Genomic DNA, 72,089 nt, shown 5'->3' on the forward strand with positions numbered 1-72,089 from the left:
TTTTAATTTCAATTATCTGATTATACAAATTAAAAATTTATGATATATTTTCGTTGTGGATTTAAGTTAATGTGCTTTCATTATTTACTAATTTATGTGTTTTTATTTTCCAGGAAAATGGCATCAAAGAAGATTTCTGTGAATTTTCCTGGGCCAAAGACTCTTAAAGGTGCATCTTCAAAAAACATTGGTGAACGAACTCCACCTGAGCTCATGGATACCAATATTTCAAGTGCCTCAAACGATAAGAAGATGATTTTATACTGGAAGAATTCAAAAGAGGTGAAATTTCCATCAAGAATCTGGTATGTGAAAGAGAGAAAGCTAAAATGTGAATATATATCTATATATTGATATATAGAATGATAATGGAATTTATGAGGTGATGGGAAGAGTCATAGATATGTGTTCGGTACCGGACACTGAAGTTTTTACATACTTAAAAAAGCTCCCAAGTCACATGAAAGGATTAAATACCAACTATCATATTCATTGTATGACATGAGAGATGTATCTACAAAGTTGTGTAAACAAATCATAAATGAGATGAAACAAAACATCGTAAGTATTGTTCTTTATATTTGTATTTTGCGTTCTTGAAAGTGTCTTGCTATATTTTTTTAACTTTGTTTTTATTGACATAGGATATTTTGTTTGGCAGAATTTTGTTAAAAGTTGTTCAATTAGGTTGGGAGGCATTCATTTCATCGAGCATGATATCATGAAAGTTGTCAGGAGTTTTTACTCAGTGCCAGAAGAAGATATGGAAAACAAGAAAAATGTAGTAATTGATGATGCTACAAAACTACATCCAAAGGATAAGAAAAAAAGGCCTCTAGTGGATAAATATCGCAAGGGTAGACAAGTTACTTTTGAGGACGATGAAGTTGAAACTGACAGTGAAGCATCTGTTGTCGTTACTGAAGATGACATTGGAACTGAGAAGAGCCGTAAAAGACCAAAAGTAACAATGCCCAAGAATAAATCTGTTGAGAATGTTATGATGAAGAAAATTAAAGTTGAATATTTTGAAGTAGTCATTACCAGCAGTCAAGAACCAAGTGAAACTTCAAAATGAAGCAGAGAAATTGTTACACCAGGAGCTGGTTTACAAGATGGCATTATCAAAACAAAACAAAATTCCATTCGACAGAATTTGACAAAGAGAAACTTAATTGATGGTGGTCGTACATTTCAGCTTAATGTCAGATAGACCTATAAGGCAAGTGAAGGACAATGTCAATATCAAGTCAGAAAGCCACATCATCTGCATGTTCACAACTTGAAGACATTGATGAGGTACAATCCATATGCTCATGTGGTTAGTTATGTGCTTCTTATTGATCTATTTCAAGTTCCCAACAAAGAAGCATTTGATAAGTCAAAATGTTTTGAATACAACTATTATGTGCTTGGGGGGAACCATTCTATAGAAGCTCAAAGACAATTGATGGAGGAATATCCTAATAACCAACGTTTTGAAAGAATGAAATGTATCATATATGCTGGTTTATCAGATACAGAAGCAAAGTTAGTGGCATGGGATCATAATTCAGATAATGAATATAGGATGTCTATGGCTTTCATCCAAAGGGTTAGATTTATTCATAGTGAATTTCAAGAAAAATGTGGTGGTGATAGGATAAATGTTACTGCAGATTTCTGAAAGGAATGTTGTATGGAAATAGGCTATCAAATTGATGAGAAAACCAATTCAAAAGGTGGAAAAGGCAACAAAATTAGTGATTTATTTAGAGGTGTTGATAACATTTTCCATTTGGCATTTAGAACTGGAGATGTTTGGAAGTTGATTGATGATATTTTTAGCATGTGGGAAAACATTGGCATTAAAAACCAGAAGGTCAAAAAGACGAAGCCATTGATATGTAGCAGTAGTAAATCAGCTCCTGAAATGAAACAACTTCCAGAAGATATGACTATCACACCTTGGAGAGCAATGCAAGGAGTGAAAGATGAAAAAATTGTCCAAACAATATTATCTCGTGTGAGGTCAGGGGAATTATCATTGGAGGAAATGTCTGAGGAATTTCAAAATTAAGTTTGTTGAATTATTTTTATTTAGTTCTAGAGTATAATTTTCTTTTAAATAAAACATGTTGTTCTTGGTAGTATTTGATATACATATCATTATATTAACTTTTTGTTACTTTATCTATGTAGTCACAAAGTTTACATGAAAATTCAAGAACAAATGGTTAAATTGTTGAATGAAGATAGTTGGGATGATTTTGTACGCAACTATCCAGATTCAAGTTCTACATCAACATTAAAATCTTTTTATCTTGCATTTAAAAATGTATCTTGATTTATACATTCATTTTTATTCATCTGTGTACTATTTTTAATTTATAACTTACACATATATTTGTTTATTTTATAAAAGATGAAGAAGGATGATAATGGAGCACCAGATAGCTTCAGAACTTTTTTGAAAAAATAAAGATCGAAAGACTGAGGAAGCAACGTATTAAGAATGTTGAACTTGATCCAACTCTTACTCATTTCATTTGGAATGGGCTAGACACTATTCAATATCAAGTAATACAAAGCGACTGTGAAGACATTGCTAAACTCATACCTAAAAGGGATTATGCCCTAGTTATTGCAGATATTCCCCATGGTTTCAACATTCCAAACATTGACTATGATAGTGACCCTTATACTTATCAAGCTCTTAGTAAAGTGGTTGCGGGATTTGTAGAAATCACGTCATCACCATTATGGAGATTTGTGACATTTCATTCAGACACACAATTGGAAATGATATTTTCAAGCTTCAAAGGGAAAACAAATTCAAGGATGCAGCTTACATGGTAAGATGTTTAAAATGTATATTTTATTAATGTCGAAAAATTAATTTTTGTACAAGTTAATTGAAATTTTACTATTTCATGTTACAGGCAAAAGTCAAATCTTCTTAATCGTGAAGATCAACTATTTATAAATGATTGTGAGTTCATTCATATTGATAGTTGGGCAAAAGATGATAGCTATATGTCTATGATTTTCAATTGGGTAGACGTAAAGAGTCATAGCCAAATACTGACTTATGATGCTACTGTGAGAAAACTAACATATGAAGACAAAGAAGCAAAAGGAGAGATAGTTAACATTTATCAAAAACCACAATTATTGATTAACTATCTTATAGACATATGTTCAAATGAAGGAGAATGGGTTCTGGATTTATTTTCTAGCTTAGGGAAGTTTTATTATATGGAATTGAATTTCAATATGTTATTTTTTAATTAATATGTCATTGTACTAATTTACTTCATTATTTCTTTTGTGCTTGATAATTAGGTACAACACTAGCATGTTGCCTTCAAAAAGGAAGAAATTGCATTGCAATTGAAAAAGATCCAATACGGTGCAATTTCATTCAACAAAGAATTAATGCTCTTCAATTTCTTCCACATGGAGTGCAAGAAATTGGGTTGAAGAAAGGGGACTTTAGTGAATCACGTGTGGCAAAAAAGGCAAAGGAACCCCAAGCACCATTACATGGGATGTTTGGAAAGACATACATTGGGAGATTCGCAGACATCAAAGATCCATTAGAAGACGAAAATGAGCAAAAGGAAGCAGAAAATATTGTGGAAGAAGACAATGATGAAACTCTAGAGGACGAAGAGTTTGGATTACGTGACATTGTTGATTAAATTTAAGTTATGCTTGGAAATCAAGCTCATTTTTTGTAACTATTAAGTAGTTATACTTGTAATGTTTTGACTTTGACATTTTATGAGAAGAATATACACTCAATTAAGGTTGTTATGCGTTCAATATTTATAATATGTGATTTTCGCATTAACTTTTAAGTTAATCATTATTTTTTGAAAAAAAAGTGATTATTATTATTTTTTTGACATGAAATTCATAAAAAAGCTATTATTTAACCATTTTTAGTTAAAATTTTTGTATAAAAATTGTGATGGTCTTCATGTCAATTGTAGAAAAAAATTATCGAAACGTGTAGTTTTTTAGTTATATTTATGTTAAAAATGGCTATTTTTATGTCCATTGTTAAAAAATATTGTTTTTTAGAAACAATTATTTCTTGTGGATTGAAAAATTAATTAACGATGTGTAAATATGTAGAATATCGAAAATTCAAAATATTGACCTTCTTTTTTAAATATGCAAAACAATAAAAACCTCACTACAAAAAAATTAAAATTAAAATAAAAACAAGAAAATATGAAGAAAAAGACCACTTCAAAAATGATTAAATTTACAAAATAATTATTTACATTTCATACATTAGAAAATAAAATAAAAAAAAAAACGTTTTAAAAAAAGGGTCTAGTGTAGGATTACCAAGTTTTTAAATCAGAGTAAAAAACACTACCATTCTAAAACACAATGTACATAAAAATTTTTATAGTGCCAAAAACTATGCTCTAAAAAAAACGTGTGTTCTGCATCACTCCTTTTCAAAATCGAGTCACTTTTTTGCAAAACGGGTAATAGTATGAGTTGCCGTTTCAAAGTTTACATCGTTAGAATGATATCCAGACATTTTAGCCTATATTCGACCTCTTTTGGGTACCACCAAGAAAGTGAAAAAGCTCGAAGTCTGTAATCCAAGAGGAGAAGAAAAACTGAGGATAAAAATAAGTCTACATCACTTGAAGAAACCAAAGTCTGTGACTAAGCCGAATCTTAATCTAAAGCTATCTATTTGCAGCAGGATCTGAATATCTGTGGTAAAGAGTCAAGGGTTTGCTATAGTAGCCAAAGATCAGTAATAGAAGGCAAAGAGTCTGTAATTGGAAGTCATTGTATTATAATAAGAGATTAAACCTGCAATAAGGACAAAAATTCAGAAGCTGCTTCTGACTTTGACTAGGTAGAGACTCAACTATTGACCTTGACTTAAATAGGAGGGCTGACTTGGAGGGAATCTTTGGTATTGTGTTGGATATATCATTTTGAATAAATTCAATAAGAGGAGGATTGTTGGGTTTTCCCCTATTGAGAGGTTTTACCTTGCCTTGAAAGCCTAAATCTTTGTGTCTCGTACTTCTTTGTGTTCTTGGAAGAACAATTTGTGTAATTACTCGATGAAAGAGAAATATTAACTAACAGAGAAAAAAAATACTTATATAGGAGTTTACTTCCAACTATGAAGGAATACAATGAGGACATAAAATTTGTAAATCTTAAACTTGGTTAGGCCACTGCACCTCCAAAAACCTGACTCATTAAGCCATAAACTAGAAACCTTCTGTGGAACTCCAAAAACAAATGAATTGGAATGAATTATGAACTAGAATCAAGGGCCTTTACACTTTACATTTGACAATCTATTGCAGTATGAATATTGAGGTCACAACTATTCATTTATATTGCACTGTGTAAGAAAGGATGATCATATTTTATATATTTTGTCTAGTAAGGCTTGCACTTTGTCATTGCCAACTCTAACCAAGGTTTCATGTTCCCATTGTAATGAGAAACAACTGCATTGTCAAACTCTCAACAGTCCACACTAGGATTATATCCTAAACCCAGCACATACCAAGACTTGTCCAAAGGATGGGTCAGGCCATAAAACGTTCAATCCAGGGGGTAGTGTTCCAAGCTTCCACAACACTCTATCCTCATTCTGACATACAATAAAAGAAAAACTTAGAAATTGAACAAAGAAAAACCCATTAAGTTTTCTAGCTAATTACTTCAGATTTACTTCAAATACTTTAAAGTAAGCATCATAGGAATTAACATAAATAAACCACACTACACGCTTACATGTTCTGCCACTTGTGATATATTCCAGTTATATCTTGTTTCTCCCATTCTTTGAGATCAAATACATTCATCCCATATGTACAACCACAAGCATTAGGAGCAAAGTGCCCGGCTATGTGCGGATTGGACAAATTAAGGTATTTGTCAAACCGGTGAAAGATTTCTCCACAAGTTTCCACTGAACCATTAGCCTTTCCATGAAGATCTACTGACCATAAGGGCGTCAAATCTTTTTGCACCAAAATATCATCATCCAAGAAAAGGATCTTGTCCATTTTGGGATAAACTTGTGGAAGATAGAAACAAAGATGATTTAGCATGGATAAATATTTTGGATTTATATATTTCAACTTGGAGGAACGTGCTGAGAGTGTAGTCGAGTGATTTGCCTTGAAATAATACTCTTTCATAGCTGTGGATTCAAGTTGGCGAAGCACAGGGAAATAGGAGGAATTGAGCCATTTAAAATCATCTACATTTTCCACATGTATCGCAGCTTTCCCTCGGGGATTGAGTAAAAACCACATTTTCATGGCCCCAAAATTTAACTCGTCTATGATGGGACAAAATACATGTTTCTCAAATTCCTGCAAACACATGTCAATCACCTACAATGAGATCCAATTATTAAATGTAAAATGCAGAAAAACTGTTGGACTTCCAAACTTTAGAGTAATTTAAATTAATAACACTTCACCTTAGCATTTATGACAGTTGAATTCACAACCACAGATGCAGCCAATACATTGTCAGAAAATAATGCATAGTGATAAAGAGTCGGATCCTCCAACTTGTCCTTTTTAGGAAATTATCACTTTCCAAGAGGAAGAAAGTAATAATCTATGGTCAATCACATGGACAGACAGTGTAGGCCCTTGGGAATAGACTTTGTTGCCACCTAACTTAAAAATTTACTTTTCTTTTCCAAGGTCCTTACTTGCTCGTCTGCAGACTGAAGCATGGCTTGCAACTTCTTTGTTACTTTCGCACAACCATAAAATTGTTCTCTAGCCTTGGATAGGACATGACCCATAGCCTTAATCTTCTCAGGTGCACTAAAACAATCATGTCAATTACCAGTCATGAAAAAGAGAATGAAAAGTAGAAAGATTGACACACAGATTGCAAATTCAAATGGAAGCACTTACTACTCTTGATTTAGAAGCAGCCAATGTGCAAATCCAGGGGGTAGTGTTCCAAGCTTCCACAACACTCTATCCTCATTCTAACATACAATAAAAGAAAAACTTAGAAATCGAACAAAGAAAAACCCATTAAGTTTTCTAGCTAATTACTTCAGATTTACTTCAAATACTTTAAAGTAAGCATCACAAGAATTAACATAAATAAACCAACACACTTACAATGTTCTGCCACTTGTGATATATTCTAGTTATATCTTGTTTCTTCCATTCTTTGAGATCAAATACATTTATCCCATATGCCCAACCACAAGCATTAGGATCAAAGTGCCTGGCTATGTGCAGATTGGAAAAATTAAGGTATTTGTCAAAACGACGAAAGCTTTCTCCACAAGTTTCCACTGAACCATTAACATTTCCATGAATATCTACTAACCACAAGGGCGTCAAATCTTTCTACACCAAAATATCATCGTCCCATAAAAGGATATTTTCTAGTTTGGGATAAACTTGTGGAAGATAGAAACGAAGATGATTTACCATGGATAAATATTTTGGATTTATATATTTCAAATTGGAGGAATTTGCTAAGAGTGTAGTCGAGTGATCTGCGTTGAAATAATACTCTTTCATAGCTGTAGATTCAAGTTGGCGAAGCACAAGGCAATAGGAGGAATTGAGCCATTTAAAACCATCAACATTTTCTACATGTATCGCAGCTTTCCTTGGGGGATTAAGTAAAAACCACATTTTCGTGGCCCCAAAATTTAACTTATCTGTGACAAGATGAAATACATGTTTCTGAGATTCCTGCAAACACAAGTAAATCACCTACAATGAGATCCAAATATTAAATGCAAAATGCAGCAAAACTGTTGGACTTCCAAACTTTAGAGTATTTTAAATTCATAACACTTCACCTTAGCATTCATGATAGTTGAATTCACAACCACAGATGCAGCCAATACATTGTCAGAAAATAATGCATAGTGATAAAGAGTTGGATCCTCCAACTTGTCCCTTTTAGGAAATTTCACTTTTCAAGGGAAAGCAAGTAATAATCCATGGTCAATTGCATGGATAGACAGTGCAGGCCCTTGGGAACAGTCTTTGTTGCCAACTGACTTAAAAATGTACTTTGCTTTTTCAAGGTCCTTACTTGCTCGTCTGTAGACTAAAGCATGGCTCGCAACTTCTTTGTTACTTTCCCACAGTCATAAAATTGTTCTCTAGCCCTGGATAGGACATGACCCATAGCCTTGATCTTCTTAGGTGAACTGAAACATTCATATCAATTATTGGCCATGAAAAAGAGAGTGAAAAGCAGAAAGATTGACACACAGACTGCAACTTTAAAAGAAACAAAGGATATGAACGCCAAATGGAAATGGAAGCACTTAATACTCTTGATTTAGAAGCAACCAATGCGAAAACTATTACCTTTGAGGTAGATCAGAATCTACATTAGCCTCACCAATGTATGTTGACATTCTTTAACATGAAGCATCAATTCATGGTATAAATCAAGATTATTCCTAGCCTGGGCAGTGCTTGAATACACCCTAGCCATGATCAGTTGGTCTCGCATCAATCTAATAGTGGAGTCAGAATTCTCTTTCTCATTCTCAAGCCTCCAAACACAGTATTTTTCTAGGACAGCAGAATCTACCTCCTTGGAACGTTTAATTGCTGTGTTTTCAAGCTCAACTCATTTTTCTTCATCCTGTTGAATCAGCTCTATTGACATTTTATCCCTCCTCTTTTGTCTCAATTGTTGTAAGCATTAAAGTACTATAAATTAAAGCATACTATGCTAAAATCTAAGAAATATAAAATTTTTCTATTGGAGAAGTAACATTCAAAAAGGATTTTGGAAAATAATATAACAATTCGCTTTTCCATGAGAACAAAAAGTAGCGATCTAGTGCAGCAAAGAATTTTACCCTCTGTGAAACTTTTGTTGGACTTTCTTCAAGCTGCAAATGGTTTCATTACAACAACCATTGTCCTAGGAGTTTGACTAAACTTACCTTACAGTAGGCTACCAACATCATAGATCAGTTAACGAGGGAAAATCAAAATTTACCATCAAGAGCATTCTCTTTGACGTCTCGATGTTCACTTCCTGTGTCATCCTCTTGAAACCTCGTAAGAAGTTCTTCATCATTGGAAGTTTTTTTTTCTACACCTTGTCATTCATTTTACCCCCCTCAGGATTTTCCTTGCCTTCTTCATTGAAGATCACAACATCTTTTTGTGAATGTAACTTTTCTGAGTTGTCTCCAAAATTCGTTTGCCTCTACTTGATGTACACCGATAGAAATAGAGAAGCACCCCTGCCAATGCCAGTTTTCACTTCCTGCTTAATACAACCCTACTCAACTACATAGATCATCATCACATAGGTTTCCTTACATGTTCAATAGAGAAAATAACCAAAATCTTCACCAATCATACCTCAGAGTTAGTAATATCCCTTTGGTTTACTTCAGAGGGCTTTCTAATACCCATGAGGAAGATAAGTCATTCCATCCAACAAGTCATTCCGTCCAACAATATTTAAGTTTAGCTTTCTCGAGTCCTCTGTGATAGTTGTTATGACATCAATCACCTACCCAGTAAATAAAATTTATTTTCAGTTCTCTGCTAAATAGGGGAGAAAGCAAATTTAAGATATCCAAATGTAGCAGGTTTCTTATACTTGCCTCCTTTGGGAAGAGAGAGTCAATGCTCTCTATTAAACTCTGCTTTCTCCAGTCATCTACCTGTTCCTGTGAACCCCACAGATAAATAGATAAGAGTGATTTTAAACATATGGCAGAGCTCCAGTATCCTCAATAATTCCTCTCTATTTCAATCCACTCAGGTCGATTAAATTTCATTTTAGGGACATTATTTATTTTCTGGTATTAAACTAACGTATGTGCAAGTGCATTGCCCGATCCTAAAAAAGAAAAAAATGTCCATAGAAACGTAGAATTGATTTTCAAGATGTGGAAAGAGAATACCATTATGACAGATCCATATAATGACAAGTTGTGCCCTGTTATTTTAAATGATAAAAAATGCATAACAGGTGAGGTAGAAATAGTTGATGGAGAAGAATATCTATAAAAATACTAAAACGCTAAAAAGGGGGTTGCTTTGCTATCATGCATATGCTAAGATCGAGATTTTGTTACACATCAATAATAAAATGGTGTGTATAATATCTATCGTTTGTTTTGGCCAATGTGCTCTGAACACTATGGGAACATTGTGAAAATGATATGTATAGCAGAAAGTAGCTGGTGAACAAGATTGTCGTTGTGAATTGGGTCTAGGTTGGGTGGATCAGAACTGGTTTTAGCTTGACTGATGAGAAGTGGATTTAGCTTTATGGATGGAAAGTGGGTTTGGCTTGGATAATGAGTGGAGGAGAAGAATGATTGTTACTCTTCCCACCTAGATTCAATTCCCATAAGGAAGATGTTGAACTGAACTCTTAACAAATATATTTTTATAATACCCATCCAGCTTATGCAGAATCCAACACACACTTAGTACCATCCTACTCAGAATGAGGAGTGCCTAGCGAATTCACCGAGCAGTTGCCCAACGAATTTACCAGTCATATGCATTTCCCTTTATTAAAAAATGGAAAGAGCATTGTTATTTCTTGCTATTGGGATGAATGGTTTCATTATCTTTGGCAAGGGAAATTACCCTAGGGGTAGTTGGTAAAACCTTTGCTCTTGCATGAGAGAGGTACAAACTTTGAATCTTTCTCTTGGTAGGTATTATACTGTGTTAATGCAGAGATGGAGTTCACAGCTTCACACAGATCAAATGAAAGGAAACCTATAAAGAAAACTCACAAAATGTCAGGAAAAATGCTAGAGGTGCTAAACTTTTGACAATAAGCAAGGAAAGTAAGTTTGATAACATCTGCACCTTCAGATCCTACAAAAATGCTAAAAGGAAAATCAAATTCCAAAGTAGGTCCATGGGGTTTTGGTTCAATGGTTAACTAGGGGCGGTGAAGGCAAATCAAATTCCGAAGCAGGTCCATGGGGTCTTGGTTCAATGGTTAACCGGGAGTGATGATAATTCTCCACCAAGGCACAAATCACATAAATACATTGTTCAATGGGTTCTCAAGGAAAGGGATATTTCTAAAATAGTATAAGACGACTACACTTCATTGCAAGGGATATCTTACTTGAATGTTGTAAGAAGTATACACTTCATTGTAATACTACCAAATTAAGAAAGGGCATGCTTGCCAATAAAGATAAATTAAATAATGAACCACCCCAAAAAAAGAGATAGAAGCAACCTGACGAGGGAGGAGGGCAGGATGAAGCTTACCAGCAAGGGAGGAGGGCAGGAAGAAGCTTACCAGCGAGGGAGGAGGGAAGGAAGATGCTTACCAGTTGCAGATGTAGATGCAGAGTGATGAAACCTAGTTGCAAAAAAAACCAATGGCATGACCACAAAGATAATAAGGAAGCCCACCACAGCTATTCGATGATGAAAACCCCGACCTTCCCATCCTCCATTTCTACCAAGTTGGTAGCCTTGCCACCTTCCATTCCACACACCTCCTCTTTTCACAGGCATCTTTAGCTCTCAACCCTAACACCACTTTTCTCCTCCTCCTCCTCCTAAACATATATCGAGCAATGCAACCCTTACACAATCATAATCCTCTACATCAAATCCATATCATGGTTAGCAGAAATATATGAAGTCAACAAAAACCAAAACAACACTTAGATCTCATATATACTTTAGAGAATTTGATAGAAAAATTTACCAAAGGCATTGCAAAATGGATAGATCAACTGATTTCATGCAGTTTTGAGAAAGAAAGGGACACTGACATGGTAAAAACCTAGATGAAAATGGGCATAGGGGCCGGAAGTAGACAAATTTGAGGGTCTCTATCTCTGTTAGCCTTTTTGGTTAAAAAACCAAAACATATGATTAAGGGAAACACGTCATTCTAATTCAAATGCCAAAATAGATGTTATTATTAATGGGGATCCTCACTAGTCTGGCTGACTGTTCATACACTACGACATAGGAAGAGGAAGAATAGGTAGGCAGCGTTGGGTATATATGACGCCCCTCAACTTACTAATTTAATTGAGTAGGTACCGACTTCACATGCCTTGCATTGAGGCATGTAAAGGTAAAGGGAATGCTAGGGGGGTAATTTGATGCAGAGCAAGGGTGAATTATGCCTCCCTGAATGCACATCATGAGACTGTGTTTAAGATTCGTGATTCTGAAGCTGCGAGAATTCTAGAGTGTAAGCACAAGAGAGAAGATAAACATATTATGATCTAACATTTAAAATGGTGACTTGTTGATTGATTTCTCATTCAGAACGAAGAGAAAAAATTTGATTATTAGGGGAGAGAAATGATGAGTTTTCTATTGAGTAAAGGAAATACATCATTTGAGGCCATGGATAGATCTTAATGGTTTGGGATGCAAGTGTTAGTAAAACCTTACCTAAATTCCTTATGACTACCACATGGATGAGTGTTACACTTACGTTATTGATGCACTAACCATAGGGAGTTGGTATAATATTCATAGTTATGGGTGCTTACAAAACTGGGTTTTCATATACCTATGAAGTGAAAGGGAAGCAAGTACCCTTTCTTCAAGATATGAGTAAGGCTATAAGATTTAAACCAGCGACAGAGAAATTTTTTGTTAAAGAATACGTTTTACACATACTGTGTCCATTAGTATGAACCAGTTTATAAACATAGTGTTGGATTAATTTCATGGCACTTCTAGAAGTTGTTTTGATTCTTAGAAAACATGTTGTATGTTGTCGTCTGCTTCGAATTTTGCACAAGAAATAGTTGGTCCTTTAACAAGACTTGAGTGTGCCAACATGGACTATAGAAGAGCTTATTAGCATTGAAAATCCTCTTCTCAGATCAGTATGTCAATTTTAAATTAAGCAGAAATTGGCAATAAAACATATGATGTTCTAGAAGCTAAAAGATAGACAACACAGGAATCTACAACTTCTTACCTCTATTGTTGTCATTTTTAGCTTTCCCCGCCAGAATGGTATCAAAGTTAAGGTGAGGGCAAGGTATCAGAGCTAAGGTGAGGGCAAGCCCAAGCAAAGAAGAAAGAAATCACAAGAAGTTTTGTTAGGCCCCTATACTACTAGTATAACCCCTTATTGTTATTAGTATAACCCACTTATTATATTGATGTACCCATGTAGTGCCCATATTGTTACTATTGTGCCCCATAGAAGCCCACTATTGTTATTATTGTGGCTTTATATTATTATTGTTAGGTCGGCTGGATTATATTGTGACTTCTTAGACTCCTATATATAGAAAGGAGGTTTTGTCATTTGAATCATCCAAGAATTGTTCATTTATGTAATGTAAAGGAGGTTTCCCCCTCGAAGAGGCTGAATTCTAAGGCGTTGATCTATCTTTTCTATCTTTTCTTGAGCTGGTTTCATAACATTTGGAATCAGAGCTTTGGATTCTAGGGTTTCGCTGCTCCAAACAGGTCATCGTGGAATTTTCTCTATAACTTGTATTCTGTGACGTTTCAAAAGTCGCAAAAAAAACCCATTTGAGAAGAAATCACACTGAACCTTGGGTCCGAATTTCAGATCTTTTCGCGCGATATTTGCGGAGATATGATCTGAGTAATTTGGTCTTTTTGTAGACTCCTGAATTACATTCCAAACAGGTAACCTGGGGAAAATCATCATAACTTTCTTTCTGAGCATCGGATTGAAATTTCGCAAGAAGGTATAGAAGGAGAACGGATTTTAGTTTTCTTTTATATATATTTTAGATTCAAATCTTGAAAAAGTGACACGTGGCACTTCATACAATTTTTCTCTACTTAACTAGTCTACAATCAGGTCACTGCGGGAGATTGTGCATAACTCTTTCTTGGAGAATCCAATTTGGATCAGACTAGTGGAATTGGAAAGAGGACACAGAAGGCTACTACAGGTTGCAATTTCAGAACTTAAAGATCGAAAAGTACAGAGTTACAGTCGTTTCAAGGTCGAGCTCCTAAAATCAAGAAAAAACAAGATGAGGAAGTTTGATGGCAAGGATCCGGTAAATTGGATACTTCAGATGGAGCAATATTTTGATCTACATGGTGTAAAACTATTACAAAAGGTATGTATTGCATCTTCATATTTAGAACCAGATCAATTTTTATGGTACAAAGGGCTTTGTTCTCGTAAACAACTTGTTACGTGGTCAATTTTCACGGAGGAAATGATATCACATTATGAGGATACAAAGAGCAACACCTTCTTTAGAGCAACACCACAACAATTGGAAAGAGTAAAAGGGCTTTGTGACATAGTGGAAAGCAAAATTATGGAAACCAGGAAGCGTACCCCTCACAGCTATAAAGATGGAAGTGTTGTTTCTCCCAGCCTTCCACAACCTACAAGGGTTACACCACAACAATTGGAAGAAAAAAGAGAAAAAGGGCTTTGTTACAATTGTGATAGAAAATGCACTAAAGGTCATAGGTGTGCTGAGAAGAAATTATTTTACATAGAATATGAAGAGGAGGAAGAAAAGGATCAAGAAACATCAAAAGAAGAGGATATACACCAGGACACCATGCTAGAGAAAGAAGAAATGAATCAGACCATATCTTGTAAAGCATTGGCAAGAATTACCACTCCTCAAACTCTCAAGATAGAAGGACATATCGAGAAGAAAAAGGTGCAAGAAGTGAAAGATCACATCGAGAAAGAAGAAATGAATCCAACCATATCTTGTAATTCAATGGACGAAATTACCACTCCTCAAACTATCAAGATAGAAGGACACATCAAGAAGAAAAATGTTCAAGAAGTGAAAGATCACATCGAGCATCAAGAAATGAATCCGACCATATCTTGTAAAGGACTGCAAGAAATTACCACTTCTCAAAAGATAGAAGGACATATCAAGAAGAAAAAGGTTCAACCAGAGAAAGATGACATCAAGCATCAACAACAAGTTCTCCAACTTTTAAAGGATAACTTCACTTTGGTGCAAAATCAAACGAAACAACAGGTAGATCAACATCGTAGTGAAATTTTTTTTGATGTAGGTGATTGGGTATTTTTACTGCTACATCTCAAGCAAGCTATTTATGAGAAGGAAATGTTGGCAATACTACATGCACTTAAAAAATGGCGACCTTACCAAATGGGAAGACTCTTCAAGGATGAGGATGTGGAAGCATCGTTTTGTGCTATTTATATTATCCAACCAGATTGGATAAATGAAGCAAGGAAAGAATGGAAGAAGGACGAAGAAGTATGGCCACTTATTCAAAAGTTGCAAAAGATCCCAATTCAAAAATATTGCCAGAAATTGAAGAGGAAGGAAAAATCATATTAGAACCTGGAGCAGTCACAGAAACAAGAACCCGACAGCTACGAAATCAATCAATTTCAGAGTATCTCATCAAGTGGAAGAACTTACCCGCTGAAGATTCCACATGGAAGGACAAGAATTTTATACAGAAGCATCAAGAGCTACTCAAGCGTCGAGGACAACGCTTTCTGAAGGAGAGGGGCATGTTAGGCCCCTATACTACTAGTGTAACCCCTTATTGTTATTAGTATAACCCACTTATTATATTGATGTACCCATGTAGTGCCCATATTGTTACTATTGTGCCCCATAGAAGCCCGCTATTGTTATTATTGTGGCTTTATATTATTATTGTTAGGTCGGCTGGATTATATTGTGACTCCTTAGACTCCTATATATAGAAAGGAGTTTTTTTCATTTGAATCATCTAAGAATTGTTCATTTATGTAATATAAAGGAGGTTGCCCCCTCGAAGAGGCTGAATTCTAAGGCGTTGATCTACCTTTTCTATCTTTTCTTGAGCTGGTTTCATAACAAGTTTTCTGACAACACTGACCTCCTTCCTCTTCAAAGATCAGTCATCATGAAGCAGTGAAGCTCCTACTGCAAATTCTAGGTTGCAGATCCTAGAAAGGAAATGAGATGAAGGCCTCATCAATCAAGCATCTCTAGGATAGAGCTCTCTGTCAAATTGTTGGTCAAATGGTCTATGTCTAAGGCCTTTTTTCATGACTACAACCAAGAAGCTTTGGTTAGTTTAGGGTCAAATCTTCTATTATGAAATCACCCTTGAATTGAATTTGGTTTGGAGATAGTGTCTCACTCGGAATTCCTCCTCTATTGCAGGTTTATATAAAATCATGTCTGAAGCTATAAAGTTCCTAGCATCTAAGCTAATATATGTAATATTATTCTTGAGCTCATTGACATGCCTTCGACCTTGTATTAGGGCTTTATCTATCTCACAGAGAAGTATAAAAGGCTACAAAAGGTGAAGTATCCTCGGCCCTTGGACGTCAATCAAGAGGGTTTGAAAAATAGTGTTCATGGTTTTCCATTGGTTAGATGCTTATTGAAGGTAAAGGATCAACCTTTGTGCATCTCTGAGATTCTGGTACCAAAGGAAAGGGGGTTCATGACAAATAAAGATCATTTGAAGGATCTTGAAATATGAAACACAGTGTTCTCATATCTCATTTAAATAGGTATGACTTTTATTGGTGTCTAAGCTAAATTCATCTCAACATTTCTTCTCATATCAACTCATTGAGGCAATCAGGACAGACACATGGGTTTACCTAGAGCCATCACTTGTTATATGATTTTTACATCTTGGGTTTAAAAAGCCTTTATATACTCTAATTAGTAATTTCTAGTACCCATGCTCAGTGCATGTTGCACATTATTTTTCATAGCTGCGAAATTTGCATTCCATCAATTAAAGCTAAGATAGAACCAGTCTTAGTCAAAGAAGTCTATTTTATTTGATGGATTCAAACTGAATTTAATTTACTATGGTTTTTCCTTTCCATTAATTTACTCTGGTTTCAATAACCATCAAATCTTCCAAAGATAGAAATTCGATAATAGAACTGGAGTCGAATAGAGACTTACCGCTGCGGAATGGATACAGTCGAAAGTTCTTTCCCAAGGCTTGGCGGGTCAACAAGCTTCGTTTATTTTTTTTCCCTCTTCCCCAGATTTATCAACGGCCTTTGCTGTAGCAACCTCAGAGGGGTTTTTGTTGCCTGTGCTAGGGAAAATGTATGATTCTGAAGGGGATGTCCAACAACCGAACTTTTTCATCAGTTACTCGAGTCCAAAATTTCTGGAATAGGTCTATCAACCTCTTTCATTGCCTTGGAGGAGAAGGTGACAACCTATAGAGAGAGAGGGGCATTTTTTGGTTGACGGTGGAAAGGAAAATCCCTGTTTGAACCTTATGTGGGTTTGGGGTTCGATAGCGAAATCAAGGAGCCACACAAGTTCCAATTAGGTGTCATGTTCCCTGCACAAAACCCCAACAATCCCCTACCTCTATCAAACTAGAAGGGAAAAATAGGATACTCGTAGCAAAACGTTGGTCTCCATTTCTGAAACCTCCTCCAAAATTCAAAAATTCATGGTTTCAACAAAATTGCTGAAACCTTCTCCAGAATTAAAAAATCCAGGGTATGAACAAAATTATATCACCCATTGTTCTTCCTCCATTATTGAAAGCTCCTCGAGGGTGCTCCTTGAGGGTTTGAAAAAAAATGGCATCGCCCACCTCGAAATTTTATTTAGTGACTGGTACGCGGGAGACATAATGTCTTAAATAAAGATATTAAATTGCCATGGTATGTTTTAACAAGATCTTATGAAATATATATATATATATATCTTCTAATGCCTCTCAATATCTTCCATGGGGAATTTTGATTATGATAAATTTAATAAATAAAATGAAATTTTAAGATGAATTCATGTAGTAGTGATTCAATGGAATGGAATCATTTTTAAATGCTTTGGAAACTTTTTTTCACGATGTTTTCAGATATATTTTTTTCTAGACAGTTTCACCTTTTTCAAAGGGGGAAGAGGCGACAGCCTCTTGTAGTAGTGATTCAATAAAATGGAATCATTCTTAAATTTTTGGAAACCTTTTTCCATGATGTTTTTAGAGATTTACCCTTTTTCTAAAAAGTTTCACCACTTTCAAAGGGGCAAGAGGCGACAGTCTTTATTTCTATTTCACAAAAGGTGTCATGTCACTCCTTGTCAAAGGGACTAGAGTGACACGCTTCAAAATGTCACATTCTGCCATGGTTTGAGTCCAGATTTAATCAAGTGAGGTGGAAGGTTCTCTAATATTGGTTAGGTGTACTATTAAAAATGAACATTTCACTATCATTCTCATCTTCAAATAAAAGCTCATGGAAGAGCTCAATCTTCTCTTTTTATCAATCTGATAAATAGTTTACATATGGAAGAGGGTATATCTTGGCTACAAACATGGGCTATAAAGTTTGTGGCGGCATGGGACAACAATAAAAAGGTATGTTGACAAATGTAGATCCTCCCAATCTCCCCGCCAAGAATAGGCCTCGGTGCAAAATGGCTACAAATTTAGGATGAATATTGTGCTCACAAGCTAAAGTTTCATGAACAAGAGATGGGAAAGGATATTGTTGGGACGTTTAAGAAGAATTTAAAGCAAGATACGTAAGCTCAGAAACCCCAAGGAGAAACCCAAGATAAACATATGAGCTATAACCCTCGTCCTGAGTCATCCAATGCTACTTCTTCACCAAAATTCTATTATTGGTGTTGGTGGATAAAGAAAAAAAGGATAGGGATGCTAATGATAGGGAAGGGAGAGTAAAGATGAGATAGATGATATTGACGTTTCCCCTAGACAATGCCAATTCTCCTACCCCCCAAAGTCTGTTTCCTCTTCTTAATGAAAGGCATATTACATTAAATATATAAATAATTATAAGCCATGCATTTTGACGCCCTTGTACATTCTTTTTGATTAATGAAAAATCTTCGACATACAAAAAAAAATAACACACTATACTCACACACAATGCAATAAGCAAGCCCCCATCGATGTTATGCACTACTTTAAATGGGTTTAATAGCCTTGGATGGCTCTAACAATCATAATTGAATCTATATGATGTTAACTCATTTAACCAACAAAACATGCCTTTGACAATGGTAACTAGACTTACACTCCATTTACTGCATTAAACAATCAAGTGAGGCTTTAATAATTGTAACCAAACATACAAGTCATTGAACAATCTAACCAACCTAACACAACTTTAATAGTGATAACCAAAATGTACATGTTACTAATCAATTGACCATTGTGTCATGCCTCTAACATGTGCAATTAAACGTAAATGTTGTTGATGGGGTTGACCTATCTAACATATCTCCCACAATTGTAGTCAAACATGCATGTTGATTCGGTTAACATCCCAGATAATGTTAATAAAAAATACATATTAATATCCAACCTAACATGTCACTAATAGTGACAATGGAATGTGCATGTCAATGGCTAAGCTAATTGACCTTATATGTTGTTCATTGAGATGATTAACACATAGCTCACTAAGCTAACCAAGTTGACAAACCATTGGTTTTGTCATTGAACTAACATGCCTTTAATAGACACAACTAAATGTACATGATGTTACACCAATAAACCATCATGACATGCCTTTAACAGTAGTAACAAAGTGTGCAAGTTCTGGATTGGGAAAACCAAACTAATATACCTATGATAATCATAACTGACCATACATGTTTGTTGTGATCAACCCTTCAAGTTTTCCCTTGCTTCTATACAAAATTAAGCATTCCATGCAACTCTCAAAGTAACTTTGATACATATACAAATTAAGTTTGTATTTACATGTTCGATTTGTGTTAAAGTGTTTCCTCTTTAAAGGTCATAGGATTCAATCCAATGGAAATTAAAGTATGTACACATCCATAGATTAAATAGTTAAAGCATTGAATGGAGGGCATTCCTTGTCTCACAAACAAGGGGGTCTCATATGTCAACTTGGCAGCTACCTGCATTATAACTTAATATTAAATAATACTCTTATTTTTTCAATTAATATGAATGATTCTAATATTTAATATATTGTTAAGGAGATTACCCCTTGAATAATTAGTGAAGTATTTAATATTGGATGAGAGAATTGTAAGGCTGAAATTTTGGCTACCACGGGTTAAGTTTGGTGTTTGTATTATGTCAATGCAAAATTAGATTTCACACCTCTCCAGGAATCAATTAAAATCATTTACACATACCAATCAAAGGCATTCAATATATGGTTAAAGAAGTGATTGGGAGGAGTTCACTGTCATATCCATCCAAGGGTTTCCAAACTAGAGAAAGAAGGGCATGTGTTTGATTTATGGGCTAACGTTTGAAATATTGCTATGAGGAGAAGAGTTGGTGGGAGTCCTTATTATGAAAAGGCCCTGCACCTCTTCGTTTATTTCTTAAGGTAGGCTTGAAATAAGTTATTATAGATACATGATACATATAATATGAAAACCACTCACAACACAACAATATTGAACATTTGCGTGAGACATAACTTAATTTATTTTCAATATATTTTTGCTTTAAAAAAGGCAAGATATGCTACCATGATGTAATACAATGATTCACCAATATTGGGCACCAAACAAATGACTTTGACCATAGATGTTATGTACGATGACAATCATCCACTATAAGCTATGATTATTAGCCACTCTGACACCCCTCATTTATGGTCACTCATTGAACATTCTCATGAAATTTGAGATCATTGGACATGGTTAACATGCTTTGGTTAACACAATCTAGTATCGTGTGAGGGCCTTGCCTACAATGCAATCTTTCTAACACCCTTTACAATAACATTGCTTCACAAAAGGCATTTGACATTGATTCATAACTTTGCCTTTGTATATGAGAAAGAAACTAAATGTTACTTCTCCCTTATCTAAGATAATGCTCTTGATTACAAATTGAACAATTGATCATGACATTGCCTTTCTCTCTTTGTGTGAACTTGCTCAATTAGCATCTAGATACCTTGTGAGACAAAACTCAATGTATGTATAGTATTTGGTATTGAGTCAAGTATTCAATTTTTATGTCCTAATATTGTGTTAATGGCCTTCCAATGCATGGTCAGTCTTGAATTAAAATTTTGACATGGAAAATCCTGATTTTACAATTTTCGCAATCAGAGGAACAATGTTGGGACAATGTGTATCCATCTTGGTGGACAATGGGGCAAACAAATTTTTTATTGATGCACAGTTTGTGGAGTGTAGAGGCATTCATAGATTTATCTATATCCTGAACAACATGGGCGAGAGAGGATTCCCATGCTTCACCTCAGTTGTCTTCTTGATTGTTGGTTCGATATGTTGAGGATATGGTTGATGGGACAAATGTTGAGGATATGGTTGATGGGACAAATGTTGAGGATACGGTTGATGGTTTGATATTGAAGTAAAAATCCTTCCTTGACCCTTTAGCCAAAGAGGTTTCTCCTAAAGTATCTCCAATAATATCCTATGAAGAGTCATAACATTTAACCTCGAATTATGGCCCACCATGATCATCTAATAATTAATTGAAATACCACTAAAACCCAATTTAGGGATTGGGTGAATCATATGGTGGGACTATGCTAGTGGGAACCCTAAATAAATGACTTGAAAACCCCTTGATTTTCTACCTTGATGTCATTCATCTCCCAAATTTCTTGTTGGATACACAAGTCCTAGCAAACATGACAAGGAAGATGAGAGGGAGTTGACAAGGACATTAGGTTGTCCTAGAACATCATAAAGTGCATCCACATGGATGAACATGGAATGGGAATTAAGGTGATAAAGTATACTAGAGTGTTAGAAAAATAGGGTGCATCAAAATATTTTTGGAGTGTCCCAAAGGGCAATATACAATTCTTATCTCCTATAAAATATAATATACATTTATTGTGGTGATAGTAACCACAAGATTATTAGAAGTAGTGGATCTAAAGCTTTCGACTCACTGCCATAAAATAGTTCATGGGGCCGAATCAAAATTTCAAGGGACATGTCAAGGATATATGGTAAAATGGGGTTAGTAGCCAAAGGATACCTTTCAAATAATTTAAGGAGAGTAGGGAATATTTAGAGGAGGCCAACTCAAGAAACCATAAGCAAGAAAAGGGGGAAAGTATCTAACAAATTTGGTTAGAGTAGGCATAAAAATCCCCATCCTTCAATGAAATGGTTGTTTACACAGGGCTCATGAGAGAATATGTGATGGACAGTAGACTGGCATGGTCAGAAAATGAGAGAAGGGTTTTATCTACTAAAGGAATATGGGATGGAGGTTATGTCTAAGTTCAGGGAGGCCTTTAGCTTTTTTTTACAAGGATGGAGGTGGATGTATCACAACATAGGAGCTTGGGACAGTAATGCATCCTTTGTGTCAAACCCCCAATGTATATTGGAAGTGGTCCAAATGTTTTATATTCAATAATCTAGTGCCAAATACAATAAACCACAAAAGTGTAGTTCTAATCTTCCTGTAAATGGAACATATTAAATACACCATTCCAAATTGATTTTACTTTAGAGAATCAAAGAAATAGATGATTCTGGTCATCCATCACCTCCATACAGAGTAAACAACAACTAGGCCCACTCTATCCTTTACGACACAAATTGTCCCATGCCAAGATGAAGCCGGAAAGATTCATTTACTCATATTCTTAGGCAGAGCGAAAATATGAAGCCAATATATAGAGATGCTCTGAAGGATTGATCGAACTAGAGTCAACTTGCCTCCTAGGGAGAGCCTCTTGTGTGCTCATGATAAAAGTATACAGTGGATTTTCTCTATAATTCAGCTCCAATCCTAAATTCCATAACGATTAGGTTGGATCATAAATCTAAGATATTTAAAATCTGCATCCAATGCAATGGAGATAACACCAAAAATATGATAAATCTCCAGTACCAATGTATCATCTGGGTAAGAATAAATCATATGAAATTTAATATTATTCATAAGGAGTCCAAATACCGATCAAAAGAGGTCAATCTACAAAATAGTAACATATCATCGACAAAAATCAAAGGAGTAATTGTAGCTTGTCTACCTACGCACATGCATCCAAAATTACATTTAATCCATCTACCTCCACACCTGCAACCAAAATTACCACCCTTGTGAATTTTGTGACTAATTCTTCAAAAATCCAATCTTTTATTCTCAACGTCTTCTTCTCACAAAAGTTGTCATAGATATTTTGAAGTAGTCATATTGTCTACTAAGGAATATTTTGTAATTTGCCTCCACCATCTTTGTAGAAATTATGGTGTAGAGTTGCAACTACTCATGAAGTTTTAATCAAAATCATAAGATACAAGCCTACTCTACTGCTCTCAGGAAGTTGATTCACAATTTAGAACCAAAATTTCATACATGCAATAAGAAATAACACACACGCACACAAAATTTTTCCTAAGGAAAACAATATGCTAAAAACCCCAATGTATGTTTGCACTAATATGATCAATAGAAAAGTATTGCAATTTATTTTCTCAATCTAGCACAACTTACAAGTGAATAACCTGTCTCTCTGCTCACTGAGAAGCTCTAAGCTAGACTTAGTAAATTCATACCTTTGCTTGAGCCCATATTTCCTTGTGCAATTCCTTGAGAAATTAGGCCCCTATTATTTAGGAATTTTTACAAATTGGATTGCAAAATTCCCAAGGTTGATCATTTGACTGTATGCAACACTTATACACTCAAGGCTAGTCTACAGTTGATGTTACACTGCCTTGGAATCTCCACCACAACTAGAGAACTCGAATTCTCCTTGCATTAGATTGATTAGTTAACTGGACGATCACAGAGTTTGACTGAAGTCCCACTGCACAATTGGCCTTCCACTAGTTCCTTAAGCAGTTGGAACTAGTTTAACTAAAAATAACTTGAGATAACTGACTTTGATTGCTACAAATTAACAATCATACATGCTTAACTGAACTATAACTCCTCCAACTCGAATTTACTGTGTTACAGCATAGTTCAAGTTTTACAAGAAAAACTAAAGAAAGCTTTTGATAGAAGGACCAAGGCAGAAGATTTCAACATTGGTGACAAAGTCCTCAAGTGGGATTCAAGGAGGGAAGATAAAGGAAAAAATGGAAAATTTGATTCCCTTTGGAGAGGACCATTTGCTGTCCAAGTAGTACAAGGAAACAATACTTATTTCCTTAAAAGTCTTAATGAAACTGATTTGGATGAAGGTCCTGTGAATGGCAGGATGCTGAAGCACTATTTTGACTACTACCCATAAGTGTAGCCTGAGTTTCCATTGTACATATTCAAGTGTATATATTACTTTCTGTCAAAAGGTAAAAATACAGTTTCTTAAGTTTTGTTAACTATAAAAAAAAGGCAAGTGGAATCAGAGATATACCAAGATGAGAAGAACACAAAAAGGCATGTTAAAGAAGCATACTTCAAATGTTGGTGAAAGCAGGCAAGGGCCAAGGCATTCTGACCTGCTGTTCTTGGTCTTTCTAATGAAAAACCATCCCCATGTGGAGCCACTGTTAGCTACCTATACCAATAGGTTTCATATTTCATGATTGGCAAAGAAAGGTCCAAATATGCTCTGCTTTGTTGACGCAAAGATCCCATATTTCCATGAGGAGACAAGGTGTGTATATAGCTTGATGTGGACTCAATTTTGATGGATGGTCCAATAGCCTAATCTGGATCATGCCATGTTTTAAATTTTCAGTTGTAGAATAGAGAAAGAAGTCTGTCCAAACTGTTTAATCTTGGCAGACAAGTAGCTTAGGTAGAGAAGTAAGGCTCCCAACTGCTTAATCTGGGACCTTGGAAGAAATAAGGGTAGCATTAGATAGAAAATCAAAAGGAAAAATCCAGAGAAAAGAAAAGGCAGATGGGGTTGCAGAAGTGTCATTCCTTACAATTGAAGGTGTGCTAACCTATTTTCACAAAGCAAAATCAATGGATTAAGAAGGTCTTCTTCTCTATCAGGTTGCAGCAAAGCAAAGAAGCATGTCTAACTTCCCAATTTTCCCCTTTTCCATTCATTACTAACATCCCCTCATCAGTTGAGATTCATGGAAGAATTGGTGGTCTTATGCTGGTTCTTATGCTTTTAAAAGCCACATTTCCTGTGTAAAAATCTTTTCATTTTGATCTACTCCCTAAGCTAAGTGTTTTTCAAATAAACTTAGTGATTTCACCCCTCATTCACCTTTTCCACCCATATTAACCCCTAACTTCTACTATCTAAATCCCCTATGTTACCCTTTCCCTACTATTATAACACCATGGTGTATAAACCCCAAACATTGTATAAATATCCCTCCCCTTGGCATTATAGCCATATGTCCTCTGTCAGGGATCAAATGGACATCTGGTCAGTTTGAGAAACCTAAGCCTTACCCCCCTTCCCCCTTCTGAATCCATTTGACCCATTTAACCCTTTATTTGCTAAGAAAACCTTATGAAAAAACCCTTCTTACCCATAACCCGCTTCATTTGCAAAAAAAGCGCACAAATACCCACTTTTTCCATTTTATCCAAAGTATCAGTGCGATATTATTTTTATTTTGAAAATACATTGAAAACCATCAAAATACGCCACATCCCAAAGGTTTCCGCCGAGCACCAGTTCCAAAAGATATATTATTTTATTCCCGCCCCCCTTCCGTATTGTCCGATCACCTCACTGATCCGTCAACCATCCGATCAAGCGCCCTTGATCGAACGGCCATTATGCATATCGGGTTGGGCCCAACGTCCGAAAATTAGCACCCGAGAAACTGTTAGAGGGTGACGTCGGGCCTCTGCCATGCGTCGCCCTCACAATTTTTCGGGTCACCTGTTATAGACATTTTTGTGCCTATCAGCATGGAGCATGAAATGTCGATAATCTGAGGGATCCAAAGTCCCTAAACATGTTGTTCTTACCCTTAGAGGAACAAGGTCTGCAAACCACAGCACTGAGAATCAGTTATCCACTCAAAAACAGTCAAAAACAGGCTATTTCTGGATCATGTCAGCTGCTCCACTGAGCATCTGCGCTGAATGTCAACTGCTCCTCCTTGTACCTGCGCTGAAGGTCAAAATCAATGAAGGCTACCTGCGCTGGGCGAGATTGGCCAAGTGGCACAATCATTCTGCAAGGTGTCAACTGCCCAGGAAGCTTCCAAACTAACACTTGGGTCAAGGAATTCGCCTAGTGATGAGTAAGAGGGTCTTGATCTCCAAGTGGAAGCAAGATTCTCCAAGTGGACTCAAGAACTGAAGATTAACTAAAGTGGGAGAGGACACAAGTCAGCTTCAGGCCAGTCTCAAGATGACTCATCCTTTCTCCAAAAACCTATATATAGAGCTCTCTCATGAGGTCTAAGGAGGCTGGAATTTTGTGCAAGTAAGGAAGTGCTGTTGGTTTGTGATTAGAGCTATTGGGTGTTTGCTTGAAGGAGGTGAAGAGGAGATTTCTTTCAGCTGGGAGGTGTTGCTGGATTGGGCCCATTGTGGTTGTAACTCTCTCAGAACTTTACTTCTATTATCAATAAAGTATTCGAGATTTCTTCTATGTGCATGTGTCTTTATGATGAATAGATGTTTGTACATTTGATTTATGCTAATCCTATAATCGATTATGGATGTATGCTTCTTGTAGTTTCCTTTCTTTGTGCTTTTACAGGATCTGTGTGTAGCTGGGCCGGTGAAAGGGCAAGGAGATAGGAGCAAGCAGCAAGGGGTGAATACTGGATCGACTATAAGCGCAAGATAACGGTTAGTAGATCATCCTTTTCTTCCCTCTCTCATCTCATAAAGAAGAAACTTTGAATAGCTTTGCATTCAGTTGTTGCTGGAGTACTATCACCTTCAGAGTAGGGATAGAGGCATTCTGCATTAGATACTTTTCCCCCCAACATCACCCTCTAACAAAACCGCAACCGTATCTGAGGCGGTCCGAGAAAAAACCATTACCGCTTACGATTTACCGCCGGTTCTGCTATGCCTCTGTCATCACCACGTCAGACCCACGTCAGTGCCACCCCGCCGTCGCGTCAGCACTCTTGTCTGCCCCTGCGCTGAAATGTCTGCCACCTCATTATCCCCGTGGACCAATCACAGCTTGCCACATCACCCGGTGACGTCATGCTGATGTCATCCGACCTTGACCCCACTTGATGACGTCATGCTGACGTCATCCCAAAAACGCGCCAATATGCCAAAAATCCATATTTTAGCCAAAAATTCGTGTTTTTCCCACTTTTTGCGAAAGCAACTATTGTTATTTCTGCATGCATTTCACGACCAGATAAGCGCCAACCTGCACAACTCGACTCAGAAAATGTGGGCGCCTCCGTCGTACCTGCATTTGCAACTGTTATCGGCAATTCGCAAGGTATTTCTCAGAATCGTCCCCTGCACCTGGTTTTATCCATATTTCTACAAGCAAACTGTTTAAGAGAGTGTAAAGCATTGAAATCACCATCAAGCATCCAGTGACATGCACCCATTTCCAACTGGCGAGGCAATATACCTTCTGCCAAGCCTGCATCTGACAAAATTGACCTGAATTCATAGGTAGTTCGCGCAGTCGTGAACTAGAAACCTCAATTACATAAACTCACCATAGAAACACTCTTGTCAGTCCTGCTACTGTTTTAATCAGTCCTATAAATGGTATTTCAATTGATGTTTGCTCAATTCGCCCTCTGTTCCCTACAGTTCGCATTTACATTGTAAAGAAACTCCTCTGCGTTGTTCTGCTCGCTCAAAATAGTTTACATACAATTCAGAGGCCTTACTAGCCATGGAAACACCAATAGCCCTGAATATCCAGCCTCTAAATGCCCCTCAAAGGGAGTTAGAATGGAAAGCCCTGGGAGATTTAGATTATCAGATGATGGACTCCTTCCCAATGAAATCTAAATTTAATATTCACATGCTGAATGAGTTGAAAGCCAAACACCTTAGTGGAGCTGATATATTAGGGATTTGGGACTCAAATTTGCCCATTTACAATCTCCCTCAAGTCAATGCCCTTCCAGACTTGATCCATAGGTGCCAGGAGTGCTATGATCCATGACAGAGAGCTATTCTCAGTCCTACAGGCTCAGTCTTGTTCCATATAACCCCAGAAGCTATAAATGAGATGCTGCATTTCCACACTGCAAGACCATTGGCCCCTCTCTCCATGATAGACTTGGTCAAGAAGGGGAGTAACTTGTCAAGTGCCCAGATTACCAAAATCAATCAATTATTCATACAGCCAAGCTCCGAAACTATAAGAACTCCTCCTATTGGATATACTTATCTGAATGACTTGGGCATAATGCTGGTGGATTTGATCAGCTATGTCCTGGGGTACAGGGGAGTTGAAGATGTTGATAACACCATCATGGCAATGCTGTCCATATTTTCTCTTGGGAAGCCTCCAGCTGTACACTATGACTATGCCACATATATTGCAGAAAAGATTCATGAACAGCTAATGAATTTACAAAGGGAAAGGGTGTTCAGATACACCTACTACATCTACCATCTGTTCTTATTTTATCAACCAGACAACTTCTCTGTTCCCCTCAGGAAACTTAATGTACAGGGAAATCGAAGGTCAGTTGTGTTTTGGTCTTCAGTTTTTCACTATGCTTCTGAATCACCATACACATACTGTGAATTCATAGACCTGTTCATTCACCCAGCTATGACATTGTTGTATGGTGTGCCTCGTCCAAGGTTGACTGATGACATGCAAAGAATTCTCCATCTCTCCAAGGCCTACAACATTGGTGATTGGTATTTTTACCAACACCACACAGTAATCAGAATATATGGCTATGAGTTGGACCCTTATAGGCTGCCAAGGTATGTCCCTATAAGAATTTTTGCCCTAGAATACTTCAAGCAGTTTGCAAATGCGGGCTGCTTCCATTTCCAAAGTAGGAATAAGAAGGTGCAGCTGAAGGTAAGGAACAAGCTAGGCCCTTTCCTATACAACAAAAGAGAGGAGGGATGGAAAGAGGCAGATATGATCATAGAGGGCCTCAAATTGCAAACCAGTTTCAAATGGACACCTTATGACCCTAATCATTTTATTTCCCTCAGAAGGATAAAATACAAATTGGGTAACTATGCAAATGTAAGGCTGCCTCATGTTGAAAAGTATGCCAATTCTTTGAGTTGGAAAGAGGGCACTCTAGAAGAGCCAATTACTAGAGAACATATGCTAGAAAGAGAGGCTAGGAATATTCGAAAAGAGGCTGACTTGGAAACTTGGGGAAAGGTTTCCTTCTCATATCAAAGGCAACTTGGAGAAGCTGCCTCATCTTCAACCACACATCAGCAAGCTTCCATGGACACTCAACAGACATCCAGCCAAGGCAAAGAAAAACAGGTGGAACAGGAGCAATCACCTCCCATGACTGAAGAGCAAACAGAAAAAGAGGTGGAACAACAAGAAGGAGTGCAACAGCAGGAAGTACATCAACAACAACAGCAACAACAAGAAGAACAAAGACAGGAGCAGCCTGTACAGCAAGAGCAGACAGTGGAAGCCCCAAAATCCACTGAGCAACAGCCACAACAAACTGTGCCTCCAAGGCAAGAAACATCAGCTGAAGCATCCATCCTCCAAACTCCAAAAAAGGAGGATATAAGCAGAAAAAGAGACAGAGAGACTCCCCTTACATCATCCATAAATCAGGGAGAGAAAAGACAGAGAATGAATCCCTTCTCAGAGGAGGAAATGCCAATGGGACAGACTTTGGGCATGGGCCCACCTAGCAGGGAAGCATCCGCAAGTTCCTTTCAACAGGAACAAGACAGAACAGTGGGAGGAGAAGTCAGCTCCTCAAGCCAGTAGAGAGAAGGTGAACTGAGCATCAAACAGCAGTTCATTGACATAAAGAGGAGGAATGAGCCAATAAAGATACAACTATACAATCATTTGTTGAAAATGGCTCCCACTAACTAGCAAAGACTGATGTCTGCGTATGATGTTAGTGAAGGAAAAATGATCATGAGTGATTTTTTGCCAGCTGTAGCACATCGCCAGTCCCCTGTAGATTATATAAGGACCAATCTTGAGGTCCTTGCCAAGGACATCCACCCAATGGACAAAATTGAATTGCACAAACAAACAGGTGAGATGGTGTATGCCTCCTTGGCAGACAAGACATTGGATAATTATAGGCTAGAGAATAGCCTTAATAATACAGCTGCCCAACCTGAGTTGGAGAGAGCATCCTCTCAAGCAAAGGACAACAGAATTAGGTACTTAGAAGATATAATCATAGAGATTGGGCATGATCCTAAGGATATCAAGGGCATACAAGAAATATTGAAGTTGAGGGATGCAGACATGGCAGCTTTGAGGAGAAAGATCAAAATTCCAGCCACAATTCACCCTCAAACAGATGAAGTTGCCCAGCAGAGGCATGATCAAGATGCCATAGCTTTGCTGGTGTCTCTATATAAGCAGCTAATCCAGACTCAAGAAAAGCTGGGAGAATCAGAGGCTGCACAGGCAGCATTACAGGCAGCTTTGAAGCAAAAAGAAGAAGGTCAGACCTCCCAGCCTCCTCCTAAAATAACTAACCTTGAGGAAGCTTCTCCAACTACTGTTCCTCCTCCTCAACAAACAGAACAGGCAACACCACCACCAACGACAGAGCAGGCCCAAAGCCTGGACATGCAAAAGCTGAGAAATGAGATTCAGGCCTTGGAATCACAAATGACAGAATTAAATGAGGCCAGGGAGAAATTAGCCAAGGTAAATGAAAGATATGACAAATCCAAGCAGACCGTGGCAGAAAAGGGCAGGGAAATAAAAGCCCTTAAAGACAGGATTAAGGAGTTGGAAAAGGAACTCACATTGGATAAAGTGACAGCTGAGCTCAAGACAGTGCTATGGGCCAACATTGGCCAGTCCATCACTGACCAATGGCAGTATATTGAGACAATCCATGAGCAGATTGAGCTCATAGAAAAAGCACAGAAGGAAATCCAGAGATCAAGGGCAGCTCTAGGAAATATGCCTGAGGTTGCCAACAGAATGATCAATGTGCTTAACAACAGAACGAGTGCTCCGTTAGCTACTATGGAAATCTCCAACAGAACTGAGACCATCCAGCTAATCAAGAGGGTCCTAACACTGAGAAGCCTAGTGCAGACACTAGAGAGAAGGACCCAGGATATGCAGACCGAAGTAAATAGATTCGTGGAAAAATCTGTGGCTTTGCAAAACAAAGGTCTTCCAAGCTTGCTGAATAACGCAGGAAGACTTCTTTCCCATGAAAACTATGCCAAGAGGGTGAACATTTTTGCCACAAATCATATCACAGAGAAGGCCAGCACCTCAGAGGAAACAGGGCCAGCAACAGGACAAAGTCTCTACGACAGAGTAGAGAACTTATTTTTTATCATGGATGAGATTAAGCATCTGTTTGAAGTGCCTCCTAATTTCTATAAATATACAGAGCCAGATGAGACATTGGATGCAATTTTGAGACACCAATTGCCCACACAGGAATACTTGACTAAAATGATACAGCTGATATTGTAAGCCAGAGCCTGTAAATCAAGTTTTGTTATCTGTTATTCAAAAACTACAAGTGATCATGCACAGGAAAACTTGGAAAGATCAGCAGGCAGAAAAGGGAGGGCTGAGCCAACTCAGCAGAACTATTCGGCCAACAAAGCACAATTGACAGCTAACAGGTAGCAGGGCCGAAAATTACAGCACGACAAGCCATAAAGACGCATTTTTCAGAGTTAAAAAGGAACGGTCAGACCGACTCAGTGGCCTCTAAAGGCCAAAATATCTTCTGACAGACATAAAGAGAATTTATGTTGTATTAAAGGCGGTAATGACTCCTTATCTACTATTCTGTACAAAGTTGGTGTAAACATTCATTTCTCAGATGACTCAACGCCTTAGATATTTTGTATAACCGCTTATATATATTCCCCCTTGGCATAAGCAAGGGGGTTGTTGATTTCTTTTGAAGAATTTTCCTATGCTGTAATCTTTGCAGAGTTTAATAACAGAAGTAATGGAATTTCTGAAGTTCTGAGTTGTTTGAGAGCGCTCATGGTGTTTGTTGAAGTTGGCAGGATCCCTGTGCATATCATATACAATAAGTTTTCTGTAACTCTCTTTGTTTTGTGTTTCAATATTTTACAACCCATAAATGTTTCTAAGTTCTAAGTATTTAGCAGCAAAGGAAAAGAATAGCCTTCAGGATTTATTCATGGAATACCCTGAGCTCAATCTATGTTGTTAATGAATGTTTTCCTCAGTTATAATCTTGATAAGTGTAATTCTTGATTGCTACACTTTCAGAATATATCTTTCACAGTGACCCTTGTTTCAGGAATTCAAGTTTTCTCATGAGCAATACATTTCACTTTCACAGCATTAGCTTAATGGAGAATTCTTAATTGCTTTCCATTGGCTGAACATGCATCATCATACATCATCACTTAAGCTTTAAATCTTGTTTGTTGGGATACCCAATAGGCCCTACAGTCTGAACATTCCCACTGAAGCATTTCAAACATTTCACAGCTCTAGACTCCATTGCCCAATGAAATACAACTGTCTAAACATTACATCTTAGGTATTGAAAGACATTCTTCAACCAAAACATAAAAAAAAACCTGAGCATAATAGCTAGCCTAAAATACTATCATAACAAAGACAAATCATAAAGAGAGAGCCCTCTCTGATTACAGTTTGGCTAGAAACTGTAATCCAAAGATTGGTTAGTGGTTACCCCGGCCGTATTCCCTTGGGAGTCATAGGGAACAACCTGGGAGTTAACAATAACAATGGCTCCACTAGGGATAATGCGCCCTTGTGGTACACTAAGAACTTGTAGCTCCAGTGCTGCTATACATCCTCTAGAATAAAACTCTGAACTTCTGCCCAATCTGCTCCTCAAGCCGTTAATGATTTCTATAAGAGGAATTCAAATTGCACCTATTGAAACAGATGCTCAGTCAACCTACCTTGAGCTTATTTGCACATTCCTACCTACCCTATCAGCTGAAATATCCACTTGTAGCTCAAGGAACATGAAACTTCCAATGAAGCCAGTCATCGATCTGATCTGACACTTGAATCTCTTGATTGTGCTTGAAGCAAAAATAAACTAGATACTGAAATAACCAAGGCAGCATGAGGTGTAACTATTCTTCAAGATGAAAATATAACTGGAAGCCTAAACAGTAAATCTTTTCCATGTAGTCAGCTATAAAAAACGCATGGTGAGTTTGATGTTTCTTGTGATATTCTGCAGCTTTGGAAAACTCACCAATACTTTGATCATCTGCATAAGGCTTCAGCTGTGTGCTCTCAAACTTCTCCTCAAATTGATTTTCAAAAATAATGTATTCTTCCTCAATCTCAAAAGAGAAACGAAGCAACACCGTCTCTTTGTATTCTGCCATAGAAAGCTTTTTAAAAGTATGATCATGATCATGAAGACTATATGATTGAATTTGACCTTGTAAACCTTCAATGTCTTTCTCAATGTTCTTAGCAACTTCATCCAAAAATTTCATCTTATCTTCTGTCTTGCACTCAAATGATTTTAGATAAGAAGACAAGGACAAAGAAAAATTTTCATCTATTTCTTCATTATTATGATCATCATTCCATTGTTAGAAACCTTGAATTGAAGGAGAGTTTGCCACCAACTCTGTTCTGTCTATCCATTCCTCCAAAAACATAAGCCAAAAGTCTACAAATGACTTAATAGATTTGGCAGGAAAGCTTTCAATCCACTGTTTACATTTCCCTTGAAATGAATCATAGAACAACATAATGCAAACATCCTCATGTTTGAATCTAAGAAGCTCGGTAAAATCATGGAAATTTGATATATGCTTCAAAGTTAAACTCAAATCTTCTCCATTGAATTTTGGACCATTCCTTAGAAAATATGTATCCTTGGGAAGATGATTTGGGAAAACATGAATTCCTGAAAAATTTATGCATGCATACCTTGAAATAAAAATGGTAGCATCTGAGTTCTTCATAACTCCATTGGAATCACCATGAATCTATGAATTTTGAATTCTTCAACAATGGAGTCGCCAAGGTAGTTTTGCAGCCTCGAAAAGATTCCTGAGCTCCTGCTACCTTCAGAAGTTCAGCTTCTTGATTTCAGGAATGAGTAATCTTTAGAATCCTGGTAGATGCACCAAAATTTTATCACCAAAATAGGACCCTGATAGGCTGTTGATCAAACTATCTCAGTGTAACTATTTAAAAAAAATCTTTTAGCTAAGGCTCAGCCTCCTCAGCTTGAGAGGGCTCTCTCAAAGGGTTAATGATATTGAGTAAAGATATAGATAGATGGATAACTTTATGGTTTGTGATTTTATATGTTTATACGTTGAAATATGGAGACTTGCTACCATTGGGCTATGGAGTCAGTGATAGAGATAAAGATAACAAATAGCTCTTCTTATAAAACTAAGGCTTGTATATACTTCAATGAAAGAGTAACACATTCAGGAAAGTTTCAATAGCTTGAAGTTCATAGGAGTCAAAGCATGTGGGCATGAATTTTGAGTAATGACACATCAAGGTATTCAAAAGGAAAGTATTTAAAGTGATTCATCAAAGTTTTAATACTCAAAGGAATTTAGAGCATGATTAACCATGAATTCTAAGTCATAAGTATTAAAACATTGAAGAAAAACATCCAAAGATAGGACCCAAGAACTCAATTCACCATAGTTTAACACTTAAAGGAAGTTAGAGCATGTTCCTCCATGAATTTTGAGTAATAAGCATTAAGACTATGGAAGTAAAACATATCAAAGATAAAATATAAAGCTCACTGAAGTACACTAAGAATCTCAGCTTCAGAAAAGTCAAACTGCTTCTGTATATATCAGTCCCTCCGCAACATTTGCAAAAGTACTCTTTTTCTATCTCATTTTCCAACCCTTTCTCATTTCCTGTCTTGCTTCATATATAGCTTTTACAATAATGATTCCATCATCCCTCATCAAGAGAATTCGAATTTGCTATAAGTGACACCTATTCTAACCATAAAACAAACCTTTAAATGCATTTGGCAGCTAACTAACAGTCCTAGAGTCCTAATACAATTAGGAGTACAACTCCTTGTTATGACTAAACCACCTTAACTAAACATTGAACGCATTATTTGACAGTTTCAACCTCATGAGGTCCAATTTTATGAAGCCTCCCACGTTGTCACCTTATTGTTGATGATAAACCCTGGAAATTAGGGAACATTTTTCCCTGTTTTTAGGTTTAGGATCTTTGAACATTATCACGTGGGAAAAAGCCTTTATCTTCTTATCCATGACATATTTTATGAAACTGAAGGAGGTTTTTGTATTCCATGTTGTCTGGAATAAAAACCTCTCTTGGTTTTTTAAAATATTTCTACAGTTGTCCAGAATCTGTCCTTGAAAAACACGTGTAAAATAGGAAAAATTTGTTCTCTAAAATTAGGGTTTCAAAGAAATATTAGTATCTCCCAACTGATAACACTTATGAAGAATGTTAGATAGGTTATTATAGCTGGAGAGTTGATCAAGACAAAGCTCCTTCAGAATTCCAAAATACCTTTTCCTGTGACCAGAAATTGTCTTTGAATATAAGGTGTAAACTGGAAATTCTGATTTGTGAAAAACGACACCTACAACAGTTACGTAGCACAAGTTAGGTCATCCATTTCTCCCATATCATAATGAATTTGAAGAAAATGAAATATTTTTTAGTAGTTCATTATGTTAGGAATAAAAACCTCTTTCAGTTTTCCAAAATATTCTTTCAGCTACTCAAACAACCTCCTGGAAGTTGACTACCTAAAACAGTTTTTTTCTGCTGAAAAAAAGGTTGCTTCATTGATTTCGTAGTGCAAAACTGGTTTTTTACATTGTCCGCATTATGAAAATGTAGATTCGTAGCTAGTTTCAATTTTTTTTTTAAATGGCTGAACATATGACTTTCAAAACATGATATGGGACCCATAAAGTGTCAAACAAGGTTGTTGAACTTTATTTGATGATGGAAATGAGACTCTAACCCTATGACTTGGACTCTAAAAACCATAAAAATGACTTAACCACCAGTTAACATTATGACTTAGGAACAAATGTAAATTGTCCAAGTTTTAGAAAATTTTAGGGTGATAATAGGTTTACAACTCTCAATGCAGAATCTTTGCAGTATCTCATTTTCATACTTGCCTTGAGAGACAAATAACTACCCATCACCTTGTCATGCTTCCAACCTGAGAAAGTAGTGCATGAGACCCATGTCCTTCATTTAAAATTCCCTTGCAAGGTCCTCCTTGCAATATATGATCAATGTCTCATCACTAGTTAAAATAAAATTATCAACATGTAAGACAATAACGAGAAATTTAGCTTCTATCCATACATGATGAGGTTTACATCTGATTCACTTATGGTGAAGCCCAAACTGCTGAGACAACTATTGATCTTGGTGTACCAAGAACGAGGTGCTTGCTTGACATCATACAGTGCTCACTTGAGTTAGCAAACATGAGACTCTTGATCAAATGTCTCTTTTTGTTACTCTATGTACACCTCCTCCTTAATAATCCCATTCAGAAATGTTGTTTTTAGACCCATCTATTGGATATTTCACCACATCTGTGTAGCGAGACGAAGAATTGATCTAATGGAAGAGTACCTTACTACAAGAGAAAATGTCTCCTCATAGTCATTTCCCTCAACTTGAGAGTGCCCCTTGGCCACAAATCTGGCCTTATACGTCCCTATTCTTCCGTTTGTTGCCTGCTTCACCTTGAAGATCCATCTCAAACCCACCATTGATTTATATGTTGTTCTTGGGATCTTTTCCCAAACACGGTTCTTTGGAATGGATTCATATTCCTCCACCATTGCATCAACCCATACAAGTTTCTCTATTTCTTCCTCAAAATAGGATGGCTCAATCTCTATAATCTCAGTCATAAGAGCCATGTCGCCAGTGTACCTTTCAGGTGACCTCCTTTGCTTATGCAAATTTGAAGGATATCCCACATTCTCCCTCGCATCCTGCACAAGTCTATCAACATCCTTAGTTATTTTTCTACCTTCTCTAGAGGTTTTGCTTTAGTGAATGTCTCCACTCTTTGCTCCATAATTTGTGGTTGCTCTACAAATTCTTGAGGTTCCTCTTTTTGAGCTAAAATCTCATCTTTTGGTGGCATCTAAAGCTCCCTCTCAAGAGAGCACCACGTAGATTTATCTTCATCAAAATTTACATCCCTTCACATAACTATCATTATGAGTGATGGCAAGTACACATGTTAGTTGTGGGGACTTTTTGTATAACCCAAAAATACCCCTAATTTTGTTGTTGACTAAAGCTTCTATCTTGATTCCTTGGATACATGGCAGTAAAAAAAGGCTCCAAAAATCTTGAAGTGAGACACATTTGGCTTTCTTCCTCATAAAGCCTCATCCAGTGTAATATCATGCCAAGAATCTGATGAGAACTTTAGTTCTGTAAACAAATTGTTGTATTGCATGCCTCAACCCACAAATGCAGAGGTAGGCCTTGGTCATGCAACATCACCCTTTTTTCTCCCAAAATGCTATGGATATTTCTCTCAACCACCCCAGTCTGATGTGGGTTGTGCAGTATTGTCAACTCTCATCGAATGCCTTCTTTTGCACATAAATTTTTAAATTCATTCAACACACTCACCTCCATTATTGCTCTAGAGAGCCTTCACCTTCTTGTTGGATTCTTTCTCAAACAATGCCTTGAATTCTATGAACTTAGAGAATGTCCCATCTTTCTTCCGCATGAAGAGATCCAACACTTATGTGAGAAGTCATCAATAAAAGGAAAAAATATTTGTGTCGGGCAGTGGAGGCTATAAAGAAAGGTCCACAGACATCAAAGTGGATCCTTTCTTGGATTGCATGTGCTTTGTTGTCCCGATCATGAAATTCGGATTTTATGTACTTCCCCAAGGTACATCCTTTGCATACATCCTGTTGCTCAAGTGCTCCTTTAGGGAGGCTAGTGGATATTTGTTGTATACTATTCGAGGTGCCATGATGCAAATGGCCAAGGCTTATGTGCTAAAGTTCACCTACATCATGGCCCTGCACTTTCTCTTCCTTAGTTTTTAATGCAACACAATCTTCCACATCTAACTTATATAGATTCTTCACACAAACCTCGATCTTCTTCACCTGTCTCATGGCTATGTGTCTCAAGAATGTTTTTCCTTTGTTGAAGATCACATCATAACCACGGTCTTCCAAAGTTGCAATAGAGATGAGATTTTTCTTTACGCCTACAACAAACATGACATCCTTGAGCCTGAGAGGGGAGCCTGACTCCCTCTGAAAGTTGACTGTACCAATACTGGTCATGTTGTACCTTCCGTCGTCCCCTAGCTTGATGTACATATGGAGATCTTTCTCCTCCAAGTCACTGAAAAGTCTCTACACCCTGTCATGTGGAACAATGCACCTGAGTCCTAGTACCACACGCTCCCCATCACCATGTTGGACATGCATGCAATAAGGGTAATGTCAAGGTCAAACTATGAATCCAAGGCTTCACCCACTACTCCTCCTAAGGTCTTCTCACTTGCCTCTTTCTGTGGGAACTTTGTGGCATAGTGCTCATATTTGTGACAATGGAAGGATTTAATTTTTGACAAATATTTCTTATTTCTCCCTTGGTTGGATTCTGGTTTGGTCTGATATTTCTTCCCCTTTTCCCTTCTTTCCATTTCCAACCAATGCAATTTTTTCTTCATCCTTGCCCTTGGATGAGGTCCCATCTCTAGTATTCTACCTTATTTACTCTTGTACCAAATCGTACCATAAGTGTTCCCAATTTGGTAGTTTCTCCCACCTGTTCACTTAATCTTGATAGGCATGCCAACTCTTGGGAAGGTCCAGAAGGGATATTCGTACCAAGTCATCCTTTGAAAGAGTAACACCAACTCCTGCAAGCTCATCATGAACTTGTCTGAACCTCCTCAGATATTGCAGGGTAAACTCATTCTTCTACATCTTGATATTTCAAAGTTTATCCTTGAGCACCAACTTTTTGTGGTCACTACTATTCTAGAACAGATTTGTGAGTGCCTACCACATTCCATAAGGATTTTCTTTCCCATGGAGATTGCTGACAATGTGGTCTCGTACTCCCTCCAATATTATTATCCACACCTTGGCTACAACTTTCTTCAACTGAGCAAGGTTTTGGGCATCAGATTCTGCTAGTTTTGTAACATCTCTCTTGATTTATTCTAGCAATCCATTGTCATTGAATACCTCCTCCATGCAATCCTTGCAGTCAATGAAATTAGAGTTTCCTTCCAAGGAAAACTCTAGCCTCAACCTGTTGAAGGTCATATTTTCAGTTCCCAATAGGTCTTGCTACACTGAACTGCAAATTCGAACCTCCTGAGAAACAAATTCGAAATTCATGCTCTAATGTGAATCCTGCTATGATACGATGTAGAAATTATGATGTAGATTTGCAACTCATCATGAAATTTTTTCAAAATAATAAGACACATACCTACTCTACTACTCTACGAAAGTTAATTCACAATTTAGAACAAAAAATTTAGACATGCAATAAGAAATAAAATACATGCACACAATATTTTTCTTGGTGAAAGCAATCTTCTAATAACTCCAACGCCTTCTTGCATCAATCTTATGAATATTGATGTATTACAATTGATTTACTCAATTGTGCACAACCTATAAGTGAATAACCTATCCCTTTGCTCATTAAGAAGCTCAAACCCAAACTTTGTCAATTTCTACCTCTGCTTGAGCCCGTATTTCCTTGTGCAATTCCTTGAGAAATTAGGCCCCTATTATTTAGGTTTTTTCCAAAATGGATTGCACAATTCCTAAGGTTGATCATGTGACTGCATGCAACACCTGTACACTCAAGACTAGTCTACAACTAATATTAAACTACCTTGGAATCTCCACCATAGCTAGGGAACTCGAATTTTTTACATGCACGAGCAATTTTGGGATGATTGATCACTTAACTAGATGATCATTGCATTTGACTAAAGTCTCACTGCACAACTAGCCTTCCACTAGATCATCCAACAATTAGACCTAGTTTAACTTAAAACAACTTGAGATAATTGACTTTGACTGCTACAAATTAGAAATCACACATGCTTAACTGAACTCTAACTCCTCCAACTCGAATTGATTGAGTAAAATGGGTGACACAAACCATGTCGTACAAGCTAATTGCATCCAAGTTGTCTATTGATGTGGAAATTCATTTTTTCTCAATTTAATCAAGGCAAAATCAAATTGAGAATTTCTTGCCACATTTTTCAACAATCCTTCAAGTGAATCTAATCCATGTTGCCAATCTAGCACAACAATTTGCTAATAACAACAACCAATGTATATAGGTAGCATTCAAAATAAATAAAACAATAAAAAAACACATATTAAAACACAATCGATGGAGACCCTGGAAAGTACTCCAACTATGTTACCACCCATTAACGTTCTTCGAAAGTGCCTCCGTCGCTCCTCTCACGACGCACACCTCTGTTTTCAGCCTCGATAAACCTAAATCATATTAGTTGTTGTCAACTCCCATCACTCTACTTCCCGATGAAACCATCAATAGCGTAAAGATGAACCCCTAATCCTTTACCATTTTTATTAGCGCATCATATTGAGAATTTTAAGGCAAAAGATTTATTTTGTCTTAAAATTCCCCTCCATGTAGTAGTCTAGAATGCAACGATATACTTTAGGAAATTGGTTCACTAAATTATTGCCTAAGGTAAAAGAAGGTTTTAATATGTAAACAACTGTCCTACATGGTGCATTTTTATCAACCTAGTAATACATGACTAGGTGATCATTTTTTGGGTGATAACAGATTGTTTCCCAACATAAGAGTTTGAGGAGCAAATCGTATGCTGCAAATATTTTGCAGCTTCACTTTCGCAAAACACCGAAGGGAAGTCATAGGGAGAGAAAAAAATCACTCAAGTAATAGGAAGGAGTGAAGTTGGACGGGGTGAAACCTACCTGTGAGATAAAAGCTTCCTTTATTGATGAGTACAAGATCTCAATAAGGTGGGGGAGATATAACCATACCTATGAGATAACCAAGTACAAATGATAATGGCGTGCCTAACAATCTAGGTCTGAGGTAAATATTACATGATACATGATATGCTGGCATCAATGGGGCAAAAAATGATATAATGAGATAATGATCCCCATATACATAATTTCCTCGAATACAGTGGCCAGGATTGATACAATTACGTATGTTGATTTGAGGACATGAGACATAATTCCCCCACATTGGTGTGGTGAAGGGTGCAGGGGGGGAGATCACAACCAAAGAAGCCCTGATGAGTAGGATAGGTATTTAAATATCTCAATGGACCATTTTAAATAGAGGTTCATGTTGTGAGTTATGCAACCGGCAGAAACAAAGCCATTCAAATAAAAATAACTTCTTCTGAGGCTAGATCATAATTTTCTGACTTCTAGGTATTTGATGGGCTACCTGAAGGGACATCTCCTAATGAGGTCTAGAACATCTCACACACACCTCAGAAAATCTAGGAAAATATGCTAGATCACTATACCACCAAGTGTATGTTTCTTGATCGTGTGATAATGAGTTGAATTTGAGCATGTGAGAAAAAACCAAGTAAAAGGGAAATAATGATTTACTTTGCTTGATTAGAGGCACCAAGAAAGGATGAAAGACGAAACCAAGGTCTACCATCCTCTAGACTACTCTCCTGGAATAAATGTGTTGATGTTAACAAAAGAAGGCCCACTAGAGTTTAGGCAATTACGAATCCTCAACAAAGGCACAAGGATCATAGTATTATGGCTAATAAAAACTAGCAATGGGGATGATAATTGGAAGATATGGGGACTCATGGAGTTATGATTTACCTTGTCAGAGCATAACATGCAAGGTTGACCTCGTAGTGACTGACACAATTCCATAAGGGATGGTCAATTACTCAGATGGAGGATTTTCAAATGCACATGAGGATAGATGGAGGTCAACTATAAGAAAAATGGGATGAATGCAACACATAGGTGGATAATATATTGTAACAGGACTCAATGGGACTTTGAACAGACTCCATAGATGTAGGGGTGACTCATCTCTAATGCTTTGAAGAAAGGTGACTATATGATGCTTCCACATGGGCAAGACCCACAACGCGCCATAATAGAATCAGTAAATAGTGATTACTCATGCCACAACTTGACTCATAATTGTAAAAGTTCAACGGACAAGTGGTATGAGAGTACATGTGACTCATATTAAGAGATTTGATTTAATGCGCCAAAGTGAGACCTCATTGAAAAAATGGCTTTGTGGCGAAGTTTCAAATTACAAGAAACATGGAGACCCATTGTAGAGATCGGTGAGAGAATTCCAATAGTGCTGATGGTTTGTCAAACTGAGCTACCATTTACTCCTAATGGCCAAAAAAAACTAGAGTTTTTCCTATAAAAGGGCTTCTTGCCCCCAATTCCAATTCATTTGTACATTGATTTGTTGGAGAACTTAGAGAAGAGTAAGAGGTACTAAATCTTGGTGAGCTCATAGCAGAGTTGTTGGATTTTGAATCTATGACTTAGTAGGTGGCCTTACTGACCTAGAAATGGCCTTAATGCCTATGGGAAGGATGGTTTGTCATGAAGAATTATGGAAATAAAGTTGTCTATTTAATTTATGAAAAAGAGACATTATGTATGGAAAAGATACAAGTGAAAAGATGTTTATTTTTAGAATAGACAATATCTCCTATCTCTCTCTCTCATCCCAATCCCAAAATCAATAAGGAATATCATTTAAATTTAGTGCCCCGAGCTACATTTTTAAGACATAGTTAGGATTCTTAAGAAAATTACCCAAAAGGTAACACAATTCTTGTTATTGTTAGACCTATGCATTAGGGATTTCTCTAACATCCACTTTAACAAGCATCTTTCCATGTGCTCAATATTCTCAATAAAAATAACATACTTTGTGGTGTTGATGAGTAATTTCTATTAAGTTTCTTCTTTTATGGATCTTGGGGAATTTCTAAACATAAACTTCTTAGACTAAATAAGAAGCGATCGATTTTTAATATTCTTCTTTTTTTGGATATGGTTAAAGTGGACAGAATCTACCCATGTTATTTACCGTGGTAGTTGCTCATGGCATTGACCCATGGTATTTGCCTTCGTTTTTCGAGTGAAAACAATAAAGTCTCTAGAGATTCAATGAAGCATATAAAAGAGGATAGGAGCCTAGCAGTGTATTCATTGAGAGTTATTTATCTATTTTTCTTTTGTTGAGAGCTTGTCAATGCAAGTCCTAGTTGATCCCAAGGATGGAAATCCCATGGGAGTAATTTCTCTGGTCGATCCATCGAGGATCTAAGGTTGTGCTTCAACATATTTAATTTCTCTGTTGATGGGAAGCCATACATGCCAAAGCACGAGCTTTAGTAGTGCTTCTGTGGGCATGTAATTTTGTTTATATTTTTTTACATAAATAAGATGCTGCATTCCTAGATCTTTATTGTGTTCAGTGTTTTTACTGCAAGAATTTTATTAGAACACCTACAATGTACCTTAACTGATTAAAATTTCGATGATTGGGAAATTCCAGTGGTATCAAAGCTGTGCATCCCGCCAGCCTGAGGGTTTTATTGGAAAATTCTAAATTATTTGCAGGGTTATTTGGAGGATTCATGCAGGGAAGTTTGGTGGAGTTTATGCTCACCCTAGCCAACATTTCCATCTTCGATGGTATTTCGTATCATCCTAGTTGGCTCTATTTTTGGTTGATTGGAAGGATAATTTTCTGCATTATTTTGAGAGTTATTATTTTATTGGAAAAAAAAGAGAAAACATTACTTTGCTAAATTTTTAGATTGGACCTGGGTCTACTTTACCATATTTACCCATTCAAGTTTACGGGGTCAAGATCGAACCCCTATCAGATTTGAGGGTCTCTTTTCAATTGTATTGCATGGCTGTGAGATTTGTTGTAGGAAGTACTACCATCTTGACTATAATTTGACTACATGTCTATAGAAATGCAACATAAGAGTTCATCTCCTTCTAGTGGGTCAAACACCAAGGGTTCAAAGGCTAAATTCTAAGCACAAGTATCATATCAAATTATGTCCGTTTCATTTCAAGATCAATGGTATGAATATATTTTTGTAATCTATATTGGAAAGAGGCTGGATCATTTAAATCTAAGGAGGAGACCCTGCCTTTTGATTCCATTTTTAACTTGCTCATAGATCTAAAGTGTCTCCTTGAAATAATTGTGGATTGATTTCATTGGAGGTAAAAGAGGTCAAATTGCAAAGGTTGGAAGGTCGAGTTTCTAAACTTGATCCCAAGGAAGAATATAAATTGTTTAATCAAGCTCATCCTAGGATTGAGGTTGAACCCATAGCCAAACTTGGAGATTGATCACTTGGAGGCCACATTTCGCTTCCAAAGATTGAGGGTTTCAAGGGTCCTCGCTCCACGCATTTTCCAGAATTCTTTCTCTTGTAGTGTTTTCTTCTCAAAGATGTACGAAAAGAACCCACTTAAGACTGTGGATGATAAACAGTATCAATAATATAAATGGCTGCTAAAAATTGTAGATTTGAAACAAATGATAGAAAGAAATCCCGCGAAAGTCCTAATCTATGCCACAATAATAGTTAAACAACAAAAAGAAACAGTAATAACTCAAATAATCCAATGGAAACTTTTTTTTTCCCATCGGAAAAATCGTAATCTTTCATTATATGGTGAAAAATTACATGTAGTATATGTTGTTCTGCATATGCGATTTGAGCCCATATATCTATAATATACAAACCATTCCTGTAAATGGCTGTGTCAAAATAAAAAAATCATCACGCAGGATGATGCTATATCAAATTCAAAAAATCATCATGTAGAATGATGCTGTAATAGTGTTTTATATAAACATATTTAGACCTTGCAGGGTGCTGATCATAAATAAAACTAAGTTATCTACATCATCATATATGTTCGATAGTTCTTCAAAATTTAGAGGCCATGCACTTGATGAAAGATTTGATCTATATAAGGCCTGCGGTAGTATTGGTACTGTGAGGTACCCCTCTATTCTTGGATTATCCACTGTCCTCTTGGCAAGTTCGTGGCTTCCTTGGATAATCCGTTGGAACTTTGGTTATGCTCCCTGTAGATATGAAGAACAAGAAAGGAATTATATTGAGATTTGAGATGCATTACTTCGTCCAGAATATTTAAGAGTGTGTGAGCGTGACATCTAGTATTCTGTGTTAAACACACATGGACAGAAAAGACAATGTGAAATATAAAACATGCAATTCATTTTTCATTAACATCAGATATACATTTATAGTATAATATGTGACTCTTGGGTTTCAGATCCCAAGGTCTCTTGGACTGCTTTTGTCCATTCAACTTCCACACTAACCATTTAAGATTAGGTGTCCAACATTCCCCCCCTTAATCCGAAGGGTTATGTATGAGTCCAAGAAGAGAGCTGTAATACAAAATGTGCAAAAAATGCATGGCAGCACTAGGCTGAATGTGCTCTATGAAATGTTGGTATAAAGGGCAGTGGTTTAAGGATGACCACCAACACTGGAACGCTTAGTGCAGTTCCGGAAACTCTTCCAAAACTGGCAAGAAACTGAAGTTTTCTGCTAGAGGAAGTGATCCTATTGTTTTAAAGAGGGAAACCTTCAACCATAAAAGGGAGGTCTCACCCCGCATAAAAGGTAAAACTTCAACCTAAAAAGGGAAGTCTCAACCTGTGATGGTTTGAGGATGACCAACAACTCTGGAATGCTTAATGCAATTCCTGGAACTCTTCCAAAGCTGGCAAGAAGCTGGAGTCTTCTGCTAGAGGAAGTGTTCTCAATTTTGTTCCTGGAATGCTTCCAAAACTGGCAAGAAGCTGAAGTCTTCTGCTAGAGGAAGTGTCCCAGATTGCCAACTGAAGGCATGTTCACGGGCATCTTTGTCTCTGGCTACAACTCTGAAACTGGTGTGGCTGGTTGTGGCTCAGGCTCGCTTGATGTGACTTTGAAGCTTGTATATGACCATCATTTCCCCCCCTGTCAGGTACAAGGTGAGAAGATGGAGAAAACTCAACTGCAAGACTGTTCAATATTCTGGAACAAGTTCTAAGATGTGTTTGGAATATCTTCTTGGCTGTTGATGCCCATTGCCAAGAAGCGATCCATCCAAGATGAATCTTTGTTCTTGCAGGACGTTTGTTTCTGAAGCATCTGTGTGAAGAATGGTTGGTTTTATGACAGTGCTTGCATGGATGAAGATCAAAACAGTGATCTTTCAAATGGCCAACTCGGTCACAGTGTTGGCATTTTACATTCTGTTGTTATTGTTGCTGTGGAGGAAGAGGAGTAGAATCTGGAACAGCTGGAGGTGAACTGTCATGAAGAGCAGGTGAACTGTCATGAGTAAATCTAGCACTCTGAAACTGAATGGGCTTGGCGTAGTCTGGAATATGAAAGGACAAGTCCTTATCATATCCAAGACCAGTTCTCTGCTTGTTGTGGACAAGAAGTTCCCAAGGTCTGATGATGGGCTTGGGAAGTGTAGACTGAGTTTCTGCATCTGCATTTACAACTGCTTTTGAATAGGGCACTGGATGTGATTCAACCTCAACTTTATATTGTTGATGTTGATGGGAGTCTGTCTCAATATTCTCAATAGGCTCAGAATTACTACGCTTCTGTTGAAGCTCATCTCGCTGGAACTGAGATTCAAGTTGCAGAAAATAAATCTTTTCCTGTGCATTCTGTAGACAGTTTATGATATTGGAAAGATTGTCCTTGTTGATGTTTACCATCCCATCGTCATTGGATTGTATCAAAGTATTTAATAAATCTAATACATCATAAATTAAAGGCATTTTCTGGACTTTAACAATCAATGTGCCAATCAACCAACAACAATCACTGTGATGCTAAAAGAACACTACTTTCATGAACCATACATACTTATGCAGTAGTGAATATAGCAAGGAATCAACAACTCTGGAATCAACAAGTCAATACCTCTTTTCTTCAAAGATATAATGTCATTATCATCTCAAGAGCAGGTTTGATCCATACAGAGTTCAGATCAGGATCTTAAAAAATACATTTCAAGTTAGTTGATGTAGCTGCTGATCTGGAGGCTTTATCAAAGAAGTGGCCGCTGGATATTAGTCAAAACGTAATGAATCAATGCATCAACACTGGAGCTTTGGTAAGGCAGAACTTTATGGATATAAACCAAGTGTATACCAGCACACAAACTAATGTAACATAGTCATTCAAATCAGAGCATCGAATGCAATGATATTTTCATCCCTATCATTTCATTTAAGTAACGTCAATTCTTCACAAATCTAATTCTCTCATCATTTGTCGTACCAGCAGAGCAATATCGTTTGGATTTCATTAGAAGGCTTGCCAAATATTTCAACCAGAGTTAGTATTCATCCATGGGTAATTGTGTGGCATCTCATGGATCCGAAAAGCTCTCTACACATTTCATTGGCTGTGATGAATTTATAATGGTGAGGAGATCGGACGGAATGATAATGGAATACACGGCTCCTCTTGTCGTCAGAGATCTCATGGCGGCGTACCCACAGTATTCGATCGTTCATTCCGAGGATGCAACATGGCGCCCTCTTTCACCCAACCAGAAGTTGGTTCCGAGACAACTTTATTGGCTATTAGTTATTCCTAATTATTTTTCTCTTTCCAAGGACACCATTTTATCAGGGACCCAAAGCATCGATAATGACAGATTCGAGGGCGGAATTAGCAGGGAAGGGTCGGCGAGTACTCGGCCTCCCTCTTCAGTTAAGTGTGAGCAGAATGGGTTTGCTATCAACAATTAATGTAGCGGCGCTTAAAGCTTCCGCTGTATTTTCAAAGACTGGTATCAGAGGCGAGTACTCGGCCTCCCTCTTCAGATAAGGCCTCAAAATGAACTCACTGCCACAATTAATGTGCTAAGGTCAATTCACTGGCTCAGATAAGGCCTCAGAAATTATACACTGCCACAATTGATACCTCAGGGATGATCCACGGTCATCAACAGTGCCTCAGAGGTATATGACTGTCTCAGAATTGTTTCAGAGAGAGATTGCTGCCAGAGATAATACCTTAAATATTGGCTGCTGCCATTGTTAATTCCTCCGAGGTAGTTTAATGTCTTAGAGATAGACTGCTGCCTCAGTTAAGGCCTCAGAGATGGTCCACTGCCTCCACTTTGATGAGTTTAGCCCGACGTCCTCAGTAAACAACCTTCACGAGCCTCAGGAACATCTTGCTGCAACAGAAAGGGCCTCGGGAACAACTCGCTATCACAGATGTTGCGTCATAGTTAGCTCACTGCCACAGGTAGTGCCTCAGTGATGGTTTGCTTCCTTTAGCTTCTTCTGCTTAGAGCGTTTGCTTCCTTTACGCGTCCACTCTGCTGAGCTTGGACGCTACCGGAAATTATCACCAACTGCCTTGAGTTCCTGTAAATCATCCAACACGGATGGGTAAGCATCCTTCAGGTAAATAACAGCTACACCCTCTGGAGCTTTGCGGATCAGCACAAGTAGCTCATGTTTGTCCTTCAGATCATGCTTGGACTTATATGAGAACCGATGACCATCATAATTTACTTTGACATTCTTCTTCAAACTCTCAAAAACACCCTTGTTGGCATTGATATCAACATAGCATGCCTCATTTATCTTCGCTGGTGTAAGAGCTTGCCTGGTCTCGAAAAGAAGGTCTATAACGCGTTTGATCTGGGCACCAACGGCTGATTTCCTGATACTGTTGATATGCTGAAGCCTCTCTGTGTCATTTGAGAATTTAAGTGGCTGCGCCGGCTGCTGAGCCAAAGATGAAGAAGATGCAGGAGCAGTGATTCGATGAACTTATACCACAAAGAATAATGGCAGAAGCGTTTTAATGAGATTTGCAGTGCATAGAGCGAAATGAGCTTGGACAGGCCATCATCAGGACAGAGGGGAAGCAGCGCTCAGTGGACAGAACGACAGAGGCGTTTGAGGACAGATGCATTAAATATGGACAGAGCCCAGTTTGCAGAGAATATGAAACGGTTTTGGAGTCTGAGCGAATTCATATGAATATGTCAGGGCAGCGCTCAGGTTATGACAGCGCTCAGGCGTTTCAATGTCAGGATGACAACACAACAGAAGCGCAGGTACAAGGACAGTGCTGGACAGCGCTAGGAGCAGCTAACATTTAGCTGAAGAAATATTCGTGAAAAAATATTCCTGAGATGCAGAATTGATGGCAGAAATGACTGCACAGAAAGGCCATAAGACAAATGGCTCACATTAATTTTGCAGGGCAGGAATACGCCTGCTCTAATACCATGTTAAACACACATGGACAACAAAGACAATGTGAAAGATAAAACATGCAATTCATTTTTTATTAACATCAGATATACATTTATAGTACAATATGTGACTCTTGGGTTTCAGATCCCAAGGTCTCTTGGACTGCTTTTGTCCATTCAACTTCCACACTAACCATTTAGGATTAGGTGTCCAACATTCTGATTGATCCAATTTATGATAATATTTGAGTAACCATATATCTGTAAGTCTCTGCATTCATGATTTAAAGCAAAATGCATAAGATGACGAAGAGTTATGAGTTTTGCAATGTTGTTCGTTCCTACGCTTAGGCCCATCTTGACTTTGTAATAACGCTGATTTGATAGATATAGAATGAAAGCCCCCCCACATTCGTGTTGTTGAGTAGCTCCATCGAAAAATGCCCATGGTGAGGAGTGGTCTATGGGATTGGGCGTAGCTGGTTTGCGGGAATGAGGAGGAGTATGTTCATGCAATTCGTAATATGATGCAATGATTTTGGAAATAATGGATTGCCAACAAATCAAGCCATTTTCAAAGGTAATTTTGTTCCTTGCCAGCCAAATTTCCCAGCAAATGATGAGAGGAATACATGGGAGGTAATTTCCTGCATGTGCTTGGTTCCAGGCATCCCATGCTGTTGTGATGTCGTCACCTTCCCATGTTCCCGTGAACCTAATTTCATCAGCCACGTCATTCCATATTTGTTTTGTGGTATTGCAGGAAAGGAAAAGATGTTCTGTCAATTCAGAGTGCTATTTGAAAAGTATGCACCAGGTGGGACCATACACGGATCTGTGCATAAGCAAGTCCCCTGTAGGAACCTTATTTCAGAGAATGTACGAGAAAAAGAGTCTGGTTCGGGGTGGAGTCTTTAATTGCCAAATGAGCTTCCACCATCTCTGAGTGATTTTTGGCTGTTTGTTTATAATCAGACACAGGTAACCTTCCTTGGGGGAGTAGTAACCAGATTTGGCCTTTCTCCACATGAGCTCATCTGGGCCTTCCCTGATGCGGATGTAGGATTCACTCAGTGCGCTTGTGTAATCCTCCTTGTTATAGACATTTTTGTGCCTTACAACATTGAGCATGAAATGTCCATAATCTATGGGATCCAAAGTCCCTAAACATGTTGTTCCTACCCCTAGAGGAACAAGGCTAACAAGCCACAGTAATTCACAGAAGTTCTCCACCTGAAACTGCTCAAAAACAAGTCAATTCAGGATCATGTCAATGGCTCCACTGGCTGTCTGCGCTGAATGTCAAACCCAACACTGGCTACCTGCACTGAATGTCAAAGCCAACACTGGCTACCTGGGCTGAGCGAGAGTGGACATGTGGGAAGTTCATTTCTCAAGGTGTCAAAACCCCAGGAAGCTTCCAAAATGACACTTGCCTCAGGGAATTCGACTTTGATGAGTAAGAGGTTCCAAATCTCCAAGTGGAAGCAAGAACCTCCAAGTGGAATCAAGAACTGACAGAGGGAGAGGAAACTAGTCAGATCTCAAGCTGACTCATCCTCTCTCCAAAAATCTATATATGGATCTCTCCTCCATGAGATCTAGAGGTTGGAATTTTGTTATTGCAAAGAATTGTTGTTGGTTTGAGACTGGAATCATTGGGTGCTTAATGCTTTGAAGGGAGGTGAAGATCGGAATTCCATTCTGCTGGGAAGGAGATGCTGGATTGGAGCCCTCTGGGTTGTATCTCTTCCTGAACCTTGTTATTCATCAATAAAGCTATCTTGGTTCCTCCTATATACTGATGTACCTTTGATGTATGATTGCATTAGTATGTTTAGTTTACTTCTAATCATGAACTAGTTATGATTATGAATCTATGTCTTTGTGTAGTGTTCTTCTCTTGTAATCTTGCAGAGACCTGTTGAAGCTGGGCGAGCGAGAAGACAAGTAGCTGTGAACTCCCAAAGAGAAGAGAAACCGGATCGAGGGACAAGCGGAAGACACCGGTTAGTCCATCCATCTCTCTTCATTCTTAATTCATAAAGGAAGAATACTAGAATAGCTGTCTCTGTTTGTTGCTAAGGCACTATCACACCTTAGGTGGATAGGATCGTCCTGCATAGGCATTTTCCCCCACAACACTCCTAGTTGTGGTGCCAGATTAGAGGAAAATTTAGCTGCACTGCCGATTTCCATGCTTGTGTGAAAATGGAAGAATTCTCATGGTCTGTAATATGGGCGATTACTTTTATGTTCTGTTGATCCAGTAATCGAATAAGCTCACGAGGGAGGTAACATCTCCCCCCTCCACTGGTCCATGGGTCCATTCCAATGCGAGCCCTGGATCCATCATTGATTCTACAAGTAAGATGGCTGCGAATGAGGAGGAGTGAGCACAATAGAGCTTTAACCGATGAGATGCCTGTTCTGTTCCAACCAAGCAGTCGGATCCAATCCATAACTTGTAGGGGCCAAATGTATTTGTGGTATGAGATAGATGTCCAAAGATTTTGCTTGGTGAGAAATGTCCATTCCATTTTTGCAGCCAGAGCTTGTGCAAAGGATGATAGATCTTTAAGACCCCATCCTCCCCACTTTTTAGGCATGGCAATATTATCCCATCTAATCCATGCAAAAAATCGTTTATCCTGTCCTCCAATCTAAAGTTATTTGCAACAAATTTACTTGAGACGAGCTAGAATACCTCTAGGTATCTATGTTAAAGACATCTAGAATACAGGTGTAGCCTTCAGGATAGATTTAATAAGCACTAGCCTTCCTGCCCTGGATAGAAACCGATGGCTCCAATGAGAAATCCTCTTCTCAAATTTGGTGATCAGCTAAATCCAATCCACTATCTTGTGTCCCAAAGGCTTGATCCAGTGACCCAAATATTTGAAGCCCTACTCCAGAGGTCGAGGGTTATATGGGAATCAATGCAAGGCAAGATTGGACTCTTGTGCAGAAGTATATGCCTGGGAAATAGTAGATTTTGAGTGGTTTTCCATCATACCAGTGGTTCTGTAAAAAGTAGCAAGGATCTTTTCGAGAGTGATCAAATCTTGAATACTTCCGTCCAAGAAGATGAGGACATCATCCACAAACAGGAGATGAGTCAGGTAACACTGATCAATAATCTTTAAACTTGATAATCTGCCATTATGCTTTCCATGATAAATGAGTGTGCTCATGCATTCCATAACAAGCAAAAAGAGGAGAGGTGAGAGTGGGCAACCTTGCATGAGTCCCCTTTCAGCATGGAAAAAAGGAGAGGCAGAGCCACTAATGAGCAGACTATAGGTGGGGGTTGTTATGCAAGCCATTATCTAGTTGGTAAATGAGAGGGGGAAGCCCAGGTGGATAAGAAGCATTTTGATATAAAGCCAGTTCACTTGATCAAAAGCCTTGGCCAGGTCAATTTTGAGGATGATACCTTTTAGTTTGTGGGCACGAATGGAAAGAATGGCTTCTTGAGCAGTGCCAATAGCTTCATGAATCTAGCAGTCTTCAAGGAAAGCAAATTGTTTAGGGAGGATATGCCGAGAAAGGATAGGCCTGATATCATTCGCAATGATTTTTGGAGATGATCTTGTAAAGGCAATTGCAGAGGGAGATGGGCCGGAAATCATCAAAAGAGGTAGGGGAGTAGGATTTTGGGATGAGGGCGATGAAGGTAGAGTTGATAGCATTATACAATCTACTTGATGATCGGAATTCCTCCACAACCTGTAGAATATCCAAGGCCAATAGATCATAAAATGCCAAACAGAATTCGATTGTCCACCCATCAAGTCCCAAGATTTTATCCTTTTTGAACCACTTTAATACCCCCTCAAGTTCTTCTAGAGTGACAGGTGAAATCAATTCATTTGCTTCTTCTCCCCTACAAAACGAGGGAAGAGTCCAACCACTTGTATGATATCTGCTAGATTGGCCTCATGGGGAGATCTAAACAGAGTCAGAAAGTGGGAGGTGCCCAGTCTGGAGAGCTTTAGGAAATTTTCAACTTGCTCTCCATCAGGAAGGGGCATCTTCCAAATCATGTTTGTAGTCTTCCTTCCCTTGGCATAATTTTGATAAAATATGGTGTTTTTGTCTCCTGCCTTTAACCAAATGGCCCTGCTCTTCAGTCTCCATGATTCTTCCCTCTCCTTGAGTATCTTGTATTTCTGCTTCTCGAGCTCAATCAACTTGGTCTTCTTTGCTGCTAAGGTAAAACCAAGATTCTTGTCATCCAACAATAATTCCAACTCAGCTTAAATGGCTGAAACCTTTTGATCATCCTTAGCCTCCTTCTCCTTAGCCTAGGCCATGGTTAGTTGTTTTAGCTGAGAAAGGTTGTGGCAGAAACCTTCTGCCGCTATTCTGTGATTTGTTATAGGGTGGGTGACCCAAAAGTCCTTGACTGAACTTGTATATCCCTCATCTTGGAGCCAGACATGATTGAATTTGAAGGGTTCCTTTTGCATGGCATCAGGTCCAAGAATCTCTAGGTAAATAGGAGAATGATATGATATTCCCCTTAACCCCACCCATTGTCTGTATCTGGTCAATCTTGGAAGCAAGGGGATTTTGATTAGGAATCTGTTGAGTCTTCTAGCCAGGGTTGCATCCCCTACTCTCCGGTTCCTCCACGTAGGCATAGGCTTGTTCATGGGGATTTCAACAAGATGGTGCTGGTCCAGAATGTTCTTAAAGAAATCAGACAAGGGGTCAACTTGGATATGTGATCCCCAAGATTCCCCATATCCCATGGAGAAATTAAGATCGCCCCCTATGATAACCTGATCCATAGATGTTGAGTTTAATCCAAGAAAATACTGCCAGAATTCCTCTCTCTGCTAGCATGGGCCATATACATTGATGATCCTCAAGGTCTCCCCTAGCTTAGTCGAGAAGAGATCCATACCTATAAATCCCACTCCTCCCCAGGTGGCAGATATGTTTATGGTCCAGGGATTGTATTCGATGGCTAAGCCTCCAGCTCTACCTATGGCATCCAGTGCATGGAAGTGCCATCCGGGTCTGATGGTAAATATCGTTTGCTCAATAGAATTAGCATTTCCCAAACTCTCTTGCAACATAATGATATCAGTCGGTTCATTCTCAATCAACCTCCGCATGGCTAATTTTTTGGAGGTACTAGCCAGAACTCTGCAATTAAAGGAGAGGCATTTCATGGTGGAACCCCATCTGGGGTTTGCAATGCTCTAAGAACCCCTTCCATGGTAGATTGCTTGCCAGATGCAACCTTGGCACCGCCTTTCTGAATGGCCTTTGTCAAGAAATATTTTCGTCCTCGGGAAGATTGTTCAGGGGGTCCAGGGTAGGTTTGCCTTAGCCCAATATGTGAGTCAGGACCCGGTATGTGCCTAGAGCGAAGGTTGTAGGAGTGAGGCAATACCAGGTGGGAAGAGACCAAAACCCTAGATGAGGATGAGGTTCGTTGGACAGTAAGGGAAGAGGGGGCTTTGATAGGCGGAGGGATGGAAATCATGCAAGTAATGGCAGGAGAAAGAGGTGCAATAAAATCCAATGATGAACCAACGGAAAGTCATAATGAATATGAGTGAGAGGATAGGGGAGAGAAAGGAGTAGTACCCGTTTTTCGCGCCATCTCCGCAGTAGCAGCAACTCTTTCTTGAGTCAAAGGGGGCGAGGGCGGCTTGTAGGTTTCTTCCACATCCTTTGAGGATTCACCCAAGTTATATATATTTGGGACTGGGATGTTGATTCGTGATGTCAATACAGGAGCTCGAGTTGTCGACACAGGTGCTTTTCATTTTTGTGGCAGTGGAGAGCCGAGGGGATCAACTGGTTTTGTGAGCAGAGGACATTACTTGAATACCTACCCTACCTTATGACACCTTCTACAACAGAATGGAACACCCTCGTAATCCTAGATCTGTGTTCTGGTGTAATGCCTCCATTGCAAGCTGATCTTCTCTTCCAGACCCTCCCTTGTGTCCAAGTGAACCCGGATCCTTGTCAACACATGGTTTTTTGTCTGAACATAGGTTTTATCATATTCTAGATACATCCCGAGGGCATTTCCAATCCTAATAAACACTGCTTTAGACCATAATTGTAGAGGAAGACCTGGTAATTTCACCCATATAGGTCTTGCTCCAATTTTCTCTCGTTCTGGATCAAATAGTGGTGACCAGCGCTTGAGGAGGACCAGTGCCATCTCTATGTGCTAGTATTTTGCAAGAATCAGATCAGTATAGTTTGCCTTTGAAAAATGTAGGGCTAACCAACCCCAAGCCAGGCTCTGAACCTCTGGGAGTTCTTGAAGAATGCCACCCCAAATCTCTTTTACCCAATTTGTGAGATTGGTTGCTGAGTAAGCCCTTCCTCTCACATGCCCAAAAAGTACTCTGTTGGCCTTGTTCACAACCTTTCCCATTGGTATGTCTTCACCAAATGTGATGGTAAGGTCCTTTGCTGAGGTCTTCACGCACTCGACCTTTCTCTTCCATGTTCTTGGCGCCGATGGGTGTTCCGTCAATGGATCTAAGCCCACATCCTTCAAGGGAATCGCCACTTTTGATTTTATGACTGGAGAGTCGAAACAGCCCGAAGGGAGGGTATTAGGGTTTGCAGTAACCGAAGGAGGCGAGCTCAGGGGGGGCACCAGATTATGGAGAGGAAGCGAATCGAATGCAGGTGAGGGAGGCGATATGGCAGTCAGAAGATCAAGAGTTCCAGGGGAGAGCGGGGGGCAATCGAGTCCCGAGGTTTCCAGAGAGAGATCCAAAGCGTAGCAGTGAGGTTGAGGTTCCTGGAAGCGTGATAATCGACGAAGAACCTAAGTAAGGAGAAGCAGAACTGTCAATGTTAGGGTTAGGGCTACGACTGCCAAATATGGTTTGTCCCTCGAATGGATCCTGGGAATAATCAAGGGCCTCCTCTTCGATATCCATCTCTTCCATTAACGGAAACCGCCACCAAAAGCACCAGGAAGATAGTTGACCGTGCGCACAGTAAACGGATGTCGACAGGTCGAAATGGTAGGGTAACAGCTATCGCAGGTGCCAAATTTACTGAGTTTAATATTTGTTTTGTCTCAATCCAGGTGCAGGGATGCGCATGTGCCACCTGCCCGCCTGTGGCCACGTCAGAGCCCAGAACATTCATATCAATTATCGGTCTTGAAAAAGAGAATGAAAAGAAGAAATATTGACACACAGACTGCAACTTTAAAAGAAACAAAGGATATGAACACCAAATGAAAATGGAAGCACTTACTACTTTTGATTTAGAAGCAGCCAATGCAAAAATCCATGAGGTAGTGTTCCAAGCTTCCACAACACTCTATCCTCACTCTGACATACAATAAAAGAAAAACTAAGAAATCGAACAAAGAAAAACCCATTAAGTTTTCTAGCTAATTACTTCAGATTTACTTCAAATACTTTAAAGTAAGCATCACGGGAATTAACATAAATAAACCACACTACACACTTACCATGTTCTACCACTTGTGATATATTCCAGTTATATCTTGTTTCTTCCATTCTTTGAGATCAAATACATTCATCCCATATGATCAACTACAAGCATTAGGATCAAAGTGCCTGGCTATGTGCGGATTGGAAAAATTAAGGTATTTGTCAAACCAGCAAGAGCTTTCTTCACAAGTTTCCACTGAACTATTAACCTTTCCATGAAGATCTACTAACGGCAAGGGCGTCAAATCTTTCTGAACCACAATATCATCATCCCAGAAAAGGATCTTGTCCAGTTTGGGGTAAACTTGTGGAAGATAGAAACGAAGATGATTTAGCATGGATAAATATTTTGGATTTATATATTTCAAATTGGAGGAAAGTGCTGAGAGTGTAGTTGTGTGATCTACCTTGAAATAATACTCTTTCATAGCTGTGGATTCAAGTTGGCAACGCACATGGTAATAGGAGGAATTGAGCCATTTAAAATCATCAACATTTTCTACATGTATCACAACGTTCCTTGGGGGATTAAGTAAAAACCACATTTTCATGGCCCCAAAATTTAACTTGTCTATGACGAGATCAAATACATGTTTATGAGATTCCTACAAACACAAGTAAATCACCTACAATGAGATCCAAATATTAAATGTAAAATGTAGCAAAATTGTTGGACTTCCAAACTTTAGAGTATGTTAAATTAATAACACTTCACCTTGGCATTCATGACAGTTGAATTCACAACCACAGATGCAGCCAATACATTGTTAGAAAATAATGCATAGTGATAAAGAGTTGGATCCTCCAACTTGTCCATTTTAGAAAATTTCACTTTTCAAAGGCAAGCAAGTACTAATCCATGGTCAATCGCATGGACAGACAGTGCAAGCCCTTGGGAAAAATCCTTGCTACGAGCTGACTTAAAAATGTACTTTGCTTTTTCAAGGTCCTTACTTGCTCGTCTACAGACTAAAGCATGGCTCGTAACTTCTTTGTTACTGTCCCACAGTCATAAAATTGTTCTCTAGCCTTGGATAGGACATGAACCATAGCCTTTATCTTCTCAGGTGCACTGAAACATTCATATCAATGATTGGCCATGAAAAAGAGAATGAAAAGCAGAAATATTGCCACACAGATTGTAATTTTAAAAGAAACAAAGGATATGAACACCAAATGCAAATGGAAGTACTTACTACTCTTGATTTAGAAGCAGCCAATGCGAAAACTATTACCTTTGAGGTAGATCTGAATCTACATTAGCCTCACCCAATGTATGTTGACATTATTTAATATGAAGCATCAATTCATGGTATAAATCAAGATTATTCCTAGCCTGGGAAATGCTTGAATACACCCTAGTCATGATCAATTGGTCTCGCATCAATCTAATAGTGGAGTTAGAATTCGCGTTCTCATTCTCTTGCCTCCAAATGTTGTATTTTCCCAGGACAACAGAATATACCTCCTTGGAACTTTTAATTGCTGCATTTTCAAGCTCAACTCATTTTTCTTCATCCCGTTGAATCAGCTTTGTTGACCTTTTCTCCCTCCTCTTTTGTCTCAATTGTTGTAAGCATTAAACTACTATAAATTAAAGCATACTATGCTAAAATCTAAGAAATATAAAACTTTTCTATTGGAGAAGTAACATTCAAAAAGGATTTTGGAAAATAATATAAAAATTCCATTTTCCATGAGAAAAAAAAGTAGTGATCTAGTGCAACAAAGAATTTTACCCTCTTCAAAACTTTTGTTGGACTTTCTTCAAGCTACAAATGGTCTACATTACAACAACCATTGTCGTGGGATTTTGACTAGACATTACCTTACAGTAGGCTACCAACATCATAGATCAGTTAACTAGGGAAAATCAAAGCATACCATCAAGAGCATTCTCTTTGACATCTCGATGTTCACTTCCTGTGTCATCCTCTTGAAACCTCGTAAGAAGTTCTTCGTCATTGGAAGTTTTTTTCTGCACCTCGTCATTCATTTTACCCCCCTCAGGATTTTCCTTGCCTTCTTCATTGAAGATAACAACATCTTGTTGTGAATGTAACTTTTTTGAGCTGTCTCCAGAAGTCATTTTCCTCTGCTTGATGTACACTATTAGAAATAGAGAAGCACCCCTGCTAATGTCAGTTTTCACTTCCTGCTTAATACAACTCTACTCAACTACATAGATCATCATCTCATAGGTTTCCTTACATGTTTAATAGAGAAAATAACCAAAATGTTCACCAATCGTACCTCAGAGTTAGTAATATCCCTTTGGTTTACTTCAGAGGGATTTTCTAATACCCATGAGAAAGATAAATCATTCCGTCCAACAATATTTAAGTTTAGAGTTCCCGAGTCCTCTGTGTTAGCTGTTATGACATTAATCACCCGCCCAGTAAATAAAATTTATTTTCAATTCTCTGCTCAATAGGAGAGAAATCAAATTTAAGATATTCAAATGCAGCAGGTTTCTTATACTTGCCTCCTTTGGGAAGAGAAAGTCAATGCTCTCTGTTAAACTCTGCTTTCTCCAGTCATCTGCATGTTCCTGTGAACCCCACAGATAAATAGATAAGAGTGATTTTAAACATATGACCAAGCTCCAATATCCTTAATAATTCCTCTCTATTTCAATCCACTCATGTCGATTAAACTGAATTTGGTTTGGACATAGTGTCTCACTCAGAATTCCTTCTCTGTTGCAGGTTTATATAAAATCATATCTGAAGCTATAAAGTTCCTAGCATCTAAGCTCATATATATAATATTATTTTTGAGCTCATTGACATGCCTTCGACCTTGTATTAGGGCTTTGTCTGTCTCACAGAGAAGTATAAAAGGCTGCAAAAGGTGAACTATCCTCGGCCCTTGGACATCAATCAAGAGGGTTTGAAAAATAGTGTTCGTGGTTTTCGATTGGGTAGATGCTTATTGAAGGTAAAGGATCAACCTTTGTGCATCTCTGAGATTCTACTATCAAAGAAAAGGGGGTTCATGAAAAATAAAGATCATTTCAAGGATCTTGAAATCTGAAACACAATGTTCTAAAATCTCATTTAAATAGGTAAGACTGTTATTGGTGTCTAAGCCAAATGCATCTCAACATTTCTTCTAATATAACCTCATTTAGGCAATCAGGACACACACGCGGGTTTAGCCTAGAGCCATCACTTTTTATATGATTTTTACATCCTGGGTTTAAAAAACCTTTATATACTCTAATTAGTAATTTCCAGTACCCATGCTCAGTGCATGCTGCACATTATTTTTCATAGCTGCAAAATTTGCATTCCATCAGTTAAAGCTAGGATAGAGTTAGTCTTAGTCAAAGAAGTCTATTTTATATGATGGATTAAAAATGAATTTAATTTACTATGGTTTTTCCTTTCCTTTAATTAACTCTAGTTTCAATAACCATCAAATCTTCCAAAGATAGAAATTCGATAATAGAATTGGAGTCAGATAGAGACTTACCGTTGCGAGAAATGGATACAGTCGAAATTTCTTTCCCAAGGCCTGGTGGGTCAATGGGCTCCATGAATTTCTTCTCCCTCTTACCCAGATTTATCAACGTCCTTTGCTACAACATCCTCAGAGGGGTTTTTGTTGCCTATGCTAGGGAAAATGTATGATTCCTAAGGGTATGTCCAACAACCAAAGCCTGTTCATCAGTTACTCGAGCGTAGAATTTCTGGAATAGGTCTATCAACCTCTCTCATTGCCTTGGAGGAGAAGGTGACAACCTATAGAGAGAGAGGGGCATTTTTTGGGTGGTGGTGGAAAGGAAAAGCCCTGTTTGAACCTTATGTGGGTCTGGGGTTCCATAGCGAAATCAAGGAGCTGCAAAAGTTCCAGTTAGGTGTCTCGTTCCCTAAACAAAACCACAACAATCCCCTGCCTCTATCAAAATGGAACGGAAAAATAGGATAATCATAGCAAAACGTTGGTCTCCATTGCTGAAACCTCCTATAGAATTCAAAAATTCATGGTTTGAACAAAATTGCTGAAACCTTCTACAGATTTCAAAAATCCAGGGTATGAAAAAAATTGCATCACCCATTGTTCTTCTTCCATTCCTGAAAGCTCCTCGAGGGTGCTCCTTGAGGGTTTGAACAAAAATGGCATCGCCAACCTCGAAATTTTATTTGGTGACTGGTACGCGGGAGACAAAATGTCTTAAATAAAGTTATTAAATTGCCATGGTATGTTTTAATAGGTTCATATATATATATATATATATATATATATATCTTCTAATGCCTCTCAATGTCTTCCATGGGGAATTTTGATTATGATAAATTTAATAAATAAAATGTCTTAAGATGAATTCATATAGTAGTGATTCAATGGAACGGGATCATTTTTAAATGCTTTGGAAACTTTTCTTCACAACGTTTTTAGAAATATATTTTTTTTTCTAAACAGTTTCACCTTTTTCAAAGGGGGAAGAGGCGATAGTCTATTGTAGTAGTTATTCAATAAAATGGAATCACTCTTAAATTTTTGGAAACCTTTTTCCATGATGTTTTTAGACATCTACCCTTTTTCTGAAAAGTTTCACCACTTTCAAAGGGGCAAGAGGCGACAATCTCTTGTTGCTCTTTCACAAAGGGTGTCATGTCACTCCTTGTCAAAGGGACTAGAGTGACACGCTTCAAAATGTCACATTATGCCATGGTTTGAGTCCAGATTTTAAGCCAGTGAGGTGGAAGGGTCTCTAAGCTTGTTTAGGTGTACAATTAAAAATGAACATTTCACTGTCATTCTCATATTGAAATAAAAGCTCATGGAAGAGCTCAGTCTTCTGTTTTTATCAATCTGATAAATAGTTTACAAATGGAAGAGGGTATATCTTGGCTACAAACATGGGCTTTAAAGTTTGGGGAGGCATGGGACAACAATAAAAAGGTCTGTTGACAAATGTAGATCCTCCCAATCTCCCCCCAAGAATAGGCCTCAGTGCAAAATGGCTACATGAATCTTCAAAGGGAAATTTAGGATGAATATTGTGCTCGCAAGCTGAAGTTTCATTAACAAGATATGGGAAAGGATATTGTTGGGACATTTAAGAAGAATTTAAAGCAAGATACATAAGCTCAGAAACCCCAAGGAGAAACCAAAGATAAACATATGAGCTCTAACCCTCGTCCTGAGTCATCCAATGCTACTACATAACAAAAAGTCTGTTATTGGTGTTGGTGGATAAAGAAAAAAAGGAGAGGGATGATAATGATAGGGAAGGGAGACTGAAGATGAGATAGATGAGATCAACGTTTCCCCTAGACAACGCCATTTCCCCTATCCCCCAAAGTCTGTTTCCTCTTCTTAATGAAAGACATATTACATTAAATATATAAATAATTATAAGCCATGCATTTTGACGCCCTTGTACATTCTTTTTGATTAATGAAAAATCTTCGACTTACAAAAAAAATAACACAGTATACTCACACACAATGCAATAAGCAAGCCCCCATTGATGTTATGCACTACTTTAAATGTGTTTAAAAGCCTTGGATGGCTCTAACAATCATAGTTGAATGTATATGATGTTAACTAATTTAACCAACAAAACATGCCTTCGACAATGGTAACTAGACTTACACTCCATTTACTACATTAAACAATCAAGTGAGGCTTTAATAATTTTAACCAAACATATAAGTCATTGAACAAGTTAACCAACCTAACACAAATTTAATAGTGATAACCAAAATGTAGATGTTACTAATCAATTGACCATTGTGTCATGCCTCTAACATGTGCAATTGAACATAAATGTTGTTGATGGGGTTGACCTATCTAACATATCTCCCACAATTGTAGTCAAACATGCATGTTGATTTGGTTAATCTCCTAGATAATGTTAATAAAAAATACATATTAATATCCAACCTAACATGTCACTAATAGTGACAATGGAATGTGCATGTCAATGGCTAAGCTAATTGACCATATTTGTTGTTCATTGAGATTATTAACACATAGCTCACTAAGCTGACCAAGTTGACAAACCATTGGTTTTGTCATTGAACTAACATGCGTTTAATAAACAAAACTAAATGTACATGATGTTACACTAGTAAACTGTCATGACATGCCTTTAACAGTAGTAACAAAGTGTGTAAGTTCCGGATTGGGAAAACCAAACTAATATACCTATGATAATCATAATTGACCATACATGTTTGTTGTTATCAACCCTTCAAGTTTTCCCTTGCTTCTATACAAAATTAAGCATTCCATGCAACTCTCAAAGTAAATTTGATACATATACAAATTAAGTTTGCATTTACATGTTTGATTTTTGTTAAAGTGTTTCCTCTTTAAAGGTCACAGGATTCGATCCAATGGAAATTAAGGTATGTACACATCCATAGATTAAATAGTTAAAGCATTGAATGGAGGGCATCCCTTGTCTCACAAACAAGGGGGTATCATATGTCAACTTGGCAGCTACCTGCATTATAACTTAATATTAAATAATATTCTTATTTTTTCAATTAATATGAATGCTTCTAATATTTAATATATTGTTAAATAGATTACCCCTTGACTAATTAGTGAAGTATGTAATATTGGATGAGAGAGTTGTAAGGCTGAAATTTTGGCTACCACGGGTTAAGTTTGGTGTTTGTATTATGTCAATGCAAAATTAGATTTCACACCTCTCTAGGAATCAATCAAAATCATTTACACATACCAATCAAATGCATTCAATAGATGGTTAAAGAAGTGGTTGGGAGGAGTTCACTGTCATATCCATCCAAGGGTTTCCAAACTAGAGAAATAAGGGCATGTGTTTGATTTATGGGCTAATGTTTGAAAGATTGCTACAAGGAGAGGAGTTGGTGGGAGTCCTTATTATGAAAAGGCCCTGCACCTCTTCGTTTATTTCTTAAGGTAGGTTTGGAATAAGTGATTATAGATATATGATACATATAATATGCAAACCACTCACAACACAACAACATTGAACATTTGTATGAGAGATAACTTAATTTATTTTCAATATATTTTTTCTCTAAAAAAGGCAAGATATGTTACCATGATGTAATACAATGATTCACCAATATTGGGAACCAAACAAATGACTTCGACCACAGATGTTATGTACGATGACAATCATCCACTATAAGCTATGATTATTATCCACTATGACACCCCTCATTTATGGTCACTCATTGAACATGCTCATGAAATTTGAGATCATTGGACATGGTTAACATGCTTTGGTTAACACAATCTAGTATGGTGTGAGGGCCTTGCCTAGAATGCAAGCTTTCTAACACCCTTTACAACATTGCTTCACAAAATCCATTTGACATTGATTCATAATTTTGCCTTTGTATATGAGAAAGAAACTAAATGTTACTTCTCCCTTATCCAAGATAATTCTCTTGATTACAAATTGAACAATTAATCATGACATTGCCTTTCTCTCTTTGTGTGAACTTGCTCAATTAGCATCTAGATACCTTGTGAGACAAAACTCAATGTATGTGTTGTATTTGGTATTGTGTCAATTATTCAATTTTTATGTCCTAATATTGTGTTAATGGCCTTCCAATGCATGGTTAGTCTTGAGTTAAAATTTTGACATGGAAAATCCCAATTTTACAATTTTGGCAATCAGAGGCACAATGTTGGGACAATATGTATCCATCTTGGTGGAAAATGGGGCAAACAAAATTTTTATTGATGCACAGTCGGTGGAGTGTAGAGGAATTTCTTGATTGATATATATCCTGAACAACGTGGGCTAGAGAGGATTCCCATGCTTCACCTCAGTTGTCTTCATGATTTTTGGTTTGATATGTTGAGGATATGGTTGATGGGACAAATGTTGAGGATATGGTCGATAGTTTGATATTGAAGTCAAAATCCTTCTGTTAGTGTCAGTCTTTGCAACCTTTCTCCAGTGATCAAACATGCTCTTACAAAGTGATTTTAAGGTGTCAAGGTCAAATTTTATCATTTCAGTGAGTCTTCAAGTAAAAATTTGGTCACTAGGTATTACGTCTAGGGTTTGCTTTTACTCCTTTCAAAGTTGTGCAAATGTTAGTCCATGCCACCATTCAGTTGAGTGAACCATCATTCAAAGGGTTTTCATCATCATGTCAAGTTCCACTGGGTCATTTTACACCTTGTTCATGCTTCAGTTGCGCCTAGGTAAGGTTCATTTCCCTCTCCTAGGGTTTTGAAGGCAATTTCTCTTGGATGGTCAAATCATCAACAAAACTTGTATCTTGATGTTCATACACCTTCCCCTATCCTTAATGTACCTTATTAAACACTTCCCATCACTGAGATCCTCTAAATTCCTCATTTTCGCACAAACCCTAGTTTCTTGCTACAACTTGACAATTTTCTAGGTTGGGCCTATGTTTAGCCCTTTTGGACCCCTTCCCCTCACTCAATATTTGAAATTCCACTTTCCTCTGCTTCATAACATCCCTCCCTACTTCCAAAAATTTTCTCAAGAATTTAGAAGCCCCTTATCCCTTTCATTTCGCTTCATTTTGACAAATCCCCTGTTCCACACATCGGGGTAGGTTTTACACAATTGATGTTTATGAGCAAGAAAATATTAAATTGTGGAAAAATGAGAGAGGCTTTTCTCCACAATAGGCCAAGTAATAAAAAACTCCTTCACTTTTTACACGTGTCATGGTTTTAGAGAAATGTAAACAATACAGTTGCCTCGAGAGAATTGATGCACCTCTGAAGTGACCTTGAGAAAATCAATTTTTTTCCTAGCTTGGTTGGCCAAATGACTTGCTTGATGAGTCAAATGATAACTAGAGACAAATATATTTCCAATTAGCTATCATGAGCTCCATTTGGAGTTGCAGAAGACCTTCAAAATTTGATTGAAACATCACTCTACCTTTAGGCAGCCTCATTTGGCACATTTTGACCAGTCTTGGGAGATTTGATTTTGACAGGGAAAATGAACCTCAAATTAAAAAATTCCAATTGTTTTGGAAATTAGACTTAAATACCTTTCCAATAAACTATCTCGTGGCCAATTTGGACACTGGGAAGGCCTCCAAAAGTCTCCTACAAAACGCGCTACGCACTAGGTGGTGTCGCGGCGTATTGGGCAACTGGCACAACGCACATAACAAGCGCGGCACATTGGGCAGTGCTCTGCAGTGTAAATTTACACAGGCGTAGTGCATAGAGAAGGTGTGGCACGTTTGGCTTGAGGTGCAGCGCATAGAGCTTCCAAGCCAAATTTTCTCAAAAACTTCATCAAATCGCCCAAAACGCGTGGATTTGTCTTGATACAAGTATGTTGAAGCTTCTATCATAGTTTTTTATCCCATGTTGGTGTTTGTTTGATGGTTTTTTTCTTATGGTATTGAAAAAGGAAAATCAAACCCTACCTCTCTCTCAAAAGCAAACAGTTCTAGGGTTTTGTATTGACTATTTTGCTACCAAGTTATCCCCTGACCTCACCACTCCCTTGCTCTATTTTCTTTTCTTGATTTCCCTATTCCCCAAAACACACCCCTAAATTCACTAAATCCCATGCCCCAATTCCCATTTCCTAAAACCCAAATACAAACTCCCAAACCCTAACCCCATACCAAAAATTCTTAAATCATTTCCTAATTCCCTATCTCCCAAACTAAACCCTATCCCAGCAGTCCCTAAATCCCTCACTATTTGTTCTTACCCCTATAGTTGTATCACTCTTCCCCTTGGTGGAAAAATTCAAACCACACCATCAAGACAGTTCAACACATCACAACTCACCTATTTCTCATCAAGGCAGCTCCAAGACAATTCATCCACTAGCAGAGATGGCATTTGAGCCATCATATGATCATGAAGAACAGACACACAGTGACTCTCCCACAGAGGTACATGCACCCAGGAGGCCTCATAGAGGTGGCAAAAACATAAAGAAAAATCGCCAAGTTGCCCAAAGGAGGAGGGTGGAGTTCACTTCACTTGAGCAAGAGATCAATGCCGATCGGGAGTCATGGCTTGAAAGAGCCAACATCCACTTAGAGAGATTGTTGGAGAAGGCCAACAAGGAGAAAAACGTGTTGAGACACATGGCTGTTCATTACATGGCGAGGAACAAAGTTTGCAAGGCGAGAATCAAGAATTTGAAAGCAAAATTAAAGAAGGCATCAAGGAGGAAAAAAGAGGATGAAGGACTTCAGATCTTGGCTGAGGCTTCCTTGGCCCAACATAGCTCTTGATATAGAAGACTCAGCCCAAATTTCAAAAAATTTGGGACACTTTTTGCATTTTTGAAATTTTTGGACTAAAACACAGAATTTTTTGCCTTACGCGCTGCGCCACGTGGCGCTCGCTTTTGCTAGGGGCCTCCAAATCATAAAAACTCAGCATTTTTGGATTTGTCATGAAAATTTATGCTTGCCTACCTATGGACAAGAAATTTGGGTAGGTTTTGAGCCCTCAAAAAGGTCAAGAACACTCAAAAAATGACCTCACTGCCCCTATTTTGACACACAGGAAGTAGTGTTGGGAGAACTAACTTTTGGAGGGGCAAATGGAGGCCAAATTGAAAAATTCCATTTGGGTTGGAAAGTAGATAGGTATAACTTTCCAACAAGCACACCTGGAGCTCATTTGGACACTAGGAAGGCCTCTAAAAGTGGGTCCAAATAGGCGCGACACATAGAGAATCATGGGCGACGCATAGAGGAAAAATTGCCAGTTTGACCAAGTTTTGGTCTGTTTTTCACCCGGCTTTGCCTAGTTTGACTTTTTTACTTTCCTAATGGAAAATTTGTGATGTAATTTGATGGATCATGATGTAAATATGTTAAATTTTAGCTTGTAGAGGTAGATTCATCAGTTTAAAGATTGTTTGAAACTGAATGAATCAGTTCCCTTGTTTCTAGAGGCATGCTGTTATGTTGCCTACTTTCTAGTTCTCAGTTTAGAATCAGTTGGATCAGCTCCTAAACATGTGAGCTCGACCCCTAGAGGCAAGGATGATCTATTTTTGTCTATATTATGTTGTTTTTCAGTCATTAGCATGGTTGGACTTTTGAGAAAGCCTTGAGCTTCATTGTACACTCATATTTTCATTTTGGCTAAGGAATTGAGACCAGGATTTGCAGTACTCTTTGGGATCCCTGTGGCATTTGTTTTGGTGCAGTGCTTTCTTATGTGTTTGTGAATTTATTCATATGTGATTGTATGCCATTATCTATCTTATTTCTTCTCAACTAAATCAAACAAGAGTGTAAGTAGAATACATTGAAATTGTAGTGCTCTACTTGAAGTTTGCTTTTAGTTTTTGAGGTTTTCCATTGTTTGGAGAGGATCCATGGCTTCTCTTACCCTCTTCAACTCCTCCTCTATCTGAACCATCCATCTCACTTGATTTAAAGTGCCAAATTCAATTTCCTACCATGCCCCATTGAGATCCCTGTAGGACTGTGCCTCATTCCCCGCACCCAAAATCTTCCTTCTCATATGAGCCAACAAATCATCCATTTATACAATAAAAATCTTGCATACATATACCTAGACTAAAATCAGTAATCAAATCAGTCATCTCAGGCCCTTAGTGTTCATAATTTTCCAAGATTGACCCGGAGAGAGCCCTCTCCTATCTTGGCAGTGCTAGCTACCAGGCTGAGCGTGGTTTGATGTTGGCCCTAGATCCTACCTTTTCAGCTTGAGGTAAATCTAGGCTCTAACACCTTCCTTGACCCTTTATCCAAAGAGGTGTCTCCTAAAGTATCTCCAATAATATCCTATGAAGATTCATAACATTTAACCTGGAATTATGGCCCACCATGATCATCTAATAATTAATTGAAATACCACTAAACCCCAATTTAGGGATTGGGTGAATCATATGGTGGGACTATGCTAGTGGGAACCCTAAATAAATGACTTGAAAACCCCTTGATTTTCTACCTTGATGTCATTCATCTCCAAAATTTCTTGTTGGATACACAAGTCCTAGAAAACATGACAAGGATGATGAGAGGGAGTTGACAAGGACATTAGGTTGTCCTAGAACATCATAAAGTGCATCCACATGGATGAACATGGAATGGGAATTAAGGTCATAAAGTATACTAGAGTGTTAGACAAATAGGGTGCATCAAAATATTTTTGGAGTGTCCCAAAGGGAAATATACAATTCGTATCTCCTCTAAAATACAATATACATTTATTGTGGTGATAGTAACCACAAGATTCTTAGAAGTAGTGGTATAGTGTTTGGTCATGAATGAATATGTGGAAAATAGATCTACAACTTTCGTTTCACTGGCATAAAATAGTTCATGGGGCTAAATCAAAATTTCAAGGGACATGTCAAGGATCTCTGGTAAAATGGGGTTAGTAGCCAAAGGGTACCTTTCAAATAATTTAAGGAGAGTAGGGAATATTTAGAGGAGGCCAACTTAAGAAACCATAAGCAAGAAAAGAGGGAAAGTATCTAACAAATATGGTTAGAGTAGGCATCAAAATCCCCATCCTTGAATGAAATGGTGGTTTACACAGGGCTCATGAGAGAATATGGGATGGAGGGTAGATTGGCATGGTCAGAAAATGAGAGAAGGGTTCTATCTACTAAAGGAATATGGGATGGAGGTTATGTCTAAGTTCAGGGAGGCCTTTAGCTTTTTTTACAAGGTGTTTGGTCAATTTAGTGTTGTCTAAATTGCTATCATTAATTGTCAACCCGGGGCTCGTAAGCTGATGAAGTGAAGTGTACAGTATATACTTAAGCAACCTTTCCTAGTTATTTTTGTCATTTTTGGATGATGTTTGTGGTTGATTTAAATTCTTAAGATGGAGTGATGAATTTATAAACAAATGAGTGCGTGTGTGTGCATATGGTGGTTTCTAAATGCTTCTTGAACATTTTAAAGAGAAAGCTTGAAAAGTGACTTGCAATGGAATTGAAACTTCAAATGAAAGCAAAGCATTAAACAAAGTGACTAATGGCACTAGTCCACTATCTTTGCTGCTGATAAGAACAAAAAATAGCATCTATGTTAACTCAATGGAAAGTGAAAAACACTACTTTAACTGCAAAACTTAAATGACAAATCATAACACTTCATTCCTTAACATTCTGTCTCCATCTGAAATTGTTCATGTGAAAAATAGTTAAGAAGGAATCAGTAATATGAGTCCAAAAGCTAATCAAACCAAGCTGCCACTCAATGATATTTTGGTCCAATAAAGGTTAGTCAATTATGATGAGAAGACCATCAAAAGGTTAGTAAGCAACTTGTCAAAAACTTGATAAAGTAAACTAGCAATGAAACTAAGTAAGCAAGGTAAAAATCAGCAGCTAAGACAAGACAACTTCAAAAACCATCAGTGATAAAAAGAAATAAAAACACACTATCCCAGGCTCCTAACACACCTGCATAAAGAAACTGATCAGTTCTGAAAAGTGCTGGAAATGTAAAGGCATGAAATCAAACTGTACATTATTATACATGTTCAAAGAAATGAAAAACTGCAGAAATCTAACTATACATTATTGTACATGTGAAAATGAAAACAAAGAAAGGCAGGAAAATAAAGTTAAATGCTACTGTACATAGGTTGTCGCAGATGGGGGCCCTCCATCCACTCAACCAGCTAAAGATCAGCTACGTAGAGATGAACAGGAACAGTCTTCTTATATTAAATCAGCATGTCAAAATACAGTGAAAAAGTGCTGTAAAAACAGTCTTTAAAACAGAGTTTGGTAACCAAAATAATTACAACAATTACAATACTAAAAAGCTAATCTCTAAGCGTTGGCAAACGCTTTATTTATAGGCACAGGGACAAACTGTCCTCTGCGTAAACTAAGCAACTACAGTCTTGACTAATTAACTATGCAGCAACACGCAGGCAACTCCGTGCACGTTTGGAGGAAACGGTCATCATGGGGAGTAAATCTATGGTTAGATCCCGTCCCTTTGTTGTTGGGAAAAGTATCCAATACGGAATGACCCTATCCCACTCTAAGGGTGATAGTACCTCAGCAACAACCGAAGCACAGCTATCCAAGATTTCTTCTTTATGAAAGTAAAATAGAGGAGAAAGGGATCCACTAACCGATGTCTTTCGCTAATGATTGATCCAATCTTCTCTCCTTGCTGCTTGCTCCTAGCTCCTTGCTCTTTCACTGGCCCAGCTACACCAAGATCCTGCAAAATGGCAAGAAAGGGAAACTACAAGAAGCATACATTCATAATTGATTCAAGGATTAGAATAAATCAAATACAGAACTATAACAATACACCATTGAGACACATGCATATAGAAGAACCTCAAATGCTTTATTAATGGAAGAAGTAAAGTTCAGGAAGTGATACAACCATAAGAGGCCCAATCCAGCATCACCTCCCAGCAGAAAGAAATCTCCTCTTCACCTCCTTCAAAGAAAATCACCCAATAGTTCTATACTCAAACCAACAACACTTCCTTACATTCACAAGATTCCAGCCTTCCTAGACCTCATGAGAGAGCTCTATATATAGGAGTTTTGGAGAAAGGATGAGTCAGCTTAAGAGCTGACTAGTGTCCTCTCTCACTTCAGTTATTCTTCAGTTCTTGAGTCCACTTGGAGGTTCTTTCTTCCACTTGGAGATCTAGACCCTCTTACTCATCACCAGTCGAATTCCCTGATCCAAGTGTCATTTTGGAAGCTTCCTGGGCATTGACACCTTGAGGAATGACTGTGCCACTTGTCCAAGTACGCTCAGCGTAGGTGGCCTTCTATGCAGTTGACATTCAGCACAGGTACAGAGTGGAGCAGTTGACATTCAGCACAGATGCTCAGTGGAGCAGTTGACATGATCCAGAATTTGCTTGTTTTTGAGTGTTTTCAGGTGGAGAACTGATATTCAGTGCTGTGGTTTGCTGACCTTGTTCCTCTAGGGGTAGGAACAACATGTTTAGGGACTTTGGATCCCTTAGATTATGGACATTTCATGCTTCATGCTGTAAGGCACAAAAATGTCTATAACAGTTGCCCCCTAAAGTATGAGGTCTTTTATCGGGTGAAATGCTTTATCAGGAGGATCCGAAGTTCATTCAATCGCTGAGAGGTGACCTGTAATAAAATACAATACAATACATTATTTTTTCATTCTGCTTTCATGATCTAGCTGAGGTGGGCATTCCCATGCTCAACTTTATAAATTCATTTTGGTACATAGAACAGACGATCGTCTGATGGTAGACTGATAATTCTCTGCTGAAATTATCATCCTTTGAGTAGGATGATCATCTGCTGCAATGATGTACATGTCAAATGTCTTTATATTTCCTGAATATATATCGC

General features: G+C 37.9%; 1 protein-coding gene across 1 annotated transcript; it reads right to left on the reverse strand.

Moving 5' to 3' along the window:
• Positions 1-5,771: 5,771 nt before the first annotated feature.
• LOC149212958 (polygalacturonate 4-alpha-galacturonosyltransferase-like) lies at positions 5,772-46,812 on the reverse strand. The gene is made up of 4 exons (XM_089388879.1): positions 46,565-46,812; positions 6,713-6,830; positions 6,473-6,571; positions 5,772-6,383 (listed from the first exon to the last, which is right to left on the reverse strand). Exons 1-4 carry the CDS (start codon positions 46,810-46,812, stop codon positions 5,772-5,774), a joined length of 1,077 nt encoding a protein of 358 aa, XP_089245005.1.
• Positions 46,813-72,089: the final 25,277 nt, after the last annotated feature.

Source organism: Pinus tabuliformis, chromosome 1_1 (assembly GCF_031772625.1).
Source record: "Pinus tabuliformis cultivar Carrire ecotype Pingquan chromosome 1_1, CPIR1, whole genome shotgun sequence".
NCBI lineage: Eukaryota > Viridiplantae > Streptophyta > Pinopsida > Pinales > Pinaceae > Pinus > Pinus tabuliformis.

Coding starts and splice junctions, on each gene's coding strand:
- LOC149212958 (XM_089388879.1), bottom strand. CDS start 46,812: ATGGTAAACATCAACAAGGACAATCTTTCCAATATCATAAACTGTCTA. Junction 6,572..6,712: donor TTCAGTCTGCAGACGAGCAA/GTAAGGACCTTG, acceptor TTTCCTAAAAAG/GACAAGTTGGAGGATCCGAC. Junction 6,384..6,472: donor CAACTGTCATAAATGCTAAG/GTGAAGTGTTAT, acceptor ATCTCATTGTAG/GTGATTGACATGTGTTTGCA.